This window comes from Protopterus annectens, chromosome 9.part0 (genome assembly GCF_019279795.1).
Source record: "Protopterus annectens isolate FY-2018-M chromosome 9.part0, PAN1.0, whole genome shotgun sequence".
Classification (NCBI taxonomy): Eukaryota; Metazoa; Chordata; order Ceratodontiformes; family Protopteridae; genus Protopterus; species Protopterus annectens.
In genome coordinates, this window is record NC_056743.1 from 398989386 (window position 1) to 399052586 (window position 63201).

The window sequence follows — 63201 nt, forward strand, 5'->3', positions numbered from 1 at the left end:
GTATAACGCCCCATTTGGTACGTATTTCACAAGACATCTGCAACAGCTGGAAAGGCTGCAGAAATACCTCACTAAAAGAATCACAGGCCTAAAGCAGATGCCATATACTGACCGTCTAGAAAAAACTCCAGCTATACTCTGTGGCATATCATCTACTGAGAGGCGATCTATGCTTAACATACAAGGCCATGTCAAACCCTGAGCTGTTGGACATGCTCCACAAAGAAATCCCAATCCCTCAGAGCCACACGCTCCAGGGATCTAAACCTTGTCATCACAATGAACAAAACTTGCTGGAGGGACAGGTTCCTGACCCAGGGACTCCCCATACTCTGGAATAGACTGCCCATACATGTCAAGCAGAGCGCCTCCTTGGCCCTCCTCAAAAGGAGACTTGACGATTGGATGGGAGATAGGAAATTCACCCCGGGGATCATGTCAGTCGCCCTGCTAGACAGGGGTCCAGGAAATTAAATACTGTGGGAAGAAATATCCAGGGGATTGTTATGGCTAGGCTTGTATAGGCCCTAGGGCTGATGGCCTAGTACCCAACCTATGAGTGGGGGCCACCAGCCGGAGGCTCCTGAGGCTGCGGGTCTCTGGTGTCCAGAGAGGGAGTAGGTGCTGAGACAGAAGTAGGTGCCCGAGGAGGAAGTGTCGGTACCCCTGGGTGGAGCTGATGATCGGGGCAGCACACTCATCTCGAAGGCTGACCTCTCCGGCTCCTAAGACCTCCCTGGCTCCAAGGAGACCGAGGACACAATCGGCTCGGAGATAGACGTAGGGTCCGAGCTCACGCTAGCCAAAGCACCAAGAGAAAGGCTCGGAACTGAAGAGGTCCGGTTCCAGGCGTCCCTGTCTGGGCCGACTGGGGAGCTTTGGCTCCTAGACAACACGGACGACAAGGTGTCAGAGCAGAACTCTGCTCTGAGACAACCTCAGGGGAAGCTAGAGCTGAGGGTTCCACCAGTGGTACAGAGCACTCCGGCTCCAAAAGCCCAGCACAGCTCGGAGGAGGAATCACAGAAGGGATAACTGACTCAAGTGGCTCCGGAACCAACATTTTAGGTAAGGCAGGTGACTTCAGGAGTCTCGGCACTACTCTCACCAACATCTTCTTCCGATAAGCTCCTGGAAGACAGTGTGGGAGATCTAGATCTCTGTAGTATGGGGGACTTTATTGTCAGGGAATCCGTAGACTGGCTCCGATGTCTGATATCAGTGGTCGGCTCCGAACTGCCTGGTGCCAACACTGTAGCCATAGTAGTAGCACCCTCAATCGGCTCCGAACTCAGTGGTGCTGAGGAGGAATCAGATTTGTCAGTTTTAGAAATTTTGAGAGGTGGTTCCGATGCACCAGCCAGCACCAGGGAATGCTGCTTAGAAAGTTTTGATTTGTCCTTTTTGGATCCATGCGACTTGGAAGAGCTGGCCAGATCTTCCTCAAAGGAGGGCTTAAGGAGACCTTTTAATACATTTATTCTTTCTCTCCTGCAATACCCTGGCACTAAATGAGTGACAAAAAAGATGTTTCCTGTAAATGGATGGCCTCTAGACAGTATACACAGCTACTGTGGCCATCTGTAAGACATCTTCTGTGAACATTTCACACACTTTTTAAACCCAGAGGGCTTATGATCATTGACCTCCTTAGACATCTGACAGAAGATTAATCTAATCAGACACAGAGAAAAAGAGTGAGAGGACTAGGTCCTCTAACTTAAACGGGCCTAGCCCTAGGAAGAAAGAAAAGGGAGAAACCTAGGTCCTCTAACCAAAATGGACCTAGAAGTGAAAAGGAGTTAGAAATGACAAATTTAACCACTCGCGCGCACACACACACCAGAAAAAAAAATCTCTAACAACGGAGAGAGAAAGAACGAAGGTCAGAACCTCATTCAGCCAATTGCAAATACAAGTATGCAGAAAACTCCACAAGAAAGCTAGTTTAAACTAACACAGCACATTGAGAATGCTATATCTAAGTTAAACAAAGTACTGCACATGCAGTTAAACTAAGCACAAATGCGCCTAAAACTAATAATCAACATCCAAACTACTAGAAAAACTTACGGCAAAAAGCCCAGAGAGAAACTATCACACAGGATACCAATGAGTAATATAAGGCCAACTGTTCTCAGCAATAATTTTCCACACAGTAAATAGCTAAACTAAACTTCAGAAACGACACTCGCAAAAGCTATATGAACCTAAATCTGAAAAAAAAAAGCAATAATTAGCAAAATGTGTTAGACTTGGCCAGGACTAAGAAGCAGCACATCCAAACTCATAGACGCTGCAAATGAGATCTGGGGATTGTACTGGTGCACCTTGGGATACCTACCTAGCCACAAGCCATCTAGAAGACTATGAGCTTGTAAAAAGGCCGAATATGAGAATGAAGGCGAGATAGGACTACAGATCAACTGCTTAATCTTAATAAAAAATAGTAAAAAGTATGTAACAGATGAGTGCTTTCACACCAGATCTGATGAAGCACATTTGGTGTGAAAGCACTCGTGTTATATACTTTCTATTATTTTTATTTTTTCGATTAAAAAAGTTTTTTTAGAAAGTGTTTTATACAGTGCTGTGTTAGCTGGTTCTTTTGGTTTTACTTGCTACACTCATCCCTTTCCTCACTGTAATGTGAAAATGTCAAATCTGCTGAATTAATCGGATTCAACATTTTCACCTAATTACTATGCATGGATATATTTATTTATTATATATAGGTAGGTAGGTCTACCTTACTTTGTCAAAATCATATATCGAATCTGTTTGTCGACACTCAAAATATCGAGATCCCACTTCAAAGAAGCAGAACAATGAAGATATTTCCAGGGTAAGTAACCTGTTGTTTGAGACAGTGAATTTTGCCCTTTTCCCAACTGTACTGTGATCTCAGAGTTGGTATATTTAGTTGGGGATCGTATCCCCCCATTCCTGGGTAGGTTAGGGATGGCCCCTTTTTGGGTAAGTGGTTATAACCTTGTTCTGTTGCTTCGATGAAGCAGGAGTTCAATATAGGACTGCGACAAATCCATATATGTAAAGATGACTAATCAATTACTAGGAAGCATATTTACACATGGTTTGGTTTTACAATTTATAATAGAATAAGTCTAGGTGTTATCTTTAGACGCAAGGATTCTACAAATTTATGAATGCTCTGGCTTACTGATATTAAGCAGTGGCATTACATTGTGAAATGACAGTGCAAGTCTTAGAAAGGTCAAGAGGTTTAACACTGCAAACTTGTTCTTTGCAGGGGGAACAGACTCCAGCAGAGGTATTGGGCTATGGAGTGGTCTACCTAATCATATCAAGGAAGGCAGTTATTTGGAAACATTCAAAGCTAACACTGGTTTCTGGGCCAAAGGACATTTAAATACAGATGAACTTGTCTAAAAGCAGCAGATACCAGCCTGATTCTGTAACAAAATAATTTTCAATGTTATACAGTCCATCTATATAGAATTTATGCTAGAAACCTTTACACTGGTAAAGTTGCATTAAACAAGATTTATACAATGCACATTCCTTTAATCATGTTCAAGGCATCAGAATATCTGCTTATTTCAATACTATGAAATTTTTTAGACATCTTGTTCGACTTAACATTTAACATTTGGATCTTTGGGAGATTCTAACGAAAAGGTGCAGCACCGTCAGTTTACTTACACTCCAAGGATACCGGTTTTCCTGCTCTACCATGGGCAATACCCACTTTTGGGAGTACACAGTTTTAATGATAGATGTCTGAAGTTTCAGCTTAACAGTATTTTCAGTTAGAAAAATGCATCTTTCGAACTGTTAGCATGATCATCTTTTGAGTTTAATAATATCTGCTGAAGCCCTGCATGTGAGCATATTTTTAGTGATATCTAAAAGTATGGCATAGCTGCATGGTGGAACATGTAAACAAATTATGGTAATCCACAGAACGAGCATCTTCTTCTGATATTCCATTGGAAATTTCAGATGGTTTCTTACGTTGTGAATTCAGTCATCAGTAATTGAGGTAACTTGTGTGTTAATTCCCAGAAGTAAAATCTTGTTCTGGAGACAGACACTACAGGCTGCTCATCTGTCACTAAAGAGCAAAGAGGCAGAAAAGAATGTTGTTGCAAGTATAAGTGAAAACTGGTGCATACTGTATTATGGTGCTGCTATTTCTGTAAAACATGCCACTAAGTTTGTGACCTTTTATCATTATTTCTGCAGCGTTACTGAACTAATACACATGCACTACTGCAAAATAATAGTTATGGCCACTATTACATACATGTTAAGGGCAAACATTTGCTGTTTAGTAACTGTCTACATTCAGCCAAATGGAAGAAAATGTCAAGCTCAATCTTGCACTATAGGGTTAAGTACCTGACTGCTGTAATAAATACTTCGGTGGGGAAAGGAGGATGTGTATCCCTCAACAGGCCAAACAGAAGACTGCATAACTTTAAAAAAAGATGTCTTGTCTGACTATCAAGGAGAGAGAGAAAATTGTTCTACATCACCTCTCTAAATTTTCCAACTTCTCCTCTCTTATTCCAGTCCCTCTTACCTGACAAAGTAATGACATCTCCTTAGCACTTTACTTTCATTATATTAACAGTTATGGTTAACCTTACCAATACGGAGATGATATTTTCTTCCTGTGGTCTGAATTGGCAGACTCAGATATAAGTTAAGGTAAAAAAAATCAGTACTAACTTCAAGTAACACTCCAACGGGTAAAATTAAGCACTTTTGTCCAAGACAATCAAGGACAATCAGAATGAATTACACCACTGCATCCACATTTAAAACTACCCAATACATCTGACTTCATAAGAACAATTAATCAGTTAGTAAATTAAAAACAAAGCACTTTAAATAGTACTAACAGCAAGATATATAAAATACATACATAAAATAAGTTTTTTTTGAAGTAGCTATAAGGAAAAAAAGAAGTTATGTACTTACCATAACGTTCCAAGAGAGTTGTTTATCTTGCCTTCATTCTTTACTGATGGGTTGAGAGTGATACAGCCAATTGCAAAGCTCGAGGTCTTCCAATAGCTCAAGGCCAAGTCCCTATCCCATGATGCACCTATGAATTACCTCAGATCTTGTTTGCTGCATATACCAATACCATGTGTCATTCTATATTTCTTAAGAGAAGGTTTGAGTAGCCAGGATGGAACCAGCATCTCTGTTATCTATCAGCCCAGGGAGGGACACAAGAATGGAGATGAACTCACATGGAACGTTATGGTAAGTACATAACTTCTTTATGTGAAGTTGTTCAATCTTGCCATCCATTCTTTACTGATGGGTAGCATCCCAAATGCAATCAATCTAGGGTGGCTCACAGGAGTATATTTCTAAGGACTGTGGACCCAAAGAAGGCCCTGTCCCTGGAGGCCTTGTCAACTTTGTAATGAGTGATAAAAGTATGATGTTTTGACAAAGTGGCTGCTGCACAAATCATCAATAGTAAGCCTGGCAGATGTAGAAACTGCTCTGGTTGAGTGAGCTTTAATCTTGTGTTGCAAAGGTGATACAGATAACCATTTAGACAGAGGTTTTAGTCACTGGTCTCCCTTTCTTGGAATCGGAAAATGAAACAAAAAGCTGGTCTGATTTCCTAAAATCTTTTCTTCTATCCAAATATAATCTGAGCCGTCTGTGAACATTTAGTTTGTGCAGCATATACTCTAAATTGTGACTGGGGAAGAAACTTGGCAACTCTAACTTGGTTGAGATTGGTTTCAGTGCAAACCTTGGGCAAGAATGAGGGATTTGTTCTAAGTGATACTCTGTCAGGGTGAAATATCAAATAGGGAGGCTTGTTGGATAAAGCCAGAAGCTGACACTCTGTGGGCAGAAGTAATAGCTACCAGAAAGATGGTCTTCTAAGACAAAAATCTGAGATCACAAGAAGAAACTGGCTCAAATGGCAGGAGAATTATATGGGAAAGCATAAAATTTAGATTCAATGGAGAATAAGAAGATTTCACAGGAGGTCTCATATGAAAAGTCCCTTTGAGAAATGCTTTGGATAACTTCAGACATGATATTCAAATTTCTTCCATTTGCTAAGATATTGCTTTCTGGTAGAAGATTTGTGATAGGACAAAAGGATCTGTTTCATCTCACTGGAAAGGTTATGGGACCTGGCTATGATGGGAACTGGAGCAGCCAAGCTTCAGGGACTACAGAGGATGATGGTCCCCCGACAGGTGTGTCAGAAGGTCTGGAACTGGGTCCAGGATCCAAGGATCCCCCAAAAGATGAGGCTGAAAGAAGGGGAACCAGATCTGACGAGGCCAATGAGGGGCTATAAGAATGATGGTCCTTCCCAGGGATTTTGTTTTCTGTAGAACCTTGGGTATCAATGGGACTGATGGAAATGCATAGAGGAGACCCGGAGGCCAATCGTGCACAAGAGCACCCCTTGAGGCTTCTCCCAGAGGAGGAATCAGGGCAAAGTAGTTTGTGCATTTCGTGTTCATGTGACTGGCAAAAAGGACGCAGCAAGGCTGTCCCCACCTGCGGAATATACTGTCCGCAATTTTTCTTGAGGTACCACTCGTGGGGCAACAAGATTGCCCTGCTCCATTTGTCTATCACATTGGACCTCCCAGGGAAGTGAGTTGCCAACAGAAAGCGCTGGGTGGAAATAGCCCACTGCCAAACTGACAGCCTCTCGACAAAGGGGGGCAAGTCCTGGTTCCTCCTTGTTTGTTCAAGTACCAGACCACCGACATGTCTGGCTGAATCGCAATCATTCCCAGAGGGAGAGAGTCCTGAAAGTACTGCAACAGAAGTACTGCTCATCTCCAGGACATTGATATGCAGATCTCTTTATCAGTCCATGTGCCTTGGGCAGTCTTTCCCTGAAAATGCCCCCCCCCACCCTATCATGGAAGCAACTGTGGCTGCTGGAGGAGGTAGCACAAATGGGCATCCAATCGTGACATGAAGTGAAGTCAACCACCACTGAAAGCCATTCTTGGAAGAATTTGTGATCATTATGGCGTGATTCATGGGGAGTTCTTGGTAAGACCATTGAAGTATTCTCACGTGCATATGAGCAAGTGGTATGGCTAAAATTGCTGCTGCCATCATGCCTAATACTTTCAAAACTTCCGATGCTGGTGCTTTGTCCTTTGATATCAGGATGCTGATGAGAGACTTTCTATTGGAAGCCTTAGAGTAGTGGTGTCCAATTCTGCCCCTATAAAAACGATATGCTGCAATGGCGACAAGGAAGATTTTTTTCTGAGTTGACTGTAATGCCTAGATGATTGTAGAGTGACAGAGTGGACTCCCTGGTCTGAATGAGTTGATGCCTGGTGGTGGCGGTAAGGAGCCAATCTTCTAGGTACAGAAACACCTGGAATCCTAGATGCCTCAGGTTAGCAGTGACCACTGCCATGCATTTGAACACTCTGACTGTAGTGAGACCACAGGGCAGGGCTCAAAACTGATAGTGACTGGCTCCCAGCCGGAAGTACAGGTGATTCTGGATGGTCTGGCCATTTTTATGTGGTAGTACGCATCCTTGAGATCTATAGAGCACATCCAATTGTCTTTCCCTAAAAAGGGAAGTATAGACTGAAGCGTGACCATCCAAAACTTCTCTTTACGTATTGGTTCAGTCTGCTGAGATCCAATATGGGTCTCCAGTCCCCCATCTTTGGAACCAAAAAGAATCTTAAGTTCCAGATCCTGTCTGTGCTGCTGGGACTGGTTGGATAACTTTCTTAGCAACGTTTGGACCTCTACTGTTGCTTGATCCCTGTAACTGGGTGGAACGTCCGGGATTAGTCTTATGATTGGAGGGGGTGTGGCAAATGGTATGAAGTATCCTCTGGAAATGATACTTTGTACCCAGATACCTGGCTCAATATAACAAAAGACAGCTGGGTACAAAGATAAGCAACCCCTGACTGCCTCCAGAGCAGGACAGTCGGGCCTCCTCTCAGGAATGCTGGTAGGGTGTCCCAGAGAAGGGATCCATCACCCAGGTGTTGCAGACCCCTCTGCCGAGAGGGCGACGTCTTCCATTATTACCCCCTCCTCTGCCCCTGGAGAGGGGCTCACCCCGTGTGTGTCCTGAAAGGCTCCTCAGGCTTTTTGGAACCACATTTCCCCCCCCCCTTTGACCTTTAGGATATGGTCAGGTAGGGGTGGAAAAACAGACCCCGATGGCAAACAAGAGTTTTCTGCCCTGTTCACACCTGGTTAATGTTTCCTTCACTTTAGTCCCGAAAAAGGACGAGCCAAAGGGAGTGTTCATGAAGGAAGACTTGAAAGGTAACGCGAAGGAACACTAGCACATCCAGGAATGTCTCCCAAGAGCAATAATTGTACCCGCTGCACTACTCGTTCCATCAGCTGCATGATATGAGGCGCATGGAAGAGTTAACGATATAATTTAGGGTAGAAAGCTGGGAAGTAACTGTCGGAAGCTGCCGCAGCTACTGCACCCTGAAGAGCATCTCTCAACTCCTTAAGGAGATCTCTTTGCAACCTAGTAAAATAGGTTAAGCAGTTCAGCGAACAGAGCAAAGTTCGCTGAACTGAACATGCACTTCCATATCTATCCATAATCCTGGAGTCTGTTAGGAGGATAGATCGACGAGGAAGTCTCAGACATTTCCTTCTTGTTGGCTGCTGCCGCCACCACCATGGCATCAACTGGAACACCTTTAGTTAAAAATGTTTTGTCAACTGGTGCTGAAATAAATTAGGCCTCCTGGGGGACAGGCTCCATAGAATCTGGAGACTCCCATGCCCTTCAATGAGCTGATGCAGCTGGTTTTACGAAGGGCAGAGTCACCCAAGAGGTGGAGGGCTGAGACCTGAAAGCCTTCGGGAAAACTGACTCATTCTCAATAGGGCTTTTGGACTGCCAGTCACCCCTCTGCCTAAGGTTCTCAAGTATCTCAGCGAATGAGATATCCTCAAGAGGGGGACCCTTCTGACTCATCTAAGTCACTATCCAATGTAAGATTCCTGCAGGGAGTCTAGGTGCTTCCGCTTGGACAATCTCTTCCTGGAAACCTCATCAGTGGGGGGCCTCTGGTGAGGTCTCGAAAGAGCAAGGGTCACCCATTGGGGTTTCCTGAGGCTCTGGGTCTCTACGCTTGCTCAGGACGTGTGATGCAAAACCAGACCGGTACTTTTGGGGAGGAGGGCAGACCTGAAGTAGAGGGTGTCCTGGGAGACATTACTCTCCTCATGGCATCGAAAGCACCTCTGCTCCGATGTGAGGGAGCTGGCCAATCTGAGGAAGCAGTTAACACCCCCAGCACCGGGACAGTAGGCTCTGAGCCCGAGGTAGGAGTCTAGCTCATCCGAGCCAAGGCCCCGAGAGGCAAAGTCAGTTAGACAGCCTTCCCTGGAGCTGACCAGAGTGTTTGCTCCTAGAGTCCTCGATTGGCACAGAGGACACTGAGCGGAAGACACTGGCACAGGCGTTGGTTTGGAGGGTTCCACTAACATCAGGTTCACCTCCTCCAACTCCGAAGGACCAGCATGGCTCGGAGGAGGAATAGTACGTCGGTGCAATGGTCTTCGGCTTTGAAGCCATTTGGGTCGAAGCCGATAACATTTTGGCTAATACCAGTGCCGACAACAGCTTCTGTACCACACGATCCAAGTCCAGATCCAACAGGCCGATACAGTCTATCTTACCGACTGGAGAATAGGACTCTTCAGAGCCCGGTTCCAAGATAGGGGACTGGCTCCGAAAGAAAAAGACCGTCAGCTCTGAAAGCAGTGGAGCCAAAGTAGAGGACTTCTTTGATTTTTGAGTCCGAAGTCTTAGAAGACTTAAAATAGACTGAAACCATCCTGGTCACTCAAAGCTTCCTGAAAGGAAGGCTTTAACAAGCCTCTATCAATTAGTTTCCTCTTCCTTTCCTGCAGGACCCTAGAGGAGAAGGAATGATTAATGGCACAATTGTCTTGCAAATGCAGGGCTCCTAGACAATAAACAGTTGACGTGAGTGTCTGTAACTGACATTTTCTGGCCACACTTAAGGCACTTTTTTGAATCCAGATTTGGGGTGCTTGTCTTGATCCACCATAAAGTTGAGATATTTACTGCCACACAAAAAACTGTAAATTTTCTCCAAATAGAAGAGATAGCAGGTAAGTCTTAATAAAAATGTGAAGTCACACAAAGCAGACTATGCCAACAAGATAGCTAAGAATAACAATGTTATCTAAATAAGCAGAGTACACTAAATCAGACAGTAACAAAAGACTAAGCCTTACAAATACAAAAAAGCTAGACAGACCACCACTAAGAAATGACAAATAGGTCACAACTAGTGCAGCAAGCTGAGAGAAGGAAAGGCAATAAGCTTATCTATATAAGCACAGGTTTAGTGAACTAAGCCTTACATAAAAAACTCGAAGGCTAGACAGACCACACCTATAAGAACTACAACTAACTAGGCCACAAAGAGGCCAACTAGAAATATCTGAAAAATAGTAGAAGGGAATAGCACACTAACAGCTTTATAGACAAACCTAGCTAACTATACTATCAAAAACATTTATAGAATGTTTAATGAAAAAATTTCTCATCTGTCCAGAGCTAATTCAGAACCTCCGATCTGTTGCAGCGGCAAACTAGATCTGTGGTAATTCATAGGTGCATCACGGGCTAGGGACTTGGCCTTGAGCTATTTGAAGACCTCCAGCTTTGCAATTGGCCATATCGGCTCCGAACCCATCAGTAAAGAATGAACGGCAAGATTGAACAACTTCACATCTTTAAGTACGAACACACACGCAAACATGAGGTACAGCTTAAGTAGAGATGAGGCCCAGGTACTTCAAGAGATCTGTAGCAACAAATTGATTAGATTAATGAAGCCAGATAAAGGTGTGGGGGGGGGACTAGTGTTACGGAGTACCACACATTATGCAAACAAAAGAGAATACTTAGACTTCCTGCTATACATTGCCACCATCAATGAAGTGAATATTACAAATGCTAAAATAGATAGCTTGCTTTATGAATTAGTGCTATATGGGGTGAGAGGCGAGGATTTATAGGATGTGTTGATCAACACTCAACAAAAATACCTGGAATCTTTGGTATTCCCACGATTCATAAAGACCTTTGAGACACCTTGAAGGTCCATTGCCAATGAAACAATTCAAAACATCTAGTGGCTAAATACATTGATTTGTTGAAGGACTACAGGTCTGTAGTCAGACTCCTGGGACTTCTTAACATCACTTCCTCTCTATATTTAGACAACTTGATCTTGGTTACAATAAATGTGAGGAACCTTTTTTTTCCATTATACCCCATGAAACAACACATAATGGGTAAATGAGTTCTTAACTAAACATACTAACTGGGTCCACTCTGATATACAAAGTAGTTACCCTTTTACAATTTGTCCTGATAACTTTGTATATTTCAAAGCTTCTCTGTACCACCAAAAGTCTGGCATAGTGACGAGTGCTGCTTGCACCCCTGTCTACACCAGTTTGGTTATGGCATACCGGGAAGAAAACTTCATACTGCAGACTGAACACACCAATAAATGGAATTTCTACTACAGATACCCTGATAACATTTGTGTTTTCTGGATAGGAAATATAGAAGTTACATTTTTTTTTTATAGGTTCTCAAAAGCACTACTGATTTTTTTGAGGTTAACGTACATCCATTCCAAAGATGAGATCAATTATTTAGACAATGTTTTGCTTAAAGACAGTTAATCGTATGTTTACTTCCTGGATTCATAGAAAGGCCACTTATTCCAACACATTGTTGCATTTTACTAGCAGTCACCCTCACCATCAGAAAAAACATTGCAAAAGGTCAGATGGTACAGGCAGCCAGGATGGGCTCAGAGTAATTCTATGGAGGGACAGAAGAGTTACAAAATGTGTTTCTTTCTAGAGGCTACCCTGATGAAGTAATAAAAACTGTTTTGATAGAGGTGGCAAAAAAGAGGGCAGATGGAATATACAAACCTCTGTTAGGGAACTCAATGACTTTATATATGTCAACACAGAAATGACTAAGGCCTTCACCACTACTTACAGTGTAAATGGCACCCAAGTTAGGAATATTATACAAATGAAATATTTTCAAAGTGGATAATGAACTATTGAAAACGTTGGGGAGTGACCCAAAAGCTGTTATTCCTCTTATGTAAAGACGTTAAAATTAAAACTGAAAAAAAAAAAAACTAGGTTACAATAGGGGAATCTACAAAGTCACTTCTAAATGTGGAGGGTATGCCCAGTGTATGTATGTATTAGGAGGCAGAACTGTAAAGAACAGGCCAACAGAACTGCACTTCCAGGAGAGTAATATATGCTGCCAAGTGCATGGCAGGTTCAGCTTTCAACATAAGTCTGAAAGGAAAAGAAATTTATGAGCATGCATATCTTACAGATAAACAGGAAAAAGTGCCTTAGGAAAGCATATTGGAGATAATCCTGGCCATTCTTTTTAAATTCTGGGTGGAAGATTCTGTTCATTGAGACCTTAGAGGAATGCCATTGAAATTTAAAGCTTAGTGCACTAGAATTAAAGTGGTAGCTTTTAACATCCACAAATAAACCCCAGGTCTTAACGATGCAGTTTGTATAGACAGCATTTTGTTAAAACTGGAATTTTGAAAGGTCAAAAAACATATTTGTTTTGTATATCTTAGTACAAAAATTGCTTTGTTTTTAATTTACGGATCAATTGCTCTGATGTTAGATTAATTAAATATTTAAAATGGGGATTCAATGGAGTAATTCATTCTGTTGAAATCCCCAATTGTCTCAGACTTTTACCTGCTGGAATGTTTTAATATCCTGAACTCCTATTCCTGTCTTTTTCCTGTCCGACAACAGTATCTTTAAGCTGTGGTTAATCTTTTTGAGTCTGGTCCTGAAACTAAGGCTTGGTTTACTTGGTGTTACAGCTTCAGTTCCGTTGTTTTATGGTCTGAAGTTCTAGTCCGTTGTTTTATGGTCTGAAGTTCTATTTACGATTACTGGTCCTGGAAGGATGTCACAGGTTGAATTTTGAGGATTTTACCTCCAGTGCGGCAAATTTAACTGCACTCATCCAACAATTAACTCAACATCTTTCTAATCTTTCACAGTATCGAACTGACAGCTGAAGGCAGACAACACACCCCCCATCTACTCAAAGCTCTAACTCAGTTCGGAGAAACCGTGGGGAAGTAGTTTGAGTCACACAGCAATGGACAGACTGACTGGTACTGATGATGTAAAAGTCAGAATGAGTCTCCAAGAAGAGAAACGGGCTGCTGTGAACCCTTCTATTCCTAATATAAAGACTTGGTTACAACAACAATTTGAATTTCGACACCAAGTTATACAAGTACCGAATGAGTTAATCTTTGAGAAGGGCATTAAATTATTCCATGACAAAACTATCTGGATACCTTAAATTTCAGCTTGAAAATGCTTATCCCCCCCCCCCCCCGAGTGCATGAGGGTGCAGAGGGTCCCCAAAGGTTTGCTATTATGGAAGTTTGCTGGCAGCTTATATACAGGTACTGAACATTCTAAGCAGCTTATCTGCCTTTTTGACAATCAAGGATGTGAAATGATGGGGCTGTTAATAAAGTTTAACTTGCAAGAAATTGAATGTATTTTAAAAGACATTGATGAACTTGATATGAATGTAATAACCCCACTGTGGGCCAGTAATCAAGGAGCCTGAATCCTCACACTACTGACACTGGTGAGGGACATTTGCTTGGAATACAAATGGATACACTCAGTATTTCCAGATGCAGACCTCTCTACAAGCACAATTTCCTTTAAGGGAACACACTTAGCCTGGGGTCTGGATCTCAGACTCCCTCCCTCCAGGTCCACAGTGAGAATCTCCACTGGTATAGCTGTAGAGTCAAGTCTTCAGCCAAGTGCCCAAGCCATGTCCTCCACCACTGTGAATCCAGTGCTTCGTGTCCCTGCTCCCAGTATCTGACACATTGTGAGATTTGATTTTCCAGAAACACCTGGGAAAGCCTGGCACATACCTGTTGTGCCCCCTTCTGCCCAGAATATAAAGGTAGTTATCACTGCCACCAGACACTCTACAATTGGCTACTGTAAGGCCCTTAAAGGATGTCCAACTATACTGTGTAATATTAATTCCAATACAAATGGTAGTAGTTAAGACAACTAGGCCTTCAGCAGTGGCCCACACAATGTCACCAAATATAAGCACTCTCAAAGGTTAAATACTTTCTAAAAGGACCAGCCACAAGTAAAAATTTAAATATATTTAATAAAAAGCATAAAAATATATATTACAGTAAACCAAAGTTTAAGTCATAGGAAATATTGAAGAACATTGGACAGACTCAAAGAAAAATATTTAAACTAAGCTTCACTATATTTTTCCTCACTGAATCTAGAATTACTATTCCCTACTTAAACAGAGCAAGGCGGATGATGTGGTGAATGGTCCTTGCTGTCAGGCCCAAACACAGAATACTAAATACTGAGATTTCTCTTTGCAATATCTAAAATTTCCAAGATGGCTGGCAGAATGACCTCATCTGGTCACCTGACTAGGTTCTCACAGTATCCTCCTTTGAAGCGGGGACAGGAATTTAGCATAGACAGCTACAATACACATCTAAATATTTATGGCAGTGTCCTGGAGCCAGAAAACAATTACAGTCCTTCCTCCTACTTTACAAAGGCTATTAAACAATGGCCTCTCCCAGACACACACTCCAGTTCAATTCAGCAAAGTGGGGTGCTGTGTTGATGGCTTAACAGCTAATTTAATTTCAAGGATTTTCCACTGGACTAAGATTAACTGCTTTTCTTCCAGTGTCCTTTGATAGATATATATAAATAAATTTAAAGATAGAAATTCACAATATTGCATATTCGCCTCTACATGGTTATCCAAACTTCAGACTCTTATTTCAAACACTTTTTTCCCTTGTCAAACTTCATATCACCCTTAACTGGAAGGATAGAGCACTACTAACTTAGGATGGATTTAAACAACTTGCTACCAAACACTTACTTGCCCACAAATACCTGAAATACACCCAAACACTTCATATACACTTTACTGAATATTGGGATACTTTATTAGATATTATTCTAGCTTAATTTTCATTAACTTATCTATTCTGTTGGACATGAGGCATATTTAGAAGTTATGTACTCACCATAACGTTCCATCTGAGTAGGTGACTTCATTTGGATGCAACCTGTGGGTTTCGGAACCGAGCCAGCATTTCAAAAGCTTAGGATCTGAGCTCCTAGTTCCTCCCTCTACCCATAATCCCCTGCCAAGCCCTAACTGACCTCAGATTGAGTTTGCCTAGTGAATACTAATAAAAAAAATACCTGGACACAGGAATAAACTCTTACTCTAAATAGGTCAGGGGGATGGAGGGGGGGAATGGTTGCATCCAAATGAAGTCACCTACTCAGATGGAACGTTATGGTGAGTACATAACTTCTAAATATGAAGTAGGCAGACTTCATTTGTCTGCAACCTGTGGGACAGAGTCCCCAGCTACCTAAATCTTGGGCGGCCGTCATGGAAGGATGTTCCGGAGCACCGCAGAGCCAAAGGATGCTCTCCCCCTGGAAACAACATCCACCTTATAATGAGAAATGAAGGTATGAGACTAGGCCCAAGTGGCTGCTGCACAGATATCATCCAATGACACTCGGGACTTAAAAGCGGCTGAAGTGGAAATTGCCCTAGTAGAGTGAGCTGTAACCCTCTGAGGAGCAGGCCTACCTGAAGTGTCATAAGCCTGCAAAATACAATTAGTAATCCATCTCGACAGTGTGACTTTGGAGACTGCTTTACCCATAGCAAATTTAGCAAAGGAGACGAACAGTTGATCAGATTGTCTATGACCAGCCGTTCTGTGAATGTAGAAGCGCAATTGTCTGTGAACATCTAAAGAATGCAGCTTATATTCTCCTTTGTTTTTATAGTTGGGGAAAAAAAACGGCAAGTTGATTGATTGGTTAATATTAGATTCCGAAGAAACTTTTGGAAGAAAAGAAGGATTGGTCCTGAGGAACACCCTATCGGGAAAAAAGGAGAGGTAAGGCAGCTTGACGCATAGAGCCTGGAGTTCCGACACTCTTCTGGCTGAGGTGATGGCTACCAAGAAGGCAGTCTTCCAGGAAAGGTACTTTAGATATACAGAAGCTGCAGGCTCAAAGGGAGGAGCAATAAGGGCCTGCAGGATAGGTCCCAAGGCGGCACAGCTTCTTTGACCGGGGGCCTCAACAGAAAAACTCCTTTAAGAAAGGTCTTGCAAACTTTCGCAGTCATGAGGGGAGCTGACTGACCCACATGATAATGGGAAATCGCTGCCATTTGCACCTTTACCGTGGAAGAACTGGGCCCCCTGATGAAAGAGGTCTGTTAAGAAGTCCAGTACCGCAGACATTGGTGCAGAAAAAGGATCAATATTGTTCTGAATCGCCCAAATAGAAAACCTTTTCCATTTGCTCCGGTAAACCTTCCTAGTGGAAGGTTCATGAGCGGCCACTAAAATGGCCTTGACTGGTGACGTGATACCGGGAGTCCTAATCAAGGATGGAACTGGAGCAGCCAGGCTGTCAATCTCAAGGTGTGTAGATTCAGAATCGGGAGCCCTTGAGGATGGGAAATGAGATCCGGGATCGGATCTAGAATCCAGGGCGGATTCACTTTGTGAGACCATACATAAGGGAACCAAGGTTGACGAGGCCAGAACGGGGCAATGAGAATCATTCTGCTCCTCAAACTGTTGGCTTTCTGCAAGAGCCTCTGCATCAGAGGTAGTGGAGGATAAGCATAAAGGAGACCGGGAGGCCAAGCATGCACCAGTGCATCTCTCGGGGATTCCCCAGGTGGGGGAAGCAGAGCGAAGAAACTGTCGCATTTGGCGTTTGAGTGAGAAGCAAAAAGATCACAACAGGGTTGCCCCCAGATGGCAAAAATCTTCTTCGCTACCAGAGGATTGAGACCATTCGTGAGGAGAAAGAATGGTGCGACTGAGCTTGTCCGCAAGGATGTTGGACCTTCCCGGAATGTGCATTGCTACAAGAAAGCGTTTGGTGGAGATTGCCCATTCCCAGACTCTCATGGCCTCTCGACAAAGGGGATAGGACCTGGTTCTCCCCTGCTTGTTGATGTACCAGACTACTGACATGTTGTCCGTCTGGATCGCAATAGTCCCTGCAGGGAGAAGGCTGTGAAGTGCTTGCAACGCTAAGAGTACCGCCCTCATCTCCAGGACATTTATATGCAACGAGGTCTCTGAACTGTTCCACGTGCCTTGGACAATCTTGCCCGCAGAATGCCCCCCCCACCCGAGGAGAGAAGCATCCGTGGTTACCGTGGCTAGGGGGAATGTTGCACAAAAGGGTCTCCCTGCTAGGAGCTCCAGTGACTGGAGCCACCAAAACAGGGAGTCCCTGCATGCCTTGCTGATAGCGATCGGGCTGTTGAGAGAAGAGAGTTGCGGAGACCACTGGACCTGTAGGGTCCATTGAAGAACCCGCATGTGTAAGTGAGCATGGAGAAGTGGAATAGCTGCTGCCATTGAACCCAGGGCCCTCAGGACCGAAGCCGCCATCGGAAACAGTTGCAGGACTGCTGTGACATGACACTTCAGGCTGAACAGCCGATCTGGAGTGAGGAAGGCCCGCATTGATCTTGTGTCCAACCTTCCTCCTATGAGATCTATAAGTTGCGTGGGATGTAGTAAAGATTTTTCCATGTTTATGGTGATGCCCAGCCTCGGAGCTACAGAGAGGAAATAGTCTCTGGCTGAGCAAAGTAGATGCCTTGAGGAGCCAGTCGTCCAGGTATGGAAAGACCTGTATTTCCTGGAGTCTCAGGTGGGCCGCTACCACTGCTAGTACCTTGGTGAACACCCTGGGGGCAGAGGTGAGACCAAAGGGAAGGACCCTGAACTGGTAGTGGCTGGCTCCCAGCCGGAAGCGAAGCAACCTCCTGGACCATCTGTCCATCCGAATGTGGTAGTACGCGTCCTTGAGGTCGCTAGAGCACATCCAATCGTTCTCCTGCAAAAGGGGGAGTATAGATTGTAGAGTGACCATCCGGAATTTTTGCTTGGTTACAGACAGGTTCAGCAGGGAAAGGTCTAAGATCGGTCTCAAGTCCCCCGTTTTCTTTGGCACCAAGAAGAACGTGGAGTAAAACCCTGATCCGGTCTGATCTCGGGGGATGCGCTGGATGGCTCTTTTTTCTAACAGCTGCTTGATTTCGACAGCTGCCGCCTCCCTTTGGTCGGGTGGTACATCGGGGAGGCTTCTGGATCCGGGGATTTTGCTCAGGGGAATGGCATAACCTCTGGATATCACACGAAGCACCCAACGGTCTGACGTGATTGACTCCCAAGATGTCAGGTGCCTCGAAAAACAACCCCCCCCGACTGCCTCCAGAGATGGACAGCCAGGCAACCCTTCAGGGCTGTTGTGTGGGTCTGTCAGAGAAAGGTTCTCTGGACCCAAAGTTCCTAGGAGCCCCTCTGCCTCTAGGATGGCGACCTCCCTGTCCTCCTCTGCCACGGAAGGACTGGTTGTCCGGAGCAGGTTGGGATTGCTGCGACTTCCGGAACCACATCTTCTTCTGTCCCTTTTGGTTCTTCGAGAAGGACCTCTGGGGAGCTGAGAAGCGGACTCCGACGGCAGACAGCATCTTCCTGTCCTTCTCGCTCTGGACTAACGTTTCCAGAACAGTTTTGCCAAACAGGGCAGAACCATCAAAGGGGGCATTCGCGAAGGTCGCTTTGAAGGGCTCTGCAAAATCAGTGGCGGAGCCAGGCCTGACGCCTCATGACGAGGCCCGCTCCACTAGCTCTAGCGGCTCACTCAGTTGCGTGAGAAAGTAGCCGCATAGAAGTATTAGAAACTGATCTGAGAGTGGCCATACGGGTGGAGTACACGTGCTTGTCCTCCGCCGACATGGACTCTGGGGGAGATGCCGCGTACTCTTTAATCAGGTCCCGCTGCATCCTGATGACATGTGCCATGTAGTTCAGCGCTCTCAGAGAAGGTTGCTTAACTAAAAACTCGCTTCCCAATGCGATCCATCGAGCGGGACACTCTGCTCGGAGGATGCATAGAGGGACTTTCCTGGGCTAATTCCCTCTTTGTGGCTGCGGCCATCATCATAGCATCTACCGGGGGGCCTTTGCTCCAATGAGTGCGGTCCACTGGTGGGCTCAGGATTCGAGCCAGACGCTTGGGGACAGGCTCAACGGTGTCCGGTTCCTTCCATGCTCTGGTGGAAATAAGGTCCACCAGAGGATCGGCAGGAGGGGACACCCAAGAGGTAGATGGGCCCGCCTCCAAGAACACAGACTCGTCTGAGGAGGCCTTGGGGGCAGACCACCCCCCCCCGATTCCAAGCATCTCCATAATGTCTCCAAAGGAGACGTCCTCCGGGGGTGAACTTGGGGAACCCTCCCCTTCATCCAAGTCTGTGTCTTCGGTAATGGACTCAGGGGAGTCCACGTGTCTTCTTTTACACTTGCGCTTCCGAGGCACTTCCTCGGGGGGAGTGTCCGAGGAGTCCTCTTCAGCAGCCAGATGTTCCAAAGGAACTACTTGGGACATCAAGGCGGGCTGTCCCTGGGACCGGCTGATGGGAGCCTGGCCCAGCTGCAAGGGAGTGTGGGGTGGAGCCACGGCAGGGACCGGGGGTCCGGAAGTCCTCAACAGTGCCCTTTCCACTACGTCGAAAGCCGAGGGAGAGCCGGCCTCTCTAAGCCCCGAGAGTCGACCCCCACTCGGATCAGACGTACGGATCGGAGCCGGAGCAGAGACCGTCGGATCCAAGAGACCGATGTGCTCCGACCTAGATGGAAGACACACCAGCTCCCTCGAATCCGAGGCTCGGCCCTTGGCTCAGAGAGGTCGGGTCCGAAGTACCTGAAGCACTCAAGGGATGGATCAGATCCGAGGTGCTCCGACCATTCTGATCCAAACCACCCCCGGATCCGACTCTGCCCGGCTCCGACAGCTCCGAACCCGGGAGATGGGTCGGAGAAGGAGCCAAGGGGGTGAAAAATGGGGTCGAAGCCCCTCCCAGTTGGGGAGGGCTAAGAGCACTCCCATTTGCATCTGGGCCTGGATGAAACGCCTCATCATCCGGTCCATGTCTGCTTCTGACATTGAAAAAGTGGATCTAGATGAGGCCACCGAAGCGGATCTAGAGAACCGCCTCGGGGACCTCACCGAAGGGCTAGTCTCCCCCTCCTCGGGTCCGGGAGAGAACCGAGGGGAATGGAGCTGAGGAGGAGATCTAGAACACAGGAGAGGCCCGCTTAGCCAGAGGTCTCGGCCCGCCATTTGTGGTGCCTCTCCTTCTCTCTAATGGTCTCCCTATCCTCCGGCTTCTTGGAGGGAGGTTGAGTCCCTGCCGGGGAAAGGGAGACCGTAGCACCTGAAGTAGGTTGCTGGCTAACAGTGGCAGAGGCCGAAGCAGCATCTGGAGGGAGAAGTCCCACCAGTACTAACTTCGACCTCCGCTCCCTTAAAGCTCGGGGTTTGAACCCTGCACATATGGTACAACCAGATGACAGGTGTTCAACCCCCAAGCATTTAACGCACCGAGTGTGGCCATCAGCTGGGGACAGCTTGTGGCCACACTCGGTACATTTTGAGAAAACTGCCTTAGGGGCTTCTGACATGGTACACCCTATAGGCCTCACACACAAAAAACAGAAAAACTCACAAAAACTACGCAAAACCCGTGAAAATTATTTAAGGTAAAGAGAGGAAAGCCTAAAACACACACACACAACTAGAAAAAGGAGTAAAACTCTAAAGTTTTCCTGTCAAAAACTTATCTGAACAATTTGCTGCCAGGAGCTCGAGGAATCAGTTGCTACTTGAAACGCGGCAAATGAAATCTGAGGTCAGTTAGGGCTTGGCAGGGGATTATGGGTAGAGGGAGGAGCTAGCTCGGATCCTAAGCTTTTGAAATGCCAGCTCTGATCTGAAACCCACACGTTGCAGACAAATGAAGTCTGCCTACTTCAGATCTATAGTTATTTGTTGTATACAAGTCTATATTACTTTCATTGTTTTAGTTGTGCATTGTCTGTTACCATTTTGTATTGCATTATTAAAAAGATTTTTAAAAAGTTCCGAATTCAGCACCTGGTTACTGCAAGTTTGGACTTTAAGTAATGGAACTTTGTGCCTTTAAATACAATTGTAAATGTTGTTGCAGGGCAGTTACTTGTGTGAATATAATATGTACAGAACAAATTAGATGCTCAAAATACAGTGGCTGAATTAAACAGAAAGCTATAAAAAAAAAAAAAAAAGAGGTAAGCCACAATACTTACAGGAAGATACAAACTCTAAATAAATTGAAAAGTACCATATGGTCCAGCAGTATTTTAAAAGAATATGCTGATAATTCAATGTAGAAGCCATTTTTGCTGTACGTATAAATATTTATAAGATGCAAATAATGCACAACAGAAATGAGATTAGAAATATTAAATATAACATGGAAAATCACAAATACATGTTAACCTACTGGTAATAAATTAATGTTGCTACAGATCTGCACGAACAAGGGAATAAACTTAATTATGAGGAGGCCCCTAGTATGCAAAGTTAAGAAAGTTTAAGATGTGTGTGGAAGTGTCTGCATTGGTATTTTTATACCCAAAGTAGAACACAGAGAAGTTTCTTCAGGAAGACAGCAAATGCTGGTGGGTGTGATCAGAAAGAAATGGGTAACTGGGAACATGGTTTAGGAAAATGTAAGGAGTTGGCAGATTTTAAAAATTCTCTACAGAGTACTTTGCAGAAATGTTGGGAGTGAAGTGATTCTTTTGAGCTGGGATATAGGATTTGAAGGGAGCACATTATGTCACCAACTGCAAATTCAACAAATGCAAAGAGTGGGTGCTGTACATCAAAATTACTTTTGCCAACAGTATTTTTTTTCTCTCCACTCTTGTATATACAAACCCTGTGATCACAAGTCCAGGTGTCGTCTCCTCACACAGGGGAGTGCAGGAGAGCTCCCTCCCCACAAGAAAAAAACGTTGTTCCAAGGTGGTTTTAAACTATTTATCCCCCCCCCCCATTTCACAAAAATTACCTTCAATGACTCAACATGAATACAATTTGAATCGCCTAGACATAGCAAGCCCTTAAGTCATATGCCAGCTACCAAAAAAGCAATTACTACAAAATAGAAATCATGGAATTTTGTAAAGTAGGTAAAAGAACTGGAAGTGGTATCTTTAGGAAAGCAAAGCAGCAAGTTAATACATGCAGAATAATATTAAGGAGTGAAATTTAAGGGAAGGCATGAATTGTGCAATGTAATGTTGGAATAAGTCAACGTATAAAGTATTTTACAGGAACTGAAAGGAAGATAGAGAACAGGTGAAACAGATTAAAGCATACAGAAATAAAAGCACTTATAATACACAAAATGGGGGTTGTTGAATATCAGATGCAAAAATATGATGCAAGAGACTTACAATAGTTACTTGAGGTTAGATGGATGACAAAAGAAAATTGTATAAAAATAGGAAACATTAAATGAAAAGTAATGAAGATAAAGCAGCTGTGACTACAGTTACATGTTTACAAGCAGATAAAAAAAACTGTACAAATTTAATGGGAAAGTGATACTGTTTACACACATGCACAATCCAAGAATTTATAGGAAGTAAACTACCATTCAATATAAAGTTAAATTACAGAATGTTGGCAATGTTTGGACTTTTCAGAGATTTTATATTGAGAGATATTTTCTTTATATCACAGTAGGTTTAAAAATTAGACTATAGCTGAAAGTATAAAATGTTGATTTAGGAGAGCGGTAAGGCAGTTCCCTCAATTCAAAAGCAATTTTGCTTAATGTCAATGCCAGAAGCTGCTATTTACCAAATAGTGCGTCAGCAATCACAGTACACAGATAGATATTTCGAATCCACACTGTGGTCAATAAATCCTCTCAGCAATTATAAGCCCATTATAAATTCCAATTTTCGACAGTATTCACTTCACCATTCCATCATTTCACCAGCTTTTCAAAAAGGAACAGATCGACCACATAAATATATAAAAATATAAACTGAGTTTTATTCAAACACAAGAAAAACGGCAAGCGCTTTCACCCGTAGGCTTCATCAGTCCATAGGTAATTAAACATTTAAATCTTATATATACCTTCTGATACACCAATTAACCATGACATCACTTGGTTTTAATTACAATTCTAGTGATTCAACAGCGCTTGAATAATAAAACATATCACACAAATATATATATACAACATGCCCCCATTCAAGAATGCGTCCAACTGTACGTTTGGCTCACACCATCTCTATAAATACATTCAAGTGGATGCTGCAATACATTTAAAAATATATATAAAAATATAAAAATATATATATATATATATAAAGGGTATGTATATATATGTGCATCACTATATACCCTCAGTTAAAAAATAATAACATTTTGCTACCTACTTAACATATACTAAGAGAATCTAGATATAATAAAATCTATATATATGTATACAACTAACATGTGCAATATGAGATATATATGTACAAGATATTAAATTTTAAATACTAGCCATAAAAGGTAGATACTAAGAACTACTCCATATACTTTGTATCAGCACAATAATAATAATAAATATATATGACCATGCAGAATGCTGTATATAATTCCAGCATAGTCATATATACTTGATGGTAATAAAATACGCTTAAAGGTAACAAGAATATTCGATGACATTTGTTATATAATCCAATAGAAATTTTTTATGTAATGAATATATATATCAAAATCAATATTTGCTAATTTTTAAATTCCTAGCTCTTAATGTAGGTTTTATAGGAATTCTGTCATTAATACCTGGATCCTTATAAGCCCTCAGTCTAATAATCCATTTACTCATGTTGTTCAGTTATATTACGTATAGGTCCTCTTCTAACTGTGGGGGTATTTACATATATCACCATGAATTTAAATTTATGTTCCATTGAATTATTAGATGTTTTGCCAGAGCATTTTTATCGATCTAATCCTAATATTATAATAATGCTCCAATAAAAATGCTCTGGCAAAACATGTAATTAATAATTCAATGGAACATAAATTTAAATTCATGGTGATATACGTAAATACCCCCACAGTTAGAAGAGGACCTATACGTAATATAACTGAACATGAGAGTAAATGGATTATTAGACTGAGGGCTCATAAGGATCCAGGTATTAATGACAGAATTCCTATAAAACCTACATTAAGAGCTAGGAATTTAAAAATTAGCAAATATTGATTTTGATATATATATTCATTACATAAAAATGTTCCATTAGATTATATAACAAATGTCATCAAATATTCTGGTTACCTTTAAGCATATTTTATTACCATCAAGTATATATGGCTTATGCTGGAACTATATGCAGCATTCTGCATGGTCATATATATTTATGCTGATACAAAGTATATAGAGTAGTTCTTAGTATCTACCTTTTATGGCTAGTATTTATATATGTATAAGATATTAAATTTTATATTTTATATCTCATATTGTACATGTTATATACATATAGATTTTATTATATCTAGATTCTCTATTAGTATATGTTAAGTAGGTAGCAAAATATTGTTTACCTGAGGGTATATAGTGATGTGTGTATTATATACATACATATACATACATATACATACACACATACATACATATACACGTGTATATATATATATATTTATTATACACACATATACATACATATACACATACATACCCTTTATATATATATTTTTTTATATTTTTATATATTTTTAAATGTATTGCAGCATCCACTTGAATATGTATTTATAGAGATGGTGTGAGCCAAACGTACAGTTGGACGCATTCTTGAATGGGGGCATGTTGTATATATATTTGTGTGATGAAATGTTTTATTATTCAAGCGCTGTTGAATCACTGGAATTGTAATTAAAACCAGGAAGTGATGTCATGGTTAATTGGTGTATCAGAAGGTATATATAAGATTTAAATGTTTAATTACCTATGGCCTGATGAAGCCTACGGGTGAAAACGCTTGCCGTTTTTCTTGTGTTTGAATAAAACTCAGTTTATATTTTTATATATTTACGTGGTCGATCCGTTCTTTTTTGAAAAGCCGGTGAAATGATGGAATGGTGAAGTGAATACTGTCGAAAATTGGAATTTATAATGGGCTTATAATTGCTGAGAGGATTTATTGACCACAGTGTGGATTCGAAATATCTATCTATATACTGTGATTGCTGACACACTATTTGGTAAATAGCAGCTTCTGGCATTGACATTAAGCAAAATTGCTTTTGAATTGAGGGAACTGCCTTACCGCTCTCCTAAATCAACATTTTATACTTGCAAAGTAAAGTTGGAGAAGCGTTGCAAACAGCCATTTACTTTGTCATTTTTATAGCTGAAAGTGATTTTTGCTTTACGTTGGATTACTTTTACAAGGTAATGAGAGCAACTTATATAAAATACAATTTACAGACGATCTACGTTAGCCATTAAACATGCAAGTATATTAATGGAACAGTTTTTGAATAATGAGCTTATAAAAAAGGAGGATCATAAAATGTGTTCATGAATTTTAAGGAATATAAATCTAAACAGAAAAAGAAGGCAGAGGAATTGAAAGTATATGTAGGAAACACTAAGTGTGAAGAAAACATTGAATATGTACAATTATGGAGACCCAGTTTAGCAAAGACAGAATGCCCTTTGCTTTGTCATCCAAGGTTTAAGTTGCTAGCATTCCTTTTGTAAGAACAGGGTAGCCAGTGGAACTCCTATTTATCTGCATCCCTTGTTTAGTTCATGTTTAAAATATAATTGGACTGGAATTATTTCCATTTCATTTTGTGCAACTCTTTGTAACCTCAAGGACCTTAGCATACCAGCACTGTTAGCCAACATTTTTTTTTTTTGCAAAATTTATATTACTTCAGTAATGCTATTAATCTCAAGCCATGTTATCCCGTTTTTGCCTTTCAACTTTCACAGCATTAGTGCCTTCTCTAGTGAATCTTGTTGCATTAGGTGGATAAAGTATTTGAGTTTTAATTTTACTATCATACTTTACAGCGAGCAGTCTGGGTACATTTCTACAATTACAAGTGAAAGAACATTTTGTGCAGCAAATACAATTACAACAGGAATAATGTAACAGCATTAAAAAAAAAGTCAAAGTTTCCATGAGAGTGAGGTGGGGTAGGTATAATGCAATTAGGGGATGGGAAGAAATATATTAAGCAAGTGGGTGAGTGGAAGAGAGAAGTATATAACTGTGAAGAAAGAAGGAAAAATATCTGATATGTTAGGAATTTAAGCCTTCTAACAGTATTAAGATGAGTGGTAAGGCTATTCAGGGAATGCCTACAATATTTTCTGCTGCTGGACACTGGCAGGTTAGGCGATGGAACTTCGTATGTATTGAGAGAAGTTTTAGGTCAGGTGGGAGTGTGTTCTACATTTTGCTATAAAGAGAAAAATGCATTGCTAAAGGTATTCTAGATTTTTATACAATTGTAAGGCTTCTGTCTTTTGATCACAAGAGTCGACCAGCTGAGTACCATTACAAGAGGCAAGTGGAGACGCTTATTTGGTATACAGTTGTGTGATGCTTTGAGTTAAGCGGGTTTTAAAGTGGTTAAGGATTTCTAACCATAAGAGTTGTTTTTCTTTTTTCCTTCTTTGGGTTTGGCAAGAGATGGGAAGAGTTAAGGTGGGCAGATTGATTCCAGGTCAGAACAGAATTTGCAGAGCAGAATATAGTAGAGCCAGTGTACTGAAATAGAGTTGATTGATTGGCTGCTTTATGAAGGTCATTAACAAAAACACTGAACAGCAAGGGACCAAGATTACATCTTCATAGGATAACAAAAGCTACAAAAGAAGGAAGTTTTCCATTCAACAGTCAGAGCTTTCTTGTAAACCGGTAAATCAAGTTATGCAGTTTTTGGAAAGTCCTAGAGAAGAGAGTTTATGCAAAGTGTGAGTTGAAAGCTTTGGATGCTTTTAAGCAGACAGATACCAATCGGTTTTCATTTTTTTAAGCTAAATTGTGTTAAGGAAATTTAGTAGGGCAGAAATTTTAATGTAACCAGGATGGAAGCCATGCTGGCTGGGAGATAGGAAGTTGTTAGTGGTAAAGTAACAAAAGCTGGGACTGGACTTTAGGCATTTTGGATATGGGAGGTAGAAAGAAAAATTGTCAGTTATGTTGAGGTGCCACCTTTGTGAAGGTGCTTGACAAAGGAGCATTAGCATTTCCAAATACTAGGGATGTAGGATTATGCTGCTGACCTTTTTAATGGAATGGAAATGGATCCATCATTACAGGTGAATTTTGGTCAAATAAGAACTTTAGACACCTGGATGACATTTTTTGAGATGTGGATTGGAACAATTTAATCTGTACATCTCCAACACTGTTAAATTTCAAAGTATACACATGTTCATAGGGATCATATACGTTCTTGTGTGAACAATCAGTACCAGTCCAACCTTTTTAGAAGTTCACCTTTTCAAATGTTGATTTTACATATTTTGAGTTCCAACCTGCACTGGCAAAAGAAAAACCTGCTCACAGGAAAATTAGATCAAGACATACATCTGAAACTTTGAGAGAACAAGACCAGCTAAAGTTAATGTTTTTAGACAGTCTATCCTGCTACATTGGTAGATCAGGTGGTACTAGATATTTGCAACAGATCTACTAGATTTAGTCACATTTTACATTCAAAAGCCAATTTTAAGATCAAAAACTTGAATGATTACAGTAAAGCTATGCTGAGATGGCAGTCACTGGAAGTAAAAAGACATGCAACTTAATGGAAGGTTGTGTTCAGTTCCATGGGCTTGACAAACTGAAGAATTCCCAAATGTTTACCATCTTAGGTACAAGAACTAATGGCATGTTCCACAGAAGCAAAAACGGCATGAATAGAACTCATGCTCATGATCCTGATATAAACATGTTCCAGTAAACATTAGAGAGGCTTCTCACAAGGTCATTGGCAACAATTTTATTTGTAAAATACCAGTGGAGTGGTGTAGATCACAAGCTGTTTATCCTGCACAGCTTTATACGTAGGTAAAACTGTGCATGCCCTGAAAAAAATTTATAAAACACGTACTCCACTAAGAAAAGGAATCTAAAAATGCTTTGTTCAGACACACCAATATGCACCAATTGTAAGAAACTTTACTGTTTAGAAGTAAGAGTTCCAGAAATGGGGGAAAATTGGGGAACCTTACTTGAAAAGAAAGTTGTACTACATGCCACACAACCTCCCCAGTTCTTAAAATGGTTATGTACTGTCAATATTTTAAAACTGAAAGCTTTTGAAAATATTCTTGAGAGGAACCTTTGCAACAAGTCTGTTTTCAACTTATTCATAATAAAAATGAATGCAAAAATGTTACTCTTATTTTAAGGTACATTTTTTACATTGTAAAAGTAATGTTACACAATTTTTGTTTTAAATAGTAAATGATGTCACATGTTTATCCTACCTTAAACAAGGACTTCACTTCCTTGTAGGTTTTGATGAAGTTCCTACGCTACTGAGAATGGTGGTTGTCATTAGGCTTTTTCCCTGTAAGGGGTCGCCACAGAGGAACTCCGGTCTGCTAATGATTGGCAGTAGATTTTTATGAAACGCTGAGGTGCCAGCTCGACGCCCAACCTTCAAAGGCATGCCCACATACGCACAAGTCTTTCGAACACTACCCAACTGCAGGGAGGACATGCAGACTCCACACAGAAGGCACTCCCAAGCCCAGCAGAGAATCGAACGGGAGAACCTCTTGCTGCGAGGTAACAACGCTATCGCTGTACCACTGCAGCTGTCCCTAGGCTACTGAGAATGAGAAACCTAAAACAGTGATCTGTGTTAACCCCCCACACACACACACACACACACACACACACATCTAGAGGAAAGAATTCAATGATGTCATAAGATTAAATGAAAAGGCAGAGATGTGAATACATCTACAGCACCATCTCGTTGAAGGGCATAATTGCTTATAAACTGAAGGGCTGAGGATGCTGAATGTAAGCGCCAGTAATCAGACTAGGATGAGTTTGTTGGCACCAGGAAAGCAGAATTAAAACATTTTAGATGAGGGGCAGAAGTACAGTTGGCACAATTATCAGCATAATAGCCAAGAATTAATGCAGATACAAGAAAAATGAAAGTATTTCATTATTAGCTTTTGGGTAAGATGCATTCATCTCTGCACTAACAGGACAGAACGTGCTATGGCCCATGTTAAATTCATGGACATAATCATGTACAAAGCTTACACTATTTTACAGGAAAATGCCTTGAGAAAAACATGCAGAATATAATGCTCTGTATTAACTGCACTGAACAAAAGAGGATACCAAGATAATGTACTGTGACATTTGCTGAAATCACTTGTGTAAATCGAAGAACTGACAGAAGGTAACTAATAAGTGTAAGCTTTACATGATGCCTATACATATTTTTATATTGTATTGCTTCAAGATCAATGAAGAAAAAGATAACCTCAATGTAGCAAGGTGCTACACAATGAACTTGTAAGTTAGTCCACCACATGAAAAAATGACATTACAGGTTTCATCCACGTATTGCAAAACTCTAGTCTTGTTCCGAACTTAAATGACTTGTAAAAAGATAAAGAAAGAAATGAGTACATGAATAGTTTACTGGTTGGGGGTACACTACTGACCCAATCAAATGCACAATGGCCAAAAGGAGAATAAAGCACAAGAGCCAATCAGAAAAGGGTAGGGGGGGTCCACCACATTAGGTTTAGCATTTGTTTTTCACTTTTAGGGCATTTCTAAATTTAGAATATTTCTACATTATTTTTGCATCTCCTTAGACATTGCCTCCAAGTTAATACAATGACTGGTTTAATCCTGATCGGATATTTGGCCTTTAACCCACTGGTTTGCAAGACACCCCAATGTTTTCTACCATAAAACTACTGGTAGTATTCCAAAAACAGTACTACCTTTTTATATGTAGTCATTTGCAAAATTTGAATAAAATAGTTTTACATGTCAACTAGGTAAACTCAATAGGTACATCTTCTCTTCAGGCGTGATGCAGGAGCAAATATCTGGTTCAACAACTTGCTCAGAATTTTAGAGAAGGATTTTAAGGTAGGTATACAGAATAGTTTTTCCTTTTTTTTTTTTTTTTTTTTTTTTTTTTAACCTAGGAGCTTACTACAAAATAAAAGCTGCAAGTCATTTACAAGTTAAGTAGAAACAGTACTGTTACAATAACATGATTATGCAAAACAAAAAAAAATGGTACATAGCTCTTTGGTTAAAAAAAATTAGCCAGAGAGCTTTAAGTTTACACTTGAGTTCCCAGAAAAATTTCTACACATGTAGGAAGACTTTCTGTTTAAACATTGGCAGTATAGGGCTGCTGTATCCTCATGGTGCAAATGAAATGTAATGGCAGAGTCATATGCACATTAAGACCAAAGAAAAAAAGTCTTACTTTCCAGCACAACTTCATATACTTAACTTTGTGAACCAGAAAAAAATAAGTGATCTGACAACTGCCGTTTGAAGCATAATTTTATGGCTTTCATAAACTATTTAAGTTTAGATACATAAAGGAAAAAATATCAGCCTGCCTCCTTGGCATACAGGGATCGGCATGTATCATCAGATTGGGAACATGGACTTAAACCATGTGCAGTAACATGGAAGCAATGAAAATCCCTACAGTAATGCACATGCAAGTCACCAGGTGGAAGACTAATCAAACATTCATAATGCGCACATTTTTTGAAGGATGCGGTCACATGTACTTCTGCTTGTGGAAAATTCATGTTCAAACAGCAGCTGCCACTCTCACAGAGGAAGCTAGAACCTCACAGTACTCAAAGGCATTCCCCTGTATGTGTGAGCCAGGTGAAGCATGCCCCAAGAAACAAGTCACATCTGCCTGGGTGAGAGCAACTTCCGGTCATCACTTCCCATTGGGAGATGAGTGTCTTGACCCTAAAGAATGAATGAGCTAAAGCCTGGGAAGATAACAGTCAACAAGCAGGGAAACAAGAACTTTAGTTACTTACTAGACTTTGCAGAATGCAGAGTAATCTGACCAAAAATCAAAGCACATCTAGATCAAGTTAGGAAAAACGTATTTGGACTCTGCAAAACTGGTATTCTTAAAGTCTTGGGAGTATTACAAAATGGAAAAATATAGCAAGAGTCACAAGCAGCAACACCAGTAAAATTAAAGGGCTAACAAAAATTAAAAACAAGCCTAGTCAAAATGTTCCACTATCAACTGTAAAGAACTCCCCAAAATAAAAGCTCTTGGGGGGGGGGGGGGGCATCCTCCAGTATTTCTGCACTTCACAACTTTTTCACCCATTCTAATCACTAATTTTAGAAACAGCAGCTCATTCACCTGCAAAAGGTATTACTTTCAAGTGCTAGAACATGTCCATTATGCATGACTTTGTTTTTTCTTTTCTTTTTTTTTGTAATACAATTCAATATCAGTCAAACCCCAATGAGTTAATGAAGCTTTTACTTTAAAGAAAAAAAACAGCGGGTCAGGAACTTGGAATGCTGCCAACGAATTTACCGAAGCAATTTCTCCCACAAAAATGGTTCAATAGTAGAGATTCACAAGACAAAGCCTCCAGACGGTTTTCCTCAAAGATGCTGAAAGCGTTGTTTCTTCTTTTCAGTTTTCTTTAACATTTGATATTTTGAAACAAAATATAAAATTCTTGAAACTTTTTCTGCTTAAAAAGACAAAGTCAAAAAAACAAACAAATGCCATTTAAACCAGTGAAATCACTGCAATCCCTTGATCACAGTTAAAACAGTTAAAAGTAAGACATTTACATTAACCACAAATCAACATTCAAGTCACAAGCCACTGAAGGGAACAATTGCAAAGAACAAGACGTTTTAACTTTCAAGAAAGATTCAATAATGAACAAAGGAACAGTCCTGAAAAGACAAATCAGACTTTTAATTTAAAATAATGAAATGCACAGAACATACGGAGATCACCATTCATTTTAACTGGCGTACAGCACTGACCCAGATGAACTTCTTTTCAAACTCAGATAAGGTATCCTAAAAAGGAAACACAAGTGAATTAACTGCGCTTTACTTAGTAAACATTAAATACACTTAGTAAAGAAAAATACAGTTACACAGTGTGTTGATTTACAAAATGGGCACTTACATTATATAAATATTAACAGATTTTGGAAAGGGGGAAGAACATGAAGTGTTAGAAACAAGATTAAATTAATAATAAAAAAATGGAAATTTAGCTTCTTGAGATTAGATGCGTCTAATTCTAGATAAAATTTAGGTTGTTCCGCTGTTAAGAAAGCGGTTACATCTTGCTGGTTTAATTAGGGATTAAAAGTTTAAATTAGAATTGTAGGCTGGAGCCAATTTCATTCACTTTGGACGGGAGGGATTCCAAAGCTGAAGGTGATTTTACAAAAGCTATTATCTGTGCAAAGGAGTCTGTTGCTAGGGGTAATTTGCGCAAGGGTGGCTCAAGTAAACAGCTAGAGAAACATTGTAAGGCAGCTGACAAAAATGGGAGACAGGTCAAAACTGTGGTTAGTTTTTATTAAAATATTAGAGACACTTTCTTTAATAACAATTAAATGTTTAATGTTGTTGGACTAAATGGTCCTGTACATCAACTTTTAAGCTCATTATAGCACACATGGGTATTTGTCACTCTTGCAGAGCAGTCAGTGAATATTTTGGGGTCTGAGTATTTTGCATGTGGGCACTGGCAGGTATGACAAGAATTTTGATGGGCATGTGTATGGATAGGGCAACTACATACATCTACAACGTTGTGTAGGAATCATGGATATACCTCTAGCACTGTTGGGGAAATGCACAAGGACACTGTTGACCAATATACATATCTTCAGAATATAGTGTAGCCCTGAATTATGCAACACATTTGCTGATATGCATACGGGCACTACTGGTAAGCAAGTATGTGATCACATTAGTCCTTATCCTCCTGAAAGCAAGAGAAAGGACTGAGCTGGCTACTAGCTATTTTACAGATAGCCGACTTTCAGAACCAGATATAAAATTTATGGAGCACCCTGTTAGCTCCTTTTGAATCATTCTGGCATTCAGACTCAATGCTGCATTAACCATTCTCCTGCTGCCCTACAAGATTGCTTAGCAGGTTCTGGGTTCAGCTGGTTGTTGCCCATTGCTTATGTAATTCTATTTTTGGATACAGTGTTACACCTTTAAAACATCATGTGTGTTCATTTAGGGAGCATCTTGTTACCATTGGATCATTCTAGCACTTTTACTCTGGTGTTTAGATGCTATGTTTAGAGAGATCCTTTCTTTAGCTCAGTCAGATTGCAGTCTGACACTCCTTTTGCGTGCATTCATCAAGATACAAAGGTGCAGGCCTTCTGACCAAGTGGCTACAAGGTGCAGGCCTTCTGACCAAGTGGCTACAAGGCGCAGGCCTTCCGTTTTCATTTTCCTCCAATACACAGTTTTCTTACCAATGTTGAATTACTGCACTGTGAAAAATTGTAATCCTGTGTTCCTGGCTACTGTGAGCATGATTCATCTTTCATTCTTTTACATGCAACGTTGGGGGCATTTGTCTTGCTCCTTTCAGCTGCTTTGTCATCTCTCTATATTGAAGCACTGTTAAAAGTAAATTCTTGTCTTTCTGGACAGCTAACCAGACGTAAGTAATTATCTTAATTGTAAGTTGTTGTCAGAGTGGTGGGATCTCCACCTCACAGCTACAAGGTCTAGGTTTCATTTCTGACCACTAATCACCGTGTCCACTGTGTGGTGTGGATGGAGTAGCTCGTGAAGCGGGAGCTATTTCAAGTACTGTTACTGGTCTACACAGTTTACTGTTCTATACAGTTTTCCTCTCAATATTTAAAACCATATTGGAGTTTTCTTCTGGTATTGTATCTCTTACTAATGCGGCCAGGATTGGTGGTGTCTGAACTATTTTCCTGCCTTATTTCTGCAGCTAGCATTTGTTTGTGGCAGTGACCAGTTTTAACTGCCTTAGTGTGTCCAAGGTTTTGGTTGTGGCCAGGTCTCATCTACCTGCCTTTTATTACTGCAGCCAGAGTCTGTTAAATCCATTTACCTACATTACTACTGTGGTCAGGGTTAGGTTGTGGTTTGATACATCGCCTGCATTATTACTATGGCCATGTTATGCTGTGACCCATTTACTGGCCATACTTTTGTTGCCAGAGTTTGGTTGTTGGAATAGACGCATTTAAATTCCTTATTACTATTATGACTTGAGTTTAATTGTGATCCATTTACTTGACTTATCAGTACAGGCAGGGTTTGCACAGGACTGTATACACAACATACGATCCCAGACCAAAAAAAAAAAAAAAAAAGTTTAATTTAAAACTTCAGAGAAATTTAAACTGAGTGCACTTCTGCTACAGCTCATTAATTTGTTTGAATAGCTCTATTCTCATGAAGCTATAGCCCTAACTTCTAGGTTACAAAGTACACACATTTTTGCAAAATGTAAGAGTTCACATGTGTGGTCTACCAAACCATTTCTTCCCTTCTACATGGAACACCCACTAAACACAAATGTCCCTCATTGACTAATAGAGCACTGGTTAAATGACTGCTCAGTGTCAACAGGCAAAGGAAGGTGGAAGGAGTCAAACCCTGAAGCCAATTCAACAGAAAACAGCTAGTTAATAGATTACATGAATATTTTTACATATGATCACCCCTACAAAGATTTGGCACATATGCTAAAATTGGGATTTTACACTGAGTCTACAATAAATAAAATGCAATGTGCATGCTGTGATCGTACTAATGTCAAGCTTTTCCACACACAAAAAAGGCACATCTAACCTTGTCAAAGATACTGCCTTTCCGGTATAGGATAAGGCACAAAATGCTTTTTGTTGAAACAGTACAAACAAAAAAGACTAAGCAAGCTTAACAGTCTTTCATCCCACATACCCACTCTACCTCTACTTAAAAATGGAGAGGCATACTAATCTGGCATATTCTATGGATAATATGAATGGCAAGATGTCTATGGGTAAGAGCCCTGTTTCAGGCAGCTCAAAGTATTTCCAAACAGTGAATAACGTGAGACTTTTCTGTCTCTCACACTCCTTCTAATTATGTTACATATGATCATTCTGCAGAAGAGCAGATTCTACACAGTAGCCTTTTGAAGAAAATGTTTGGCGAGTAACAGTAGAGAAGAGTCAGCTTATACAGTTCCGGCACATACGGTAAGGGAAGCTTTTAATATAGAGAGAGGAGTTGGCGACAGGATTTTTACAAAGATAAGTATGTTTGTGGAAATTACAGACATGCAGTATCTTATGCTTTGGGTACCAAACGGAATTTAAAAAACATTGCGAGGAAGTTGCTATACAGACATGATTAGCCCATTGACACTTGTGGTGTGGAATGTCACAAAGCCTAATCATCCTTGCATTCTGAATAGCTTTTTCTGAAAATTTTTAATTTCTGAACAAAAGCTATTAACACTGCATAAATAGCAATGTTAACAGCAAGTTTTCTTTACAATGAATTACATTCATACTCTTTCCATTCACACAAACCAGGACTTCCAAGATGGCTGCAACTTTTCCAGTGTGAAAACAGAAGCTGGTGTACCACTGTTTTTAAACTAAAATTCAGTTAATGGATAGTAAATACACTGCCTGGATGCCAGTAAAGAAGAATTTTGGAAAACCTGAAAAAAAAGTGGAGAAGTGTCTGGGAAGGAGTCTGCAGCTGTTTAGTAAAAAGCAGTTCAAGTTTCAGCTTTGGTTCAACAGAAGGCTTCTTGCAATTTAAAGGAAAAGGATGATCAAAATAAATGAAACTTTGAAGGAATTTATAAATTCCAAGAAAATGCTGGAAAAATAGAATAATTAGCCATTCAGATGAACTGAAAACTGCAAAAAAAAATCAAATGTTTACATGGGGACAGCTGAACATGAGGCTTCTCAAGAAGAGCAGTTTAAAAAATAAAGTTAATGTAAAAAAATTGTAGAGTTAAGAGGACAGAGTGAGCAGAGAAAATGTGAGATTTTCTACTGTACCAGACAAACTGGAATCAGACTATTCATTTTAGGAAAGCACAAATAAGCAACTGGATTGGTGTTCCATGACTGAATGTGTTAATTGAAAGGGCACATTGTGTGTGTGCTTCAAACCTGGCCATGAGAAAGCAGCCAAGACCCATATTAGTAAAAATTCAATCATACCAGCAGAAAGAGTCAAGCCTTAAAATTGCAGCAGAATGGCAAAGTATTAAAAATTGGAGACAAAGCACTTACAGAAAATGATTCACTGAACACCAGGCAAGAATGAAAAATTCCAGCAATCAGGGAATGTTAAGAGAAGTGTTTTTTTCCCCTGGAGGATCAGTCATTTTTGACACAGAACAGGCCAAGGAAAAAAAATAAGAAAGTTTATCCAGCATAAAGTGGGTCAACAAGCAGAAGGAGATTCTGCTTCTCATTCTTCTAAAGGCAAGGTTCACAGACAGCCAGTGAAACCTTTTCCAACGTTACAAAGGAAGATGCTGGAGAGACAGAAAAATGCACAGGAGTTGACTAGAGGAATTAGCAGTAACTGGCAATGACAGATGAAGATGAACAGGAGGAAGACCAGCAACTCTGAAATTAGTGAATAAATGGATGATTATAAAGCATCTTATCACATTTGTAAATTTCACAAGAAAAAGTGGCTGAAAAACAATGGGCTTTTGTTGACTCAAACTTTTGGGTGGACTGTAAAGCATATACCTCACTTTAACAGGTTTAGGACACAAAGGAGGAATTAATTGTAAACAAAACCATTTTTTGTTCTTAGTATTTGTATAAAACATTTCATGCTATAAACTATGTTTTATACCATAACAGTTGTGTGTAGTGCGTAGTTACAAGTATTTTAAATGTGTGGGGGGGGGGGCTTTAATGACTGTTGTGTTAAAAAAATATATTAAACAATTACTCTTTGGTCGCCAGAAATATAGGTTTTACAGTAAAAGAAAAAAAAGATGCTGGACATAAGCAAATTTAATGTTCATATGCCATGATCTTAGCCTGTTGGAGTGTGGTGATAAAAAGTGCACTAATATATGTAGAATTAAGATTTTATCATTTACAAGGGAGAACATCTAGATTACCACCTCTGGCTTAAGCTGTAAACAGGCGTTTTTGTAACTATACAAGCTTTAAAAATAGGACAAAATGATGACAGTGACAAAAATGCTAAACTGCAACGATATCAGCTTGTTTTCCAATGAAAGTTCAGTGGAGTCAAGATGTCTAAAGTTGTGAATTCTTTGACTGAATTTTACAGAGACTCATTTAAAGTACATATCCATACAGGCAAGCTGTCTGCAGGTGCAAGCAGTTAACCTTGAGAATTCTGAGTATTCTTTGCGGATGGAAATGCAAAATTTAAAGTGCAAGCAGTTCACATAATTTTAAGCTTAATTTTTTTCACTGGAGTAAGTAAAAACCTCCCTAGCAGCCTTAATATTTTAATGCAGTCGATAGAAGTACACAATTTAGTTTTATTTAAAGAAAAGCAATGCATTTGTTTTAAATTGGGGCCAAAAGAAAAAGTCTTCTGAAAGCATACAAGCTGTTTTTCATATCTGGGAGGAGTAAAGATAAAGAATACAGCAATCTGTGTTTGCAGTAACATGCTGTAGCATGTGCGAGACAACCCTGCACTGGCCCAGTAATCCAGGAGCGTCAATTCTCACCACTGGCAACAGGGAGGGACGTACACAATGGGAGGATGACAAGTACACATAGTACAGTACAATTTCCCTTAAGAGCACACAGATCAGCCTGGGGCTGGTTTCCCCCTTTCTCCAGATCCACTGGCACAGCTATAGGGTTGACATCTCAATCAAGTGGCCAAGCTAAGACCTCCAGCACCATCTGCCATCTGTCCAACCAGTGCTTCGTGTCCCTGCCCAAGTAGCTAATATATATATATATATATATATATATATATATATATATATATATATATATATATATATATATATATATAAAAACACACACCTGGGGAAAGGCTGGAACAGATTTACTAGCCATGCCCCATTCTGCCCACACTAGAGTAAAACCAGCTGCCACCAGCCACCCTACTTATCAGCTACTATAAGGCCCTTACAAAGGGTGTCCGATCCTACTCTGTAATGTTACAATTATCCAAAGGTTAGTTTTGACCAAGGCTATTTAGGAGTGTCCTGTACAGTGTCACCAAATACATATGCAAGTACACTAAGAGCTCAAATATGTCTCACAAATACCAGCCACAGAAATAGGTTTAGATATATTTAATAATACATAAAAGAACAACACAATACTCTAAAAACACTTACTTCATAATCAAGGGAAATATTTTAAAACATTGCAGGACAGTCTCTAAAATATAGAAAACATATAAACTAATCTTTACTATATTTCCTATCTATATCAAAGATACTATGCCCTAAAAACTTAGAGCAAGGCAAGTGCAGATGTTGATGAGTGGATGTTGTTAGGTCCAAGGCAAAATGCAGACTCTCTCAGAGAGGTCTTAATTACTATCTAACATTACTGCTGATCATCTTGGATGACATCACTCCCATCACCTGCTTTCAGTTCCCAGGCCAACATCAGTGTGTTAAAAATACAAATCTCTCAGATGTTTCCAAGAACTTGGAAATCATAAACCAATAAAAACTTTACATTTTAAGCTTGGTAATTACTTCTCTCAAGACAATAGAAAAAACTTCTAGCTCTAGACATCCCGTCTTCTTGCTGCCCTTGAAACTAACTTTTACAGCACATCGTAAGTCAAGAGTGAAGTTCTGTAAGTTAATCTTCTTTGTTCCAGCAGGGTAAGCTATAGTTACTTTCTTGAAGCGCAGTACATAACATACAGTTCTGTATAAAATCATAGCAATATTCACAAATGACAATTTACAAAATTCCAGCTAGCAACATTTCGGTTGGTCACAATCTCCCCCCCCCCCCAAAAAAAAAACCCAAGCTAGTTTAAGTGACCCTTGAGAAACGTCGCTAGAGAGGGTTTAGCCTATCTGGGAATACCTTACCCCATTCCCTGTCTTGAGACCCCATCTGTGTTGACATTGCTACCACCACTGCGGTGCTGCACTGTCATATCATATTGCTTGCAACCCTTGGCTCCACCTTAGCAACTGTCATTTTGCTGGCTGGCTCAATGTAACCTGTGATGTCACTGCACTAGCCCAGTAAATCAAGGAGCCTCAATCCTCACCACTAGCACCAGTGAGGGATGTGCACATTGGGAGGATGACAAGTACACACAGTAAAGTACAATTTTCCTTAAGGGCATACAGAGCACAGTCAATCTGGGGCTGTTTCTCCCTCTCCAAATCCTCAATAAGACTCCCCCACTGGCACAGCTATAGGGTTAAGATCTCAGAAGTGGTCATGCCAAAACCTCCACCACCCTCTCTTGCCCAACCAGTGCTTTGTGTCCCTGCCCAAGTAGCTGACACACAGCAATCCGATTTATACACATACAAACACTTCCTGGGGAAGGCTGGCACACGTTTACTAGCTATGCCCCCTTTTGCCCTGGCTATAAGGTGGTAATCACTGCCAACTACCCTTAGCTACTATAAGGCCCTTCCCAAAGAGTGACGAATTCCACTGTGTAATGTTACTGTTACCCAAATGGTAAGTGTCCAAACTTTTAAGGCTATTTAAGGAGTGGTCTGTACAGTGTCCCCAAATACATATGCAAGTACTCCAAGCTTCTCAACAAAACCAGCTACAATTAAAATGTTTAAATGTAGTTAATAATAAACAGCATAAGACAATACTTAATACAGTGACAACAGATGTTTACAGGTACAGAGACTAATACAAAATGCACAGACTATCAAACATTTCTGCTGGGTCATCTCAGATTACATAATTCTTGTCACCACTGCCTTTAGTTCCCAGGCTAACAGGAACTTAAAATATAAACACATCTGTGTTAAAAATACTTATTTTTCAAAAGTTGCCTGGAACTGGAAGTAGTAAAACCAGTTAAATACTTTTGCCCTTGAAACCTGTAATTTAGTTTTCTGCTTCCAGACAATAGAAAGAATTTCTAGCTGCAGACATTTGCTCTCTCTTTGCTGTATTAACTAACTTCATAGCACATTGTAAAACCTACTTATTTTCTCAGAGTTTGCAAGTTAACTATGTTCTAACTTCTACCATGAAAACATACATTTGCATAGGCATAGCACATAACTTTTAGTTATGTACTCACCATAACTTCAGATGTTTGGGATCCATCTCGCCTACATTCTGACTGATGGGTTCGGAGCCGATCCCTCGGCTCCGACTCGGCACGCTTATGCCAAAGAGCGAAGTCTCTTATTGGCTGAGCTTATTATATCCCAGGATGCACCACTACCAGTCCCCCAGATCTAGTTTGTCCGCATACATGCACACATGCACGCACTGATTATATAACATCGTCAGATGAAACAAGATACAAACAGTAGAACTCAAACCGTTCAATCTCTTCTGATCTCCAAGGCAGGGGGAAGGAGGGTGGGTATTAGGAATGTAGGAGATGGATCCCAAACATCTGAAGTTATGGTGAGTACATAACTAAAAGATGTTATGTGATCCTATCTCGCCTACATTCTGACTGATGGGACAGCGTCCCTAGCAACTGAATCCTGGGTGGCTCACTGGAAAACACTCCTGAGTACCGTGGAACCAAATGATGCTCGCCCTTTAGATGCCACATCCAATTTATAGTGGGAAATGAAAGTGTGCGGATTGGACCAAGTAGCCGCAGCACAAATCTCAGAAATAGCGAGCTTGGAATGAAAAGCTATAGAAGTCGCCATAGCTCTGGTAGAGTGAGCTTTGATAGATGTTGTAAGTTGCTTATTCGAAGAGGAATAAGCCTGAGTTATACAATCTCTGATCCATTTGGAGATAGTAGCTTTTGTGATGGTTTTACCCAAATTATTGTCTGAGAAGGACACAAACAACTGGTCTGATTTACGAATTTGCTGAGTCCTGTCTAAATAGAAGCGCAATTGCCTGTGAACATCCAATTTATGGAGAGTGTATTCTGCTTCATTGGAGAATTTTGGAAAGAAAACTGGTAGTTCTAGAGATTGTTGGAGACAGAGATTAGAACAGACCTTTGGGACAAAAGATGGATTAGGCCTAAGTGATACTCTATCCTTGTGAAAAATCAAATACGGTGGTTTGATAGATAGAGCTTGAAGCTCTGAAACTCTTCTTGCAGAGGTAATTGCAACTAAGAATGCAGTTTTCCAAGACAGATATTTTAACTCACATGTAGCAGCCGGTTCGAAAGGGGAAGATGTTAATGCACGAAGCACCAAATCAAGATCCCACGGAGGCGCAGGATGAAAAACTGGGGGTCTTAACAGGCCCGCACCTTTAATGAAAGTTTTGCATAATCTGCTGCTCATCAATGGAGGATCCATGGATTCGTGAAATTTAGAGATAGCCGCTAGTTGGACTTTAATAGTAGAGACAGAAGATCCTTGATTAAACAGGGATGTTAAGAATTTCAAAACCTCTGGGATCGAGCAGTGATAGGGTCTAAGCCCCTGAGTTGAGCCCAGATAGCAAACCTCTTCCACTTACTGAGGTACAATTTCTTAGTGGTGGGTTTGTGGGCCGAAGATAAAATGTGAATAACTTCCGGGTCTAATGTGTGATTTCTAACTAAAGTCGGAAGTGGAGGAGCCAAGCTGTCAACTTCAAGGAGTGAAGGGACTGATGTTGTCGTCCCGACTGATGAATTAGCAGATCCGGAGTTAGATCTAAAGTCCAAGGATCGTCCACCGCATGTTTCTTCAGGTAGGGAAACCATACCTGACGAGGCCAGTGCGGAGCAATCAGTATCATTGTGGACCCCAATTGAGAAGCTTTCTGAATGACTTTGGAGAGAAGTGGAATCGGAGGAAAGGCATAAAGTAGCCCTGTTGGCCAAGGTTGTGCTAGAGCATCCATAGCTGCTTCCCCCTGATGTGGAGTCAAGGAGAAGAACCTTTTGCACTTTGTGTTTTGTGGTGTTGCAAACAGGTCGCAGCACAGCGTCCCCCATCTCCTGAGAAGCTGAGCTGCTACTGTTTCGTTTAGGGACCACTCGTGAGGAGAGAGAATTGTCCTGCTTAATCTGTCTGCCAATATATTTGATTTCCCCAGAATGTGGGTCGCTACCAAGAAATGGCGGGTAGCTACAGCCCATTCCCACACCCTCATGGCCTCTCTGCAAAGGGGGTAAGATCTGGTCCCTCCTTGTTTGTTTAGATACCAGACCACCGACATGTTGTCTGTGTGGATGGCAATTATGCCCTGAGGGAGAAAGTTGTGTAAGGCCTGTAGGGACAGAAGTACAGCCCTCATCTCCAATACATTGATGTGGAGAAAAGTTTTGTCTGGAAGCCAGGAGCCCTGAACTAACCTGCCCAGACAATGCCCCCCCACCCTGTCTGGGAGGCATCTGTCGTCAGGGTGACCACTGGAGAGGGAATAACAAAAGGACTTCCCTGATTTAGATTGGATGTCTGAAGCCACCAGCGAAGGTCCCGTTTGCATGTTTCTGTAATCATAACGGGGTGATTGAGGGGGAGATCCTGAAAGGACCATTGAGCCGATAATAGCCACTGAAGAATTCTCATGTGTAATCTTGCCAGAGGAACTAGAAGAACCGTGGCAGACATCGAACCTAAAACTTGTAGGACCATCCTGGCTGGGGCCTTGGATTTTGAATCAGGGCTTGAACTTGGCCTTGTAACGTTTGGATCCTTTCGGTAGGAAGAAAAACGCGCATCAATTTTGAGTCTCTCTCTGCTATGAACCTTATGCGCTGAGAGGGCAGCAAGACAGACTTTGACCAATTGAATGTAATTCCCAGGGTAGCACCCAGGGAGATGGTGGCTTTGAGGTTGTCCATTAGTAGATGACTGGTGGTGGCAGTCAGGAGCCAGTCGTCCAGATAGGGAAACACTTGGAATCCAAGACTCCTCAGGTGAGCCGTTACTACTGCCAAACATTTGGTGAACACCCTGGGGGCTGTGGTGAGACCAAAGGGCAGAGCACAAAATTGGAAATGACTGTCTCCCAGGCTGAAGCGCAGATACTTCCTGGACGCCCGATGTATCGGTATGTGATAATAGGCGTCCTTGAGATCTATGGAGCACATCCAAACATCCTTCTCCAAACAATGGGAGAATGGATTGTAACGCGACCATTCGGAATTTGGATTTCGTGACAGATTGGTTTAGTCTGCTGAGATCCAATATTGGTCTCAGGTCCCCTGTCTTTTTTGGCACTAAAAAGAACCTTGAGTAATTTCCGGATCCGATCTGGTCTGTGGGGACCGGTTGGATGACTCCTTTTTCTAGCAGCTTTAAAGCTTCTGCGGCTGCAATTTCCCTTTGACTGGGTGGTGGGTCCGGGATTTTTTTGGACGGTGGGGGTGAGTGTGTGAAGGGGATGGTGTAACCTCCGGCAATAATCCGAAGCACCCATCTGTCCTGAGTGATTGACTCCCAGGCTTTTAGGTGCTTGGCAAAACGGCACCCGACTGGCTCCGGAGCAGCACAGCCGGGCAATCTCTCATGAAGTGTGGGAGGCTGAAGAGCCACGAAAGGACTCGCGGTCTCCAGAATTGCGGGGCCCTCTGCCGCCTCTGGGACGGCGTCTCTCAGAAAAATTTCCCCGTCCTCTGCCTTTGGAAGGGGAATCTTCCTGCTGTTGATGGAAAAACTTACGTGATTTGCGGAACCACATCTTCCCTCCTCCTTTAGCCTTGGGATAAGGCCGAAAGGGAGTGGAATAACGTGCACCTACGGCAGATAAAGTTTTTCCTTCTTGCTCACAGCGGGTAAGAGTGTCTTTAACCTTGGGTCCAAATAAAGAGGACCCATCAAAGGGAGCGTCGAAGGAAGACTTGAAGGCCTCCATAAAACGACACAACGGAGCCAGGCTTGTCTCCGTGAGAGCCACGCCTGTGCCTGCCGCTCTACCCGCCCCTTGACGCATCTGAAATGAGCCTCTTGGACGAGTTAGAAATTGAAGCAAGGATAGCCAACTGAGAGCTAACCGACTGGGCTAGCTGCTCAGGTAGGTTACCTAAGAGGGAATCTGACAGCTCCTTGACCAGATCCCTCTGAAGCCTGGTAAAATGTGCCAAATAATTCAGGGACCTTAAAGTAAAGGCCGCTGAAGTCAGGTCGCTTCCGTGCAGTCCATGCTCCTAGACTCCTTATTAGGAGGATGGACGGACGTTGAAGCCTCTGCCACGTCCTGTTGTGTAGCAGATGCCACCACCATGGCATCTACAGCCACGCCTTTAGTGAGGAACTCCTTCTCGGGTGGGGCAGACAAAAATTTGTTAGGACGAGAAGGGACTGATTCCACGGTATCTGGATGTTCCCATGCCCTCCGACAAACTAAATCCAGGAGCTCGTCAAAGGGCGGAGACACCCAGAAGGCGGAGGGCTGAGCCCCGAAGGCCTTGAGGAGCACTGACTCATCAGCAGAGGGGGGTTCAGGCCCAGGGGCTCCGCTGCCTAAGGACAGGGGAACTGCCAAAGACCCAGTCTCCACGCCCAGGGAAGGTGCCGGTAAAGCCGGAGAGATGGCCGAAGAAGACTTGGCCAAGGCACTCCTCATAACTCTGAAAGCCGGACCCCCAGAATCCTGGGAGTGTCCGGTCCCCGGAGCCATGATAGCAGATGGAAGTCCCGCAGCCGAAGCACCGAGAGGGAGGCTCGGAACCGACAGCATAGGTCCCGAAACATCACCCCCAGGTCCAGCCGAAGAAGTCCGTGTACCAAACTCTGACCCGAAGGCCAGGGTTGGAGTAAGGGTCGGAGCCGACCCTAAGATCTCCACCGGCTCCAACAGCACCTGCTCCGACGGAGCCGAAGTGGTCGGAGGAGGAATAGCAATGACATGGGCATGGGCCATCGGCTCCGAAGCCAACTGGGTTGGAGCCGAAACAAATTTTGAAAGACTGGGGACTGAAACAGTCTTTGGAGCACCCTGTCTATGTCCGAATCTGACATCCTCGATGACCTAGAGGATACTGAACGGGTTCGAGATGGCCTCTCCAACGGCCCCAAGGGGCTAGGGGACCGGCTCCGAGGCGACTCGATGACTATCGGCGCCGAAGGATTATCCACACTAGTTTCCATCGGTGCCGAGGAGGACTTCGGCGCCGAGGAGGAAGTGTCTGAGCGGACAACCTTTGTCGGCTCCGAGACCAGTGGAGCAGACAAAGGTGACCCGCCTCTCGATGCCCCAGCCATCGGCTCCGAAGCCAGAGGAGTCGAGACTGGTGGCATCGAGGCAGACCGTTCCGCCCTCGGCTCCGAAGTCCTTGGAGCCGAAGGAGAAGCCTGCCTTTGTCTTTTGGCGGTCGGATCCGACGGACTGGTCGGAGCAGACGCCCTTTTCTTTTTAGCGGGAGAAGGAGAGGATGCTAAAGCTTCTTCAATAAACACAGAGAGAGTGGTCATCTGTGATCGACATTTTAAAGTTGCACTTGGTGCACTTTTTAAAACCTGAAGGCCTAGGTACCTGTGACATTCCGGTGAATTAAAGTTCAAAAACACAGTACAAACACTGTAAATTATTAAGAAATTCTCGTCTTTTTTAACAAGAAAGATAAACTAATTACAGTATAAAGGATCCGAGATCCCTAACAAAACAGAAGTCACCTACAATCAAAAAGACCGGGAAAGGCCTTTACACACAAGAGGTACTCCTAGTCAACACTCACAACACAAGAATTTACTAAGTAAATTCCACCAAACACACTCAAAACACAAGAATAGCTGTTAAAACAGCTTTTGTTGAAGAAAAATAGAAATTCCTGACAGAAACTAGTGAAATTAATCACTACTTAGCTCAGCCAGCTCGAGACCACGTCTTCACTTGTTAGCGGCAAACGAGATCTGGGGGACTGGTAGTGGTGCACCCTGGGATATAATAAGCTCAGCCAATAAGAGACTTCGCTCTTTGGCATAAGCGTGCCGAGTCGGAGCCGAGGGATCGGCTCCGAACCCATCAGTCAGAATGTAGGCGAGATAGGATCACATAACATCACACAGTTCATTTATTTTGTAAGACAAGCCTATGGATCATATTAATATTTACAAATGACATAGGATTATTTAAAAATGCTAGCTAGCTGGGCTGGCAGCCTCACAGCCATGTTAAGGGACTGCGGTCTGTAACTACAGTTAATTTCCTTCCATACAGAAGGCTGAAGTTTCTGCAGTGCCCACACTATGGCTAGGCATTCCTTTTCTACAGCTGCATAGCATTCCTCCATGGGTTGGAGCCTACAACTGAGATATACCCACTGGGTGCTCTTCTCCCTCTGAGGAAACCTGGCCAAGTACAGCCCCCACCCCATGGTTTGAAGCATCCATCTGCACAACAAATTATTTGCTGTAATCTTGACTGGCTAACACAGGGGGTCCTCTCTCTCAAAGCTCCTTTAAGCTTCTGGAATGCCTGCTCATGTGCTAGGGTCCACACTACCTTATCTGACCTGTTTTTCCTGGTCAAGTCTGAGGGGAGCAGCTATGGTACTATAACTGGGGACAAACTTTCTGTAGGTGCCCTGCTGTCTCTAAGAATGTACTCACCTGCTTTTTGGTAACAGGGCCAGGCCAGGCCTGAATGGCTTCCACCTTGGCAGGCTCTGGCCTGATCTTACAACTCCCCATTCTACATCCTAGACAGGAGACCTCTGCCATACCCACATGACATCTGCTGGGCTTAAGGGTCAACCCTGCTCTCTGTACTCTGCCCAGCACCTCCCAGACATACTGAAGGTGCTCTTGCCAGGAATTACTGTAGATGGCATCATCTAGGTAGGCAAGGTCAAAATCTACTGTTCTTGCTAGGATATGAATCTACCAGCCTCTGGAAAGTAGCTGGGGCATTTTTCATCCCAACGGACAACTTAGTGAACTCATACAAGCCAAAAGGAGTTTCAAAGCCTGACCAGTCTCTAGCACTGGGAATCAAGGGCACCTGCCAGTAATCCTTGGCAAGCTCAATAGTGGCAAGATACTTAGCCCCACCCAGCTGCTCTAGGCATGGGGTAAGCATCTGCCTCTGTGTGACTAATTTCCTGTAGTCCACATAGAACCTGGTGCTGCCATCCCTCCTTGGTACCAGCATCACTGGGGAGGTGCAGGGACTGCTGGACTCCTGAATTACCCCTTGTTCCAACATTTCCTCCCTCAGAGTCTGATTCATTCAGGCACCCTATAAAGGGCCTGCTTAATGGGCCTTTGGGGTCCTGTATCCACATGCTGCTGCACCAGGTGGGTCCACCCTGGTTTCCCAGTGAACATGCCCCCCAAACTCCTGTAACACTGATCGGATTTCTCAAACCTGGGTAGGGGATAACTGCTGGGACATTGCGACCCCTTTCCACTGTGGTGTCAGTCCAAGACACACTGAGGAGATCAGTCACCAGATCCGCCTCAGACTCCTCTTGCCACCCACTGTAAATACTCAGCAAAAGGGCCTCCCTATCATGGCAAGGTTTCTTCAGATTAACATGGTAGTTCCCTGCCTCCTGCCTAGCAGTTCTACCATGTAAGTCAACATCACTGACCTTGCTTAATATCTTGTAGGGTCCCTCCCAGGCTGACTGCAGATTGTTGTCTGACAGGAATGAGAATCAATACCTGCATACTCTCTAGCTGGAGCATTTCTGTCATACCAGACCTTTTTCTGCTGTGGTGCTTCTGCAGAGTTCTCCTGGGCCAAGCCCACAAGTTCCCTGAGGTTTAGGACATATGCCACAACAGACTCCTTGTGGGATTCACACTCACCCTCCCACTCATCAATAATCAAATCTAGAGGTCCCATCACCCTGTGCCCATACAACTCAAAGGGTGAAAAACCTGTGGATTCCTGGGGCATCTCTCTGTAAGCAAACAGACAGGGCAAAAATCAGTCCCACACCCTCTTAAACTGGTCTGCAAATGCCCATACATCATCTTGAGTGCAGAGTTTAACCAGACCATTAGTCTAGGGTGGTCTTTAGGTGCTTTACCCCACAGTACTTCCACAAGATAAGCCAGCACCTCTGTCGGTCAGTATTTCTTTTGGGAAAATGACCCTGATGAAAATGTCAAAGCATTTGCTGCCTTTTCTACCTCAGTGGAGGACAGAACCATTGCCGCAGGGTATCTGGTAGCATAATCTACCACTAGGATATACTTTTTTCCCTGTGGAACATTGGGTACTCAGAGGCTCCACAATATCCATAACTACCCTCTGAAATGGCTCCTTAATCACAGGCAAAGGCACTTTCACATTGTCTTCTAACTTACCTACTTTTTGGCACTGCTCACAGGTCCTGCAGTACCCTGTTACATCTCTGGAAATCCCAGGCCAATAGAAGTTCTGCATAATACTTCTCTTTGTATGTTTTATGCCCATATGACCTGCAAAGGGAATATCATGGGCTATGGCTATAAGTGCCAGACAGTAGGCTCTGGGCACTACCAACTGCTGTATTCTCACCCTCTAGCCCTCCCTCAGGAGTCCACTCTATACAGTAATCCTTTATCCCAGTATACAGCTTCCCCCTTCCCTTGAAAATAAGGTGTCTCACTAGCTACCTCCCTCAGGCATTGTAATGTAGGGTCTGAGAGCTGAGCCAGTCTCAACTCTCTCTGTAACCCTTCCCAGCTCCCCTTCCACAGGAAGTCTGGCATCCTCTCGGTGCCTCAATCTCAACCTGGGTACTACTACTCACCGCCGCCCTTGCAGTGTCACTGTCCAAGGGGACATCAGTACCCACAAGCATCTGTGGCTCACTTTGTCTCACTGCTGCAGGGTAGCTCCCTCCCTGAAGTAAAGCACCAGTCCTGGCTGCAAGTGTGCAGTCTGTCTGGGTCTCTCCCAGGCTACCAGACCCACATGCGTCTCCAAGCATGACTGCGTGTAACTGCATGCACAAGGTACTGCATTATCAAATTCATCCCCTATCAGGGCATCCGCAGGGTTATCCTCAAACACATACTTGCTTGGTTCCTTTTCCACCCACCCAGTCAAGGTGAACCCTAGCCAAAAGTATTTGCAATGAGGTTCCTCTTACAGCTCTGACTGGAGTAGACTACCCAAGCAAGTAGTGCTCCTCTAACTACTGCAGGGTTCACAATTGTTAGGTCAGAGGTTCTCTCAACCATAGTCTCTTTCCCATTCACTAAGACAGGATATAATCTCTTGTGGTAGCTTGGTACCCTTGTCATCAAGAAAACTCACTGCTGGCATTGTCATTCCCACCTACTGGCTCTCCCACCTTACCTCCATGGACATCTATATTCTACATGGCCCCACTGGTTACATTTAAAACATGTAACCCTTGATCCTGGACTAGTGGCTTCCCCTGCTACTGGTGGACTCTGTTGGGGCTGTCTGGGCTATCCACCATGGGTTCGCTTAGACCTACGAGTAGCACTGGGTGTCCCTTTCCTGTGCAGTGATGCCCTGCTTGCTAGGTACAGGTCTCCCTTCTCCACCTCATCTGCAGTACTGCATTGTCCATCAGCTAACCAGATTCTCTTGTCCTCAGGCAAAGTGCTAAGGGCTTGTTCCCTCACCAAAAGGTCTGCCAGCCCTTCAAAAGTGGTGACCTGACATTCACTCACCCACCTATGAAGTGCTTAGTTCAGCAATATATTCACACACACTTTCATCTGCTTGCATCTATGCTCACGAAACGTTTTCCTACAAGCTTCAGGTGTTAAAACATTCTAGCAGTTTACAATATTATACTTTAATCAGTATCACACAGTTTAGAAATAACAGTTACAGCTTTATCATGCAGTAAGGGGTCAGGAACCATACTCAGAGCCCTTGGTCAACATTATACTGTTTATACACAAACATATGAAACTCAGAATTATCCCCCTCTGTAAATTGTGGAAGAAATACACTGATCTTTGTTGCTTCTGGGGTTCAGTTACTCCCTTCCCCATTACCTCCATGACTCTGGCGAAGAGTCAGCATTCCTTTTTATGTCGCCTCTGCCTCTCCTTTTCCTCAGCCTCCAGCCATTGCAGTTTCTCATTTTCCTCAGCCTCCAGCCATTGCAGTTTCTCATTTTCCTCAGCCTCAAGATGTCTCAGCTTCTCTGCTGCTCCTATTTCCAAACGCTTGTCCTCCAGGCTCAATTCTGTAACTACAGAAGGATTTTTAAGTCCTCTGTGGAAAAGTTGAGCTGCCCATTTTCTGAGAGCTGTACATCTCCACAGCCAGTCTGATTGTCCCCCTGGTTGCTATCCTGTGATGTAGCTGTGAAACTATTTACTATATTCCTGTATCTAAATGAAACTATGCCCTAGATAAACTTGCTTACAGAGCAAAGCAAGTGCAGATCAGATCTTGATGAGTGGATGTTCATGACAGAGTCTCTCAGAATTCCTACATTGCTATCAAACATTACTGCTGGGTCAGCCTGGATGTCACAGTCACCTGCCTTCAGTTCTCAGGTTAACAGAAACTAACATTGCTGTGTTAAAAATACATCTCTGATGTTTGCAGAACTTGGAAGTCAAAGGAATAAAAACACAACATTTTAAGGTTAGTAATTGCTTCTCTCCAAGACAATAGAAAAAAACGTCTAGCTCTAGACACAGTCTTCTTGCTGCACTGAAACTAACTTTTATAGCACATCATAAAGCACTTAATTTCAACTAATTTCTTTGTAAATTAACCTTGTGTGTCCCAGCAGGGTATGCTGTGGTTACATTATTGAAGCTGTTTGACAAGAATTTAAGGAAAGGGTTGTGGAAATTATTCCAGAGTTAGAGGAATACAAATATCTTCAGACATTACAGCCAGAGGGATAAAATAAATGGGAGTTTAAAAACAGGGTCAAAATAAAAACAGAAATATACAGTTAAGAAGGCTGACAAAGGTTAAAAGTATTGCAGAATAAGGAGAATCTCACAGAACAAGAGGAAGAGTGCTACAGAGAAAATAGAGTATCTGGATAATATTCATGACTTTAGAAAGATTGCAGTTAACTTTTTTTTTACAACTCCTCAAAACACAATAACTTATGCACCAATGTTGAAAGGGATATCAAACTTGGGGAACCTTTGTCAAGAAAAAAAAAAAACTAGGATCCTGTGGAGGTTTTAGAGATATTCTGGAAATTTTAAGAAAATCTGTACACAAAGCATGGAAATATGAAATCAAGAAAGTACAGATGGAAATATTTAGGAAAGAATTATGCCAAGGTTAGAAGTAGACAAGACACAACTAACAATTAAGATGGGAGATGACTAGATAAAACCAGTGATGTTTTTGGAAATTAGGTGGGAAGAAAGTGATGAACTGAAAGATTTTGTGCAACAGTGTTTTAAAAGGAGAGGAAGCCCCAAGACCTTGAAAGAAAGCTGTGGTGGCTGTTACCTAAAGATGGCAACAACTCTTCAGAACCAGCTTCATATAGACCCATTTCAATATTAAACCACAATTATAAAAAGTGTTGGAAACATAAGGAAATGATTGGTATGGTAAACAAGAAAAGTTGGCTTTATCTGAAGATATTTTGTATGCGATAAACCCAGGAAAGGACATCAGCGTTGTGGAAAATTTTGAGTTACACATCTTTTGGGGATATAAAATTGTTGAAAATAAAAAAGGCTATAGCTGTAAATTATGTACCCACATATGAAATTGGTTCAGCAATATCGACATTTATAGTGACATGCGAATAGGAGTAAGGATTAAAAAGGCTTCTGTTATGGCAGCAAAGGATATGTGGGAAGAGATTAAACAAGATACAAAAATTGGAAACTCTTATTTATGGAGATGGATAGCAAGATACAAGCAGTGAAAAATGTTTTTACTCCCTTAGTCTTGGATAAAAGTCAGGCATATTTTTATTAACCAAAGATGTTGCAGAAAATAAAGAACTGAAGGAATTTATCTAGGAGGGAAAGTTAAGTGGGATAAATTGGCCCTTACAATAGAACGAGATGGTTTAGGTTTACCTGATTTGAAGGGATATTTTAGAGCTACAAAGTTAAGACTTATGTAACACGAGCAATAGGTTATAATTCAAAGTGGAAAGGGATGATGATTAAGCAAGGAGGAAATGACAGATTTGGATGCAGTTCTTTAATAAGAATGACTAAACCATACAAAATATTATATTCAAATTAGCAGAATGTTTTCCAAGAACTAAGCCAATACAAGAATGCAGAAATGAGATTTTGCAAATAGTGATGACTGCAAATCGGGGTACATAAAATAAGCAAGAGCAGTCTAATTTACTGGAGAAACCTGGCAAAGGAACAAAGATATTGGAAGAAAACAAGCAGAAAAGTAAGAGTGGAAGGAGGCCAAGAAGACTGCCTTCCCTGTCAGGGGTTGATCTCAAAGTACAGGCAAATGGAAAAGGGATATAAGAATTTAAGTGAAAAACCTGTTCTGGTAGAGTTTTTACTTGAAAATGGAACAGAAGTAGCTATTAAAAGGGATAATTAGCACTGCATATAAAATATTGCATAACCACAAGAATCAGTAACAGGCCGTCAGAAAAGATTATGGAGAGAGACTGGAACAGCAATTTACAAGTACAATGGGAAGACGTTTTATTTAAATAGAATAATGTTAAAATGGTTCGATTTTCTGTTAATGTATGTTAGCCCATATCTTAAGTAATTTAATAAAGGTGGTTAAAAATAATTTAAACCCATAATTATACTTTTTGATAAACTTTCACAAATTCATATATATTGGAAACTGTCCAACCTAGACAGCTTGTTGGAATGCTTTTGTTAACCAGACTTTTATTTCACATGATCGTAAAAATTCCTCTCCGGGTGCACATTTAAATATACATTTAAGCACATGTTTTCATACTCCTATAAATAATTATGGATTATTATCAGTCAACATCTCTCAAGATATGCAACTTGCAGTGCCAGTTTTCTTCAACTGCATCCAACGTTTCACCTGATACCAAGCAGTAGTTTACAAGTCACTTGGTTTTTGAAGTACATACGGAAATATTGCCGTAATTACTGACAATATCTCCAGTATAGGGAGATAAAAATGGACATTGACAATTCTCCCATCTCCCACCATGGTACTTCACACCATAACCCCACCCCATAGCATGTAAGCCTTTCACTTATAAAAATATGAAAATATTAAGTGACAAAGTAATTTTCCCACTGTAGAACATCCTAGATTAACAAGCTTGGCATCATTTTGTTCATAAACCCTTACTCTAATGCTGCCCATTACTAGCTGGTAAGTCACTTGGAGAACCCCAAAAACAGTGGGCACTGTACAGAATTATGGATGTTAAATGAAAGCATACAAAGCTCTATAGGTTGAGTGAGTTAAACACAACATAATACTTTCTTGTATGCCTAGAACTCATGGTACCCAAGGGCTGAATTTTAATCACACACGTGACCACTTTGCTGTTTCTCCGTCATATATCCACAGATGGTTCTCTTCATATTTACTGCTTTTGTAAACCACTCACTTTATTGCAATGTGACTTATCTTGTACATATCAATTTCCCAAGTTAACTTTTAACGGTATACTAAATTTTATTTGCTATGCACACATATAAGTTTTTATAAGGTCAGGTCATTTTTGTTTCTCCATTTCTTATACCACAAGCCACAAATCACTAAATTCACAGTCCTTGACTCTATGCTTTAGATCAGCCACATCTACAATCTATGTAGGGACCTTGTGTCATTGTACTGGACAAACCACAAATTCTTCATAAGCAACCATTAATTCTCAAATTTAGTCAAGGCTATGCTGCCCTCCTCCACTTGGAAAAACACACAAATACTTTCAAGGCTACTTCGTTCCCAATGACAAGCAGGAATGCAGCATACTGTACTAATCCACTCACAGTGAGAACATTTCTGGATCCAAAGTTTCCAGTAAACTGATTCCAGTGGTTATAGCTAAAGTATTTTCCCACTGGAAGTTACATTTTTGTACTTCAAACAAAATAACTTTTGAAAGCAAATATATTTCTTCTCTTCTGCAGATGCAATATCTATAGCTGCAATTTTTTTTTCTTGCTTTCTAACACCACATGGTATCTTGATGGCAAGATCACTAATACTTGCATTCTTGACCTGATGAAGTGTTTAGACTTCACTGTATCAACTCATTTCTACTTCCATAGTACTAAATTCAGATTTTTGTTGATCAGCAAATCGTCTTGAATACACAATTTTCATTCATTCACATCCAGGAAAAGTCACTTTCTAGCACAGATTTTAGGGTTGATTAAATGTAGGACAATGCTTATCTCATTCTATAACCAACCTGGTACACGAGGCCTTTTTTTTTTTTTTTAGCAATTTTGTCCCCTTGCCTGTAGACCATCAGTCCTCTCAAGGATGAGAGTTGGCTGTCAGGCAGCCACCATTAGAGAGACATCAGGGCGGTTCTCTCCTTTTTAGCTTTCGCAATCCCTAATGCACACACCTGGTGAGGCGTGTGGGAGGGAAATGTAATGCAATGACGGAGGATGTCTCCTCACTTCCACAAGAGGCACTCCCTACAGGCATCACATACGTACCCTACACACAAACCCCCCCCCCCGAAGCATGAGCTAGCTTCCCAGTCTCCACCCAGACATTAGCAGGACCCAGTGTGTCCCAGTGTGCATGCAGCCCCTTCCTTCCCCATGGGAGACGTGCAATCCAGGCCTCCTCACTTCTCTCCTTCCCAGTCTCCTCCAGTGTCAGGGCTGCTAGTTGAACCACAACCACACATGAAGCAGCATCCCTGCTCCCCAGAGCAAGGCTGAATTTTAGCTGCATGAGCAATATCATGGCTTTGTCTCATCTCCATAACTGTTCATGTCACTTGTTGTAGCAATTAGTTCTGCATTACAGCCCCATTATTTTCCTTTAAATTCATCATTTCATACATTACAAACCACCATCTCTACGATTCATGCAACTCTCAAAACTCAACCTTTTTCTTAGTTCTTCAGCTTAGTCACAAAAGCATTACAATCTCAGCAACACTTTCTGCCCTTGCAAACCCAAGGATAAATGGATTATTTCTAGGTTTACAATAATTCCTGGATTTCAGTCAATGCTGCTATTTTGTCTTTCCCCTCCAAGAAAAGTGAAAGCATTAACTAACTTCAAGGCTTCTTCTCCAGTGATATGCAGACACACAGTACACAAGGTCTTATTTAAATAATTTACAATGAGGAATAAAATGGATTTCCAGATCGTAATTCCAGGTCTCTCCAAAATCATCTTACAAGGAAAGGATTCTAAGCAGTCACATTTGGAACATTTTCACTACGAAGAATACTACTTCTGTACTTTAAAGATGCTTTTGAAAGTGCATGCATTTCTGCACATTTTTTTTTAAGCCACATATGGCACAGTATGGTGTCTGTACCACAGAGCAATCAACTTCCTGTAACTGGCTCATAATAATTTAAACATATACTCCATATTTCTTGCAAATAAGTTAGCTACTGTGCTTTTCGTAGAAACATAAGGAAGAGGCTGCTTCAAGCAGGGCTAACAGCAGGAAAACCACTGTGCAACATGAGGTGCTGGGGTTTCTGAAAGGAAATGGAGGAGATAGCACAGCAAATCAGCGGAGATATTTGCACATTTGTTCCTTTAAGTATGAAGTAGTGTATATATAGACTTTAAACAGGCTCATTAAGTGCCTCAAATGTGCCATTAAATACAGCGTGGCAGAATCATGCAACGTTGTACCAATCCAACATGCCTGAGTGGAGTAGTTATTGATATGCAACAAGATGTGACATGTGCACTATTACAGCATTTTCAAAGTTCTAGCAATCACTCCATTTTCAGAACAACCTGAACCTAGCTGTGTCATTAATCCTTCAGGCCAAGTATACAAAGGAAACAGCATACTCGATGCTCAGAGGCACTTTTTAAAGAAAGAGCGAGCACAAGATCTGCATCCTGACAGCCAATCTTTAGTGGGCAACTCCAATCATAGTCAGCAACAGCTCTGTCCTCAGGAATGCCTGTAACAGGGTCACATTCAACATCATTGCAACATGCATCGCCAATGATGACAGTCACCCAGCTGTTCCTGCCTGCTAGAGCAGACTCTCAGAGGCATGAAGAGGAATGTGGAGCACATTTCAGCAGATTTTACCAAAACATTAATTTATTTTGTATACAGAAATTTTTGAGATTTATTTGAGAATGTTAGCCAGCGCCATGGCATGGAAGGATAAACTACTGACTACAGCCATGTGAACTGGGCTTGATTAGCAGTTTGGGTTTCTGAGGAGCTGGTATGGGCAGAATGGACTCCAATCCTGGGGAGTGTGTGTGCGCACTTGGGCACATCCCTCACACTAGATCTCAAGCGGGTACTAGGAAAGCAACGAGAGAGAGATGTGAATGGGAGGCAGGGCAGTGGCAGAGTTGTCTTGAAATGTTAGAATACTTCACACACACCCAAGTGCATCCCCATCCCCAGGAAACAACACAAGTGTGTGCAGAGAAAAACAACGGCTTGGACATACAAGTAAACACACTCCACAGCAGCAATGTGACACTACAACACAGTCAATCTCAGATCCAGCCTCTTTGAATGGAGATGGAGAAGCCTTTCACTTCAACCACCAAGAGGAGATTTTCAAATGTGGCTGAAGGGGACTGGTTACATATCTGCACACGTGAATTTATAGATGTGTATTCTGACTCATGGTGCTGTGACAAACTAAGATATTTTCAATGTTTTCATACACCTGTAATACAAAGGAGGCATCTGTAACATTCTTAATGAAAATTTGTACATGCACTACCCTCACTAACATGTTTGATACACAAATTCTTATGTTGAGAGACTGCATAACCATTTTGTGGTGCACAAGATTTCTGTCTGGAAGGCATTTTGATTGAAATTCAGCACTGTCCCCAGCCATACTTCTCCAGGGTCATGTATAGGACTAGTGCCTGAGCAGGTGCCAAAAATCCTATGGCATACAATGCAACTCTTAGAATCTTATCCTAACTAAATAATTGAACATGTGCTACATATTAACAGATTAGGAAGGCTAAGCAGTTATTTACTGATGACAAAACTGGGGAAAGGAGGGGCTCACCTTCTGATTTGTGTGTGAGGCACACCTCTAAACTAGAACAATTTAAGCGGAATTCTATGTTTTCTGCCCCTACTTTATCCATGTTACTAGATAACTGGACAAAGCCTATACAAATATTCCTTACTATTACAAGTTAAGCATTTACACACTTGTTTAAGTAGTAGCCCTTTTTTCTAGCTATATGCAATGACTCATATGCTCATCATGGTACTCCTCGAAAGAAATCTCAGAGTGGCTAAAAAACCCCAACCAGTTTTACAGGTCATAGTTTCAGCTTTCTTCCAAATTCCACTCACTACTCCACTCCCACACAAGGTATTTAACTTAAACAGAATTCTTATCATTTTCTCTGTTGAAACAAGAAATTAAGATGTTCTATTTTTATGCAATTATAGAATTGCACAATCTCCCTTATAGGAAGAACAATTTGACTTTAGGAGTCCTTACATATAAATATCTTACTTTTTTTCTTATAAGTAACACTGGTTTTATATATTTGCCAAAATGCTACTTATTTAGCATACAGATAAAATATGTAAAAAAATAATAAAAAGGGAAGCCACTGACCAAAATGGAGAAATTAAGGACTTCACTCAATCATTTTATACGTGGTGCTGCACAAGGGTGTAGGTAGTCATACTGTACTCAAGTGAGCAGTCTTATAAACTGTATAGATTAGAGAGACAGTTTAGAACTCTTATAACAATGTCTATTATATAGCGCTATACAAATTACACTTCTATATTGTGCTTCAAAAACTTGGCTTTTTATAGTTATAATTACAAACATTTTAAAATAGGGTCTCCTTTTCTGAAGTTTACAGGGGCAGCATTTTTAGGATTGAGTCAAGTTATGAGGGCAGTAGAATAGAGCACAAAATATCAATTTCTGGCTACACCGCTGATGCTACATGCATGTCCTCCTTGTTTAGGTGGGTCTCTTCCCACATTAAAAACAGGTGCAGTAGGTGGACTGAACATGACAAATTGGCCATATGTGTGAGTGGTGTGGAAGAACTACCATGACAGGCCTAGCAACCCAGCAGTGTAAACCTTGGCTCTAGAGGATTGTCCCTGTTAAGTGACACTCCAATCCTGTGTGTGCGCAAAAATGGGAAAAGGGATTGTGTACACAGGTACTTCTAGACAAGAAAACAAGAAAGGGAGAGGTGTTTAAACTAAAAATGCAAGAAAATACACTTACAAGCAGTTATGCTCATCTATACAGAGGAGGTGCAGTTACAGCTATGGAGGCCACATTTTCAAATGCCAGCTGCATATTACCACTTGCATCTATTTGGAGAACAGCAGGATATTGATTTGTTAAAAGGCAAGGGGGAATAACTCTGAAGTCTAGGCCTGTAAAATTGTTGTGGTGCCAATCATTCACTACTCATTTCATGCTCAATAGCATTGTATTACCAGGATGGTCCCTCTGGGCACAAATTAACCCTCAACTGCAGAAACTTGGGAAGAAAAGCTACATAACACTAACATTCTTAATGAAAATTTGTACATGCACTACCCTGACTAACATGTTTGATACATCAAATGGCAGTTTATACAAGTTTATTTACTATCTGTGGGATTTTCTTTCCTACCCTCTGTTCTTACTGACTTTCCACTCACTCTATTAAAGGACAGTAGTAGGATTTTCAATATTACAGTCTGCAAGAGATGCGGGCTGCAATAACTCTTGAATTTCCTGGTAACACTGGCCTATAACAAAGTTATGTCTGAGTCACTAAAAACAGACCAAAAATAATATACCAAATATAAAAAGGAATGAGTGCAGTGGACGGAAACTGACCATGTTTAGGGCACGCATATTCAGTACTTCATTTTTGTGTACTACTAATAAGACACTCATTTCTTAAACGGCTAGTGATAAACCCGCCCCCGCTTGTAACCCTCAGGTCACAGTCAACCACAAACCCAAAACAAAAGGGCGATACTGCCTTTTTTCACTTTCCTATTTTAGCAAAGGCCATTTCAGTGATAAGCGTCTTTATGTTCTGAGTTTCTAAATTTATTCACCTTAGCCACTGCCGGCCTCTCGCCCATGACGTTGCAAACACAAGCGGTTCCTTTCATGGCCACCGGTTCCGATGTAGTGACTTTCCACAGCGCGCGCAGGAAAAGGAGACAGAAAAAAATGACTCTAGGGCAAACCGCGCCGAGCCAAATCGGAAACCTTGTGACCATATCAGGAGGAAGGGAGTGCCGTGACGTCACACCGGATTATTACCATACATGGAGCTTCCCTGTCTGTCGGGGTGGGGAGGGGGGAGATAAACCTGTGGGAAAAAATGGATCCTCCCCTGCTAATGATAATTATAGGATTGCACCGGTAATTTATAAGCAATTAAAACGGATCCCCGTGCCGAGGACCCACGTCCCATTAAGAGAGCTTTCTGTTCTAAAGAGGAAGCGTGCGTTAAGATTAAAGAGTTTGCTGAAGGCTGGAAAAAAAACTTCAAGTTTGTTAGAGGGTGTGGTGTGCCACCCCCGCTCCCACCCCCTTTCCTGGTTGCGGTAATTTCTGCAATAAATGCTTTCAACTACATGCATAAATATATAGTAATTAATATCAGTTGGCGGTCGTTGCAGTTGCAGACAGTAATACCCAGGAGGTTCAGCTGACTACTCTAACGGTTAACAGTTTAAATAATGAAAGTTGTAAAAAGCATCATATTAGCTTGTATAATGACAATGGGCATTTAAAAAAGCTGATGATTCTCATATAATTCTGTTACATTTATGGTAGAAGTAAAAGTTACTGTGTTCTCATACGTCTCGTCTACATCATTTATTTACTCTTACAAATGAAAGGTGCTCTCTTGGATATGAAGCTGCAAGTTCAATACCTACAAATGCAATTAGTAATAATTCAGTACCATAAAATAGACATTCTTGCATTAAGACTAGAATTTGTACTGTACTTAAGTGCATGTGGAGCCTTTTTTGCAGCAGAACAATGTTTAACAGTGTATTTCCTTTTTAATGAAGGAATCTGCTCCTATGCTTCCCATGCTTCTTTAAATTGTTTTACACCCTCTGATTCAGTAAGGCAGGCAAGCCATTTCACACATTCACCAACCCTTTCCATAAAATAATTTTGCATTGTGTTTGCCAGAATCAGCAATTCAATCTTTAGATTATGTCCTCTCATTTTGTCATCCAAATTAATGGCTATTTCACAAAAAAAAAGTGGATTACCCCCTCAGATGAGGGGGAGCAGCTACTCTGGTGGGGGAATTTAAAAAGTATTGTGGCGGGACTGACTTTGTATTCACAAGTCAAGGTACAATGTATCAGGAGACTGACCAATTATTGAAGCAGCACTGTAGGGGCTGTAGTGGACATGGTGTTCAAACGAGAGCTGAGTTATGGTCATAGGACAAAGCTCTCAAGCTAGTGGTCAGTTTATGCCTCCACCTTCAACTGTGGTAATGAACTTTGATTAGTGACTGAAAAGATGGCAGCACAGATACAAGTGGCACAAATGACGTTTGTTCATAGCATAGTTGCTAGGCTCTGTCTCTCACTGAATGAGGAGATGGGAGGACATTGGAGTACAGCCACATCTCTCCCAGGTTTAGAGGAATCAGACATAGTTGGGCACCTTGTAAAAATACCCCTTTGGTGTCTCCTATAACTTTTGTAATATTGTACCAGAAAAAGCCTACTGGGAGAAAGCCCCAGGTCAAACCAAGACATGTTAGAGGGATTATATCTCTCAACTACTCTCAGCTTTCCTGGGATCACCTGAAAATCCCACAGGATGAACGGAGGCTGTGACTAGGGACAGGGAAGGTTGGGCTACCCTTATTACCTTGCTACCACTGCACTTCTCACCTGGACAAGTGGGTTACAAGATGGTAATGATGATTCTGCCATTTTTATTAATTAAATAGCTTCTCAAAATTCTAGTCTATACCAACAGCCCATTTAAAATATTATATCATATTTGCCCTCTCTTACCTATCCAGCAAGAACATTCATTATCCAATGACCTGCTTAATCCAGTTTAAGATTGCTGGGGGGCTATCCCAGCATTCAGTTGGTGCAAGGAAGAGAAACGAATCCTAAGCAAGACACCAGCCAATCAGAACACACACACACACACCCACCTACAGGCAATTTGGATGGTCGTCAATTTGCCATAGCATGTCTTTGGGATATGAAAAAATTACAATACTCAGAAAAAAAAATATGGGCAGATGTTTAATATGATGAAGCTACTTTCCTTGAGTTTCACTTTTACGAAAATTGTTTTTGCACTTGAATACTTCATAAATCCTTTCTATAAGTAAAAGCTGCTAAAGTGAAAATAGTATTACAAATGAGTGTCACATATTGTCTGACTGAGAATATATTTTACTCACATTGCTTAACAGTACAACCCTAGGCTTTTCTGCCTTTCTAACATAATAGCTATACCATTATTGAGACTATAAATACCAATTCATTGTTTTCTGTCATACTAATTAATACCATTATTCTGTAATTTGTGTTCATACATTTTGGTAAGAGATCAACAAAGTCATAGGTAAATCTTCATTGATTTACCACCAAAAAATAATCTAGGGGTTCCAAAACACGATGGTCTCTGCAATGATTGCTGATTTGTACACTTAACATGACAATTATTTATTTGTTTGTTTACTATTTGACAACCAGGTAGGTGGGCTGGTTCAAAGACCTTTATCAGCTGCAGCACAAAACAACATGAATAGTCAAGAAGCATACAGTGCATAAGAACAAATGCAAAATGAAATGTTTTTAAAGGGTCTTGGAACAAACATAAGCTTGTTGCACATCATTATGCTTGTTATAGAGTCTTATGCACACTGGAACATTGCAGATAGATTTAAGAGTAACATCAACATGTAGACCCCCCCCCCTCGGACCACCCTTGTGCTTATTTCTGTCACTATACGCCCTCTATTAGGTTCTAGCACATTTTTATAGTCTCCTAGATCATTACTAGGCATGCAGTGCAAGAGACCATTAAGGAGCCTAACCCAAATTCTCAATAGTCCCAAAGAACTATGTGGTTGAATGACTTGCTCAGGGGCTCACAGTATACAAATGAAGGTTGAGAGAATCAGTCTCTATAGCACAAGGAAGTCACTCGTTGACATCTCATGGCCTTAATCCTTTGCACTAACTGCATTACAAGAACTGAAATGGTGACTGAAAACAAATCTAACTGCTCTGCAGTTGTTAGATGATCTGACACATTTTTCAAGCCATCTGGCAAGTCCATATCCATACCCTTCCTGCATATAAAATTTGCAATTAACTGCTAGTAATTTCCCTCGTCTTAGAGAAATGGCTCTATTTAGTGCACTACTCATACAAGGACCACCAGAGCACACCACATTCTACCCTCCAGTCCCATTCATCTTGCCACTGTGTAAAGGTGAAGAAAGAGTTTCTGCACAAATTACTTCTCATTTGAAATGCTAAGGAATCCTTAGTAAAAACCAACAAGGTTATAGAAGGATATTAGCACACACACTACAGTACTGTCACTTAACTAACAGCATCTTACCAAATATGGACAAAGGATCACTAGCAGGAACATTTTTTATAAAAAATTAAAGGCACGCCCCCCCCCAAAAAAAAAATAGGTGGCTATTGGACATCCCCAAGGACCTATCATTGTTTATAACCTTTATAAATATATTTAAAATCTCTCTCCATCATATACTGCCTTTTTTAATTGATATAGTTATCTGATCTGCAAATAAAACACTTAGGACTTTTAGTAAATCTCTGTCCAGTAATATGGTCAACATTAAAGCAATGTTTAATGTAATGATGCTCACCCTGACTTAAAAGCACCCATGCTGCTTGATACATACAAATGGCT

The 63201-nt window shown here is 41.5% G+C and overlaps 1 long non-coding RNA gene across 1 annotated transcript; it reads right to left on the reverse strand.

Moving 5' to 3' along the window:
* Positions 1 to 3816: 3816 nt before the first annotated feature.
* Positions 3817 to 59508, reverse strand: LOC122811232. The gene is made up of 2 exons (XR_006366229.1): positions 59358 to 59508; positions 3817 to 4096 (listed from the first exon to the last, which is right to left on the reverse strand). It is a non-coding gene; the product is annotated as an uncharacterized LOC122811232 (long non-coding RNA).
* Positions 59509 to 63201: the final 3693 nt, after the last annotated feature.